At 42.5% G+C, this 61,390-nt stretch overlaps 1 protein-coding gene and 1 pseudogene across 1 annotated transcript; both read left to right on the plus strand.

Annotated features, from left to right (window-relative positions):
* Positions 1–8,434: 8,434 nt before the first annotated feature.
* STOX1 (storkhead box 1) lies at positions 8,435–58,929 on the plus strand. Its single transcript, XM_074339529.2, has 4 exons — positions 8,435–8,860; positions 50,670–50,822; positions 52,065–54,414; positions 56,927–58,929. The coding sequence occupies exons 1-4, from the start codon at positions 8,515–8,517 to the stop codon at positions 57,072–57,074; spliced, it is 2,997 nt and encodes a 998-aa protein (XP_074195630.2). The 5' UTR covers positions 8,435–8,514; the 3' UTR covers positions 57,075–58,929.
* LOC109447402 (cytochrome c oxidase assembly factor 5 pseudogene) lies at positions 21,332–21,554 on the plus strand (annotated as a pseudogene).
* Positions 58,930–61,390: the final 2,461 nt, after the last annotated feature.

The raw sequence follows: 61,390 nt of genomic DNA on the forward strand, positions 1-61,390 counted from the left end.
GGATTCTGCAAACTTTTTCTGTAAAGGGTCAGAGAGGAAATAAGTTAGGCTTTGCAGACCATACAGTCTCTGTTGCAACCACACAACTCTGCTGACAATGGCAGCCATAGAGAATACATCCATGAATGAGCGTGCGGGTGTCCCAATAAAACTTTACGGACACTGCAATTTGAAAATCATATAATTTTCACATGTCAAGAAATATTCTTCTTTTGATTTTTTTTCAACCATTTAAAAGTGTAAAGATCATTCTTAGTTTGCAGGCCTTATTAAAACAGGCAGTGGGCCAGGTTTGGCCTACTACCCATAGTTTGCCGATTACTGCTTTAGACAAACAGTTGGAGATGAACCTCACTTCCACTCCTTGCCCAACCATTAACTAGCTGTGGGACTCTGGGCTTGCTTAACTTCTCTGGGCCTCAGTTTCTTTATCAAGTATGCTTTGACAGTATGGGAGGAAGAGAAACAGATGAAACAAAGTTTTTTTAAGCTATAATATTAGATTTCTTGATTCCGTTAAAGGAGCAGAAGTCAACCCAAGCAGTGTTATAAGCATGTATGTGAAATGGAAATTAGTTTACTTAAAGGAAATAAATCTTAATATTCTCAATGTAGATCTTTGTCCTAATATGAGAAACAATGACACAACTCCGGTAGCCACCAAAATTTGTAGCCTCCTAATTCTATTTGAAGGCTCATACCACTTCTTTCTGTTTTTCCAGTGCTGCTATTTTCCTTTCCTGAGTTGTTTGTTTGTTTGTTTTTGGTGTATGAGGAGCGTATGATGCCAGAATTTATTGAAAAGCAGACATTTTTCTCCTTTAAAATGTTATTTTAAAATATTAATGTTTTTGTGTCTTATTGCTAAGTATATTTTATAAGCACTCTGCTACCCAGATGTACCTTTTTGAAAGAGGTGATGACAAGGGTTAGTAATCATTTTACTCAAGAGCAAAAAAAAAAAAAAGATCACCAAACAACTTCTCCAATGCACTAATATATATATTTTTAAAGTGGAAGTATTTTAGGAGCATATTCATTTCTTCATAAGTCATATTTCATATATTCCTTCATTTTTCCTTTTGTTCTTTATATTAAATATCCAGTCAGTGTTCAAATTTCTAATAAATTATTTTACATTTGCTTTGTTCAAATTTGGATCCAAATGACGTCCACGCTTTCTATTGCATTGGTAGACCTGCTTCTCAGTCCCTTTTAAATTATGTTCTCTCCTCCCCCGCTTTGTTTTACTTGTCATGAATTTGTTATGAAGGCTTTGATGTTTTGAAAAACACTAGCTTGTAAGCTATTTGAACTAATGGAAAAACTTCCTTTATCTTTGTGTCTTCCTCTTTATTACCCAAAGCAGTACCTGGAATTTAGCAGGCTCAATAAGTATTTATTATTGTTGTATTACAGTTACTTCTATAAAGTCTCATATTTTATTTGGATCCTCTGTAGAATGCCGAGTGAACTACATCTCTTTAGTCCTAAACCAGGGTTGACTGGCACCAACTTAAATGTCGAGTCCTCTTCTACCACACTTTTGTTCTTCACCATCTTGTTTAGGGAGCCATTTTCTTGGTTTTTAGCATTGCTGGGGGTGGGGTGGGGGCATTCTAGAGCACATATTTTGATGAAGAAGAGGTAATCCTGGATTCCTGCTCTAAAGAAGCTTAAACAACTGGTTACAGTAGATTGTGAGAAAGGGAATGCAACAGTTTATTTCCTAATCAGGGAGAATTTCAGTGTGAGGGAGATGCCTTAGCATCTTTTCTTCCCTCCATAAGAAAGCAGAGGAGAGAGACTTGTAGCTAGAAGACAGGGGCCTCCCTGGAAACAGAGTTCCTTTGAGATCTGGGTACCTGGAATAGGGCCAACTCATTTCTTATCGGATTTGCATGTAAATAATGGGATATGAGGCCCAACTTTATACGCTCTGCCATAATAAAATTGAAGAGGTTTCTCCTTAAAAATCTGGAAACTGGTTTTGGCATCTTGCCTCAGGCCTCCATACTTAATTCTTTTTTTTTTTTTGGGGGGGGGGAGGATCAGGAAAGAGTTAATTTGATTTTCCATGTTTCAAATAATAAGAATTTTGCTGACTTGCTCTGGCTCCAGGGCACTTAGTTGCACGCCTTCTTGACAAGCTAGTGCCCTGGCTTTCTATCCGGAAGTAATTTTTTTTCCAGCTTTGAGATCTGCCCTCTGACCCTGAGTTTAATGGAGAGGTAGAGTAATGGAGTCTCTTCATTTTGGTTAGAAAGCTTACGGGCTTTCTGGAAAGCCAAGACGGTCCCAGTGAAGAGAGCCAGTTGCTTTAACTTCTTTTAAACCAGAAGTTATTGGGGCCTTTTTCATTGTAGAATTTTTGGAAAGTATAGAAAATCTAAAAAAAATTAAAATTGCTTGTAACCCCATCACCTACAAATAATTTCTGTTAACATAATCCTAATTATTCCAGGTTCCTATTCCCCAGACAAAAATGGGATTATGGGGTGTTTTAAATGTTTTATTGGTATTCGTTTCTTTAGTGAAATGGGGAAGGGCAGAGGGGTGAGAAGTGTGTACCGGCTCCTGACAAAGACTCTTCTTGACCAAGCTGTGTTCAGGCTCCCTGGAGGCCTGTTCTGGACTCAGCCTGTCTTCTGCCTACCCAGCCCCATCTTAGCAAGAGTCCTGCCAAGTCAGGTTAGTGCAAACCCTCATCCTTGACATCTGATCAAGTTCTTCACCCCCCACCTTTGATGTGCCATTAGCAACATTCCTTTTCAGTCAGTTTAGCAAGAATTTCCCCACCCCTGAAGTCTCCTATTAGTAATTTTCTATCCACTGACTCCCTACTCTCCTCTCTGGCAAAAACCCCAGCTTCTTTTGGTGTCTTTGCTTTACAACTGTCTGCTATCTAGACTTCGCAATAGTCTTAAATCATTTTTTTTTTTTTTACCATTTTAATGAATGTCAGAATAATTTTTTCTTTAACACGTCTCATATCTGAATCATGGGGTTCCTAGTATTCTTAGCCTTTTCCTGTTCCAAATTAAGAACTTTTTTTCTCCAAAATTTCTTTCTTTATTGGCCTCTTGCTATCGGAAGGCAAAAGAAGTGAATTGTTTCAAGGCAAATCAGAATCCGCTTTGGGAATATCTAGCCCTCAAACTCTGATTTTGTATCTCTTAGTATTTCATTGGACTCAGTGATTATTTAAAGTACATTAGGTCTCTATATTTGGGTGTGAAAATGGAGTTGTAGAATCATGAAGCTGGAAGGGACCCTAAGAGATCCTTCAGGTTGCCTAAGTATTTTTATTCCCATTTTACAGAGAAAGCTACTGTGGTCCAGAGTCTTATCTAAATTAAGCAGCTAGAATAAAGGTAATAGTTCTGTTTAAAAAAGAACAGCATTAAATGTCCTTCTTTTGCCTCCACCTCCTTTTTTCTGCCCTTTGAGTCAAAACAGTCACTTAGCAAAACCTCACGTTTTTCTTTGAGAAATAGAAACAGTCTCCAGACGTTTTTTTCCCCCCCTGGTAAAGGGAAGAAAGGTGCTGTGGAAGTAAAATGGTCGTAATAAAGAGAATCCAGACAGGAAATATTTTCTAAATCAGCCTTAAGTTGAAGGCTTGATTTTCTGAGTTAAGGGGCAGAAACTTCATCCTGATGATTTTTTTTTTTTTTTAATTGGGGAAGGGGAACAGGACTTTATTGGGGGAACAGTGTGTACTTCCAGGACTTTTTTTTTTCCAAGTCAAGTTATCCTTTCAATCTTAGTTGTGGAGGGTGCTGTTCAGCTTCAAGTTGTTGTCCTTTCAGTCTTAGTTGTGGAGGGCGCAGCTCAGCTCCAGGTCCAGTTGCGGTTTTCTAGTTGCAGAGGGCACAGCCCACCATCCCCTGCGGGAGTCGAACAGTCAACCTTGTGGTTGAGAGGACGCGCTCCAACCAACAGCCATCCAGGAGCTCAGTGGCAGCGCAGCTCAAGGTGCTGTGTTCAATCTTAGTTGCAGGGAGCGCTGCCCACCATCCCTTGTGGGACTCGAGGAATTGAACTGGCAACCTTGTGGTTGAGAGCCCACTGGCCTCTGTGGGAATCGAACTGGCAGCCTTCGGAGTTAGGAGCACGAAGCTCCAACCGCCTGAGTCACTGGGCCGGCCCCATTCCTGCTGAATTTTGATGTGGAAAAATTTTTGAGGTGGCTAAGCCAAACATCACCCTCCATATAACATGTGTGTTGTACACAAACTCCAGATAAGTCACTGAAATGCAGATGCCTGGATGTGTGATCCCTGGGTGTGCCTGTTCCTTGAGGCTTTGCCCTAAGCATTTGACAGTTGAACAACCAGTCTTCCTGTGATTCACCCTCAAACCAGAAATGTTTTTATGTATAGTAACACCAGGCTAGTGAGAAAGCAGCAAGAGAGTGGTTATCCTGGATCAAGCACAAGTTAAATTAGATTTAATTTAGGTGGAATGAATCCCTGGCCCAGACACTGGGCTATATGCTGGGTCACAGAGATGAATCAGACAGGAGCCTGGCCCTCAAGGAATCTCAAGTTACTTGATGAGACAGGTAACTAACTATTATAGCCCTTAACACATGTGTTACAAAAGGGTTAACAAGTACTCCAAGAACAGATGAAATCTTCCTGGACGTGTCATGGGTGTGATGAGTTGGGCTTTGTAGGATGCCACCTGGTAGAAAGGGGGAAAAAGGCCTTGTAGGCAGAGGGAACAGTGTGAGCAAAGATGTGGGAACATCTGCTTGGGAAGGTATACTTTGGGGTTGCTGGAGCACAAGATCCTTGGTGTGGATGGAGGAGGGCAAGGATGGAAATGGAGATGAGGCTAGAAAGACAGGCTGGAGTCAGGGTGTGAGGAGCATTGAATGCTCTACTTAGAACAGACACCAGGTATAAGTGAGCAACAAATGATCCAGTGTACATTTTATAGCAATTATAATGTAGCGACTATAAATTAATTCCCTTTTAGGTCCAGTTTTCTAAACCAAATAAAATCAAACTCCAAGTTCCATTTGTAAGAGTTGGCCAAAGAATGAATCTTGGCCACGTTTTGGGGAGTCTACTCCTTGGAGCTGTCATAAAAACTTGGGGGTTTACACGGTATGCAGGAGATGGGGGACGGTCTTTTCCTGGGGTGCTCATTATAGTTACATTGGCACCTGCTGCCGCACAGTCCTGCTGTCAAGGGCTGCTCCTCCCCCTCCATTTACTACTGAGCTCCAAGCTCTTTGTTGGCTCAGAGTGGACCCTGTGATGGTCCTGCCTATATTGGCTCAGAGACCCTTTCACTATCCTTCTAAAGGCTGACCCCTTGGGGTCTAGTCTCCACAAGTATCCTTCCATATGGGCTACTCTTGGCAAAGGTATTTCCCAGTAGTGCTGCTCCCTCACTTCAATTAAAGGCACTTCCATTCCCTCCTCTCTAAGACAAGCCGTCTTAATCTTCCTGTGTGGTCCTGAAGCCCAAAAACCCTTTGCAGATCTGTGTCCTGTCCCATGAAAGAGCACTATATTTTTTAACTCAATAATTGGATGAGCTAAATAAATCTAATACATTTATTTAGGCAGCGTGACTTTGGAGACTTGGCCTTTCCTAAGGTGGGATTTATCAGGGCAGGAATGTCAGGCCTGGTAAGGTGGGCAAGAGAAGGATCATCTGGAAATAGGAAAGGAGACAAGTGATGTAAATTGTTAGCAATTATTTACTCCAGAGGGAATAAATTGGACAGTTGTTAAAATTTATATTTGTTGGGGTGGCCGGTTAGCTCAGTTGGTTAGAGCCTGGTGCTAATAACACCAAAGTTGCCGGTTCGATCCCCGCATGGGCCAAGTGAGCAGCGCCCTCCTTGAAAAACAAAAAAAGAAAAACTTCTATTTGTCAAAATGATCAGGGATGATCTCTCTCTCTGTGTCTCTCTCTGTCTCTCTGTCTTTCTCTCTTAGGGAGGGCGCAGCTCACAGTGGCCCATGTGGGGATTCAGTCCCGGCAACCTTGGTGCTCCCAGTGCCACGCTCTAACCAGCTGAGCTAACTGGCCACCCCCAGAAGTAATCTCTTATTGTCCTGATATACATTTCTCAAAGTATTTTTTAGCAAGTATTTTCATATGGTAATTAATACACAGTGGAAAATAAGCTTCCCTTTTACACTGTCTTCCGTTCCTCTCTCTAGAAGTAACTATTGTTATCACTAGCTTCTAAAGTACCCTTCTAGAGATTTCCCAGCTACACATGAGACTATATGTGCCCTCATTTTTCTTTTTTAACACAAGTAGTTGGTGTAGCATGCTAGGCTTATTATTCTATTTACTTTTCTTTTTAATTAAAAATATATCTAGGATATTGTCTTCTATCAGTACTTAAAGTTCTGTCAATCTTGTTAATGACTGCACAGCACGCCATTTGGATTTGTTTATAGTGTTAGAATTACTTTGTCTTTTCTCAGGCATAGAGTCCACTGAAACGTAAAATTTTTAAAAATCCCTCTATCTTGAGATATTTTAGTTTCGTTTTTAGTTTGACTACTCTGTGCCTCTTTAAGTGCAGAATAGTACCGTGGGAGATAATAATAATTTACCTTAATAATATCACCTCTTTCAGGGGGTTAATTTTGAGGATAAAAGTAGACCACACATGTAAAACCCTTAGTACAGTACTAGGCACAGAGTGAGCTGAGAGTAAACAGGAATCATTATCATCCTTACGATTGTGGAAAGGACACTGTGAGGGCTGCTAGATCTATGGGGAACGCAGCAAAGGCATTCTTTTTTTTTTTTTTTTTTAAGGAGGACACAGCTCACAGTGGCCCATGCGGGGATCGAACTGGCAACCTTGGTGTTATTAGCACCACGCTCTAACCAACTGAGAAACCGGCCACCCCACCAAAGGCATTCTTGATCCCACAAGATGAGTGCCATGACAAAACGCAGAAGTGGAGCTTTGCCTCCCTGTGGAGATTATACAGACAGAGGAGTTTAATTCATTTGGGCTTTCTGCTGTATTTATCCATTCATCCATCTGTGTCATAATTCAGATGTGAGAGGGTTGTCTCCAGCTTGCACACTTATTTGAACTGAAAATGGTGTCAGACTTGTCATAGGGAACCCTGCCTTGGCGGTTGTGTGACTCCATTTCTTCCTATCTCTGTAACTGGGAAAACACTCTTCATTCAACCTAGCTGGTGTTCTCATCTTAAAAAATATAGATGCTAACAGTAGTTAGTACAGGGTTGTGAAACTAATGCCGCAGTATACAGTGCTCAATAAATGTTAGCTATTGTTATTTCATAGCATCAGCTATCACTTAGTGTGTTCGTGTCTTACTAGGGGCAGGGTATAGATTATCTCAGATTATCATAGTTGTTATTGATGATGGATGAGGTGAGGGAGTGGGAAGTCCAGAATGACCCCCAGGTCTTGCCAAGCACCTTGGCAAGTTCCCTCTTACACTACCAATTTCTAGGAGTAGTAGTAAGGCCCATCTCCTTTCCACCATTCCTCCCTCCTTGAGAAGTCCTCAGCTGCAATATCCCAATCAGGGTTCTGTCCTCTCTGTCACTCAGTATCTGAACTGTCTGTTCCTCAGCGCTGAGGCACTGGCTACAGTGCTGTGTCACATCACAAGCACCTGTCCCTTCACTCCTGTGGCAAGTTGGTGTCTCGATCTTTTCCGATTCACAGATCCAACCGAGGGCTGAATCCTATGGATTTCATCAGGGCGCCTTCCCAATAAGGTTGGCACCTCTGGAATGAATACTTTATGTCTCTTACCACTTAAGTGTCCCAGGGGCAGGACCAGATCCTAGGACCTCAGAAAGCCATGTATGAAAGATCCTTAGAATAGCGTCCCAGCTCCTCATTTTACAGACGGTAAATTTAGGCTGAGAGAGACGGGAAGTAAATTTCGTAAACAGATTAGGAGCAGACCGAGACTCAAATCTGGGACTCCCGGCCCAAGAGACGTCCATGATACCCTTAGGCTGTCCCTAGTGGCCTCTCTCACTGGGACCTACCACAAAGCAGGAGGTCGGCGCCCACCCTGGTCCTCCCGGCTTTGGGGACCCCTGGCCGTGACGCTGGCGCCGCGGCAGGAGGCGGCTCGGCTCTCCGGGGGCTGCGGGGGCACTCCTGCGGGGGGACGTGGAAAAGCCCCAGTGCGGGCCCATCGGGGCAAGGGGAGATCCGGGCTGCCAGGGAGCTGAGAAATGAAGGGAATCGCCTGGGGCGGGGCGGGGCGGAGAGGGCACAGCCGGGGCTGGGGTATGGAGAGTAACCTGTAACTCAGCGCTAGGAAACCCCTATTGGACGCCTCGCGGCTGAGAGCAGCGGCCAGCCCCAGGCCGCGCTTCCCGCCCCACCCCCTGCCCTGCCGACCACAGCCGACCCCGCCCCCTCAAGTCCCGTTCCCCCGGCAGCCGGCGCGGCGCGCAGTAAGCCGATCCCTCCGGTCGGGCGTGCGGCGCCCCTGCCGCCAGTGCTGTGTGGCTGCGGCGCCCGCCGATGCGCTCGGCTGCGGGTCCCGGCCGCCTGCACAGCATGGCCCGGCCCGTGCAGCTGGCGCCGGGCTCGCTGGCGCTGGTGCTAAGCAGGCTGGAGGCGCCAGGAGCGGCGAGAGGCACGGAGGAGCCCGGCGGGCGCGCAGTGTTCCGCGCCTTCCGCCGCGCCAACGCGCGCTGCTTCTGGAACTCGCGGCTGGCGCGCGCCGCCTCGCGGCTGGCCTTCCAGGGATGGCTGCGGCGCGGGGTGCTGCTGGTGCACGCACCTCCCGCCAGCCTGCAGGTGCTGCGCGACGCCTGGTGTCGCCGGGCGCTCCGCCCGCCCCGCGGCTTCCGCATCAGGGCGGTGGGTGAGTGCGGGGCCCGGAGGGGAGGGGCGTCCCGCGTCAGCTGCGGGGATCGAGCCCTGATCATCGGGGCGCGTGCAATCACCGGCTCAACTCTGAGGGAGCGGGAACTGGGAGGATTGAGGGGATGAGGGGTTGGGAGGGCGGGCTGGGTGGCTCGAGGAGAGCTGTCCACCCGACATTCCCTCCTGCTGGCACACGGACGCCCCGGCCTTGCAGCTGCCCTGGGCCAACTCCAGGATACTCCCATTCCTCAACTCTTTATCCTGTGGAGCGCATAGGTTCCTGGCCGAAAGAACTTTCTAATTAGAAAAGTGGTGCTTCGGTGAGAAAGGTGCAGAGGGAGCGCAGCCAGGAGACCTCTGTCTCTGCCCCATGGGAGCGCTTAGGAGGGGGTGCACCAGGGGTTGGCCAGAGTCTACCGATCCTGAATTGGCTGTTGCTTTTTTTTTTTTTTTTCAGACTTGAAGCAGACAAAAGTCTGTGGTTTTCATGTCCCGCTGTTCTGGGTGGTGTGGTGGTCTTGGATCAGGGCCCAGCGGAAGGTTTGGGGTCGTTAACTGTTGGGGAAAAAGAAATGACAAATGGCGGGCGCTCTGGACACATCCCATCAACTAAACAGAATTCCTCCTTTCCAACGTTTTCAGAGATCCCGTTTGTTTGAAGATAGACAGCAGCTTTTTGCTTGCGTCAAATAGCTTCTCATTTGAGAAGCTAAATCACAGCACCGCTGAGTGAGAGGTCTCTGGCACCGGCCACTAAACTCAGGCGGGCTATCAGCTCCCTGTAACAGCCTGATTCTGCCTGCATTTATGTAGTGTGGTGACGATTTGATGGTGTGCTGTTGACAAGTCACCAGTTGTTTCAGCTCTGAATTTTGACTCCTACCCTCTCTGTCTCAGTCCATAAATCCCTCCCCCCACCCCTTCTCCTCTTCCTCCTCGGAGCAGCAAATAAAAAACATTTGTTTTAGTCCTCAGGGGGAAGGGAGCAGGGGAGCAAGAGGAGCTTCATGTTGTGTGTCATCTGCTCAGAGATGATGTCTCCACATCCCAGGCCAGTGAGGTTAAACCTTGGCTTCTCACCTCCGTGCATTCCCATTCTGTCTGGAACCCCCGCCACCTCTATTTTCTTCTCTTTAGAGAGAGAGAGAGAGAGAGAGAGAGAGAGAGAGAGAGAGAGAGAAAGAGAAAAACTCATTTGCAAAGCCACATAAACACTTTTCATCTCCTTTTACTTGCTGGAGTGAGTGAAGAAAATAGGTTTTTGGCTCTGGAAGCCAAAATTCTCACAGGGGAAGGGGTCTTTCAGACAGGCTGGATGAAAAACTCTTTTCAGTTCTGTGTCCTGGGTTTTTCTGGTTTGAATTAGCAGTTGCATTCTCTGGTTCCCCCACCCCCTTTCAAAGGTTGAGCATACAGTATATTGCAGACAGGGTGGATGGAGTTGGGGTCTAGATCTGAGGGTGAAATAGAGAGGGCTTGTGCTAAGTCAGAGGAAGCCATGATGCCACTACCTGGGGTCCAGCCAGCAGTGGTGAATGCTGGTTCCTGGGTTGGCCCTGTTTGCTGCCATCCGAAAGATGGTGAACACGTCACCAGATGTTCCAATTCTCCACCCACTAGGTAAAGCAGTCCGCCTCACTGTGCAACTCAAGATGCAGAGGACACTGTAGTCTACGGCGTGTGCAGATCTTTATGCTAGGTCATCACCCCTGACTTGGGTCTCTTGGCAGAAATGATTTTGAGCTTTTTAACAGAGCCCTGATAAGAATTTTTACATTTAGGTGGAATTTGTACAAAACCATTTATTAGGATATTTTGAGGAGCAAAATGGGGAGAGATCTTATTTGATGCCAGTCAGTGGATGCACATGAGGAGGGGGGCTAATTACTAGTCTAACTTGGAGTCCTTGGGTCAGGTCAAGTGAGAGGAGGCACCAAGGCAGCTCTTTGGCCGTCTCAGAGCCCCAGAAGGTGGTAAAGGCGGGAGGAGCTGCTTTCCCCCAAAGGAATTGGAAGTTTCAGTGTGCTTGCTTTCCGGAATCTGGCAGCATCGGTTTCCAGAAGCTGAAATGGGCATCCAGGGAGGCAAGGGAAGAACAGCTGTGCACTATTGCAGGTACTCGCTCCGTTCTGCATTCTTGCAGTTACTTTGTGGGAATGAGCAAAATGCTAGAAAAAGACACAGAGGATTGATACGATCAGACCTATGTGGTTTCTTCGCTGTTTTTTGTTGTTGTTGTTGTTTGTTTGTTTTTAAAGCTCACTTACCAAAAGTATTTGGGCATAGGGAATATTGCCAGCCAGCTTGGACAGAATGCTGGGAGGGAAAGAGGGATGACCTTGAGCTTTATAAACCCACTGTGTTCCCATGGGTCCTTCTCCAGGGCTTCTGGACCTGGGGCTCATGGGGCCTCATGAGACGTGGGGATGAAGTGCCCTGGCCAGGCAGACCTGAGCCCCAGGTGCTGACCTGAACTTAAGGCCAGCAAGCAGGAGTTTGTTTTCTCCATGCTTTGTGCCCTTTTCTTTCTCTCTTCACTTTCTCTACCTCAGCTTCCCCCTGGTGAAGAAAGCAATTTCCATGCTGAGAGCATTTCCCTATAAAGAGGGACATATGATGTTTAGCATGATAACCAGGAGTTAACTCTTGTTTTGTGCTCCAGTCCTGAGTATTTTCTTTTTAAATTAGTAAATGACATTAACAGATGAAAGGGGTGAGCTCTGGAAGCTAGAGGGAGACCTCTGTTTACCTAGCTGAGCCACTGCAGGTGGTAGGGGTGGAGAACACCAGTATTTGTTTGGGAGAATCAGCTGTTACTGTGGAATCACACCTACTGGGAAGGTGGAAGATTAATGATGGCTTCCTGGGGTAAGGGAGGGAAGGCCACTTGGCCAAACAAATTGTTCCCTTCTCCTGAAATTTATAGCTGAAGTGTCCTTACTCTTTCACTGCCAGCATGGCCTTCCATCTTTTCTCATTGCATAAGATGTCTGTAGTTCTTTTTAAATATTTGCTTCGTTCACTCAGTCATATGCCAGGTACTATTCTAGGTGTGTTTGTGTTTTAATGCATCATTCAGAGTTGCATGTGCTCAAGGAGAAAATGGAGTCAACTTGTTTCCTCCATATTCAGTTCGAGAGGGATAACCAGGTGGGAGGCTATGTTCTGGAAACTGCTGGTTCACAGTCTTCTCCCATGGTGACATGAGGGGGTGGTGCACTGTAGTTTCTGCCTCTGATTTAGTTGGGCAAGTGTTCCCTGGTGTGTGCTTTGAGGAGTGGGTACTGCGGATCAGGCTGGTGAAGGGGAGGTAGTGCAAAAATCTTCCCACCTCTCCTCATGTCCCTCTTACCTGCTCCCTGAAACATCTCAGCAAAGAGATATCAAGGCAAAATTGCGGTGCCATAGAAGTGCCACAGAAGAGAAGAGGCCAGTCACTCATTTATGCTAGGTATAAATGAATTCAGAATCTAGGGTACCACTGCCTACTGAGTTGGGCAAACATCTGAAATGTTGTTCTGACTTACGCTGTGATTTAGGGAATGGCGTAGGGGAGTGTGTAGAGATGGTGAGGGGAGGGAGTGTTCCAAGTCCTATTCTGCCTTGTGTCTGAGGTCCTGCCCTGAAAGGGCAGTAGGGCATCTTGTAGGTTTTAGTAGCCAATGGAGTTTTGAAGGTGAAATTTACATTTAGTGAAACACACAAATCATAAGTGTAGCATTTAGTGTATTTTTCAAATATATACATGTGTGTAACCCAAATTCCCAACAGGATTTACCGTTACCCCAGAAAGTCCCCTCTTGCCCCTTCCCCGTGAGCTCTGCCCCCACCTTCAGAAGTAACCATTCTTCTCATTTTTTTAACCATAAATTAATTTTGCCTGTTCAAGAACTTAATGTAAATGGAATCATTAGTATGTACTCTTGTGTGTGAGGATTCTTTCACTCAGCACGATGTTCCTGAGTTTCATCTCTCTTGTCTTACAAGTTTGTTCCTTTTTATTGCTGAGTGGAATTTCATTTTATGAATATACTACAGTTTACCCATTTTCCCTTAGACACCAGGGATGTTTCCAGTTTATGGCTATTATGAATAAAGCTTTTAAGAATATTTATGTACAGGGTTTTTAATGCTTCTTTCTCTCTTGGGTCATTACCCAGGAGAGGAATTGTTGACTCATTGAGTTGCTTACGTTTAGTTTTATGGAAACTTTTCTCAAAGTGGTTGTGCCATTTTACATTCCTACCAACAAAGTGAGACAGTTCTGGTTGCTACACATCTTTGCCAACATTGGATGTTGTCAGTCTTTCTTATTTTAGTTATTCTGGTGGTATCTATTAATAGTAGTATCTTGTAGTTTTAATTTGCATTCCACTAATGACTAATGATATTGAACACTTCTTTAAAGGTTTTTTTGGGGAAGGGGAACAGGACTTTATTGGGGAACAGTGTGTACTTCCAGGACTTTTTTCCAAGTCAAGTTGTTGTCCTTTCAATCTTAGTTGTGGAGGGCGCAGTTCAGCTCCAGGTCCAGTTGCCGTTGTTAGTTGCAGGGGGCACAGCCCACTATCCTTTGGTGGGAGTTGAACTGGCAACTTTGTGGTGGAGAGGACGTGCTCCAACCAACTGAGCCCTCCGGGAGCTCAGTGGCAGCTCAGCTCAAGGTGCTGTGTTCTTAGTTGCAGAGGGCGCAGCCCACCATCCCTTGAAGGAGTTGAGGAGTCCAACGGACAACCTTGTGGTTGAGAGCCCACTGACCCATGTGGGAATCAAACCGACAGCCTTCGGAGTTAGGAGCACAGAATTCCAACCGCCTGAGCCACCGGGCCAGTCCCTTGAACACTTTTTCATGTGCTTATCAGTTTGCATTGTGAAGTGTCTGTCCAAACTTTCGCTTTTTTTTTTAATTGGATGGTCTCTTTATTATCACTTATTTGTTTCATTGTTGAATTGTAGGAGTTCTTTACATATCCTATATATCAGTTATTTATTAGAGATATGCTTTGTGACTACAGTCTAGCCTGTGGCTTTGCCTATTCAGTTTTTTAGTGGCATCTTTTTGAGAGAAGTTTTAAATTATGGTTAAGTCTAATTTATCAATTTTTCTCCTTTATTGATTATATTTTTTGCTCACTCTATAAAAAAAATTGTGCCTAACCCTGTGATTTTCTCCTGTGTTTTCTAGAAGTTTCATAGTTTTACATTTAGGTCTATGATCCATTTTGAGTTAATTTTTGTGAATGGTATGAGGCATAGGTTGAGGTTCTTTTTTATTCACGTGGGTGTCCAGTTGTTCAAGCACAATGTGTTGAAAAGACTAGTCTTTCTCATTTTCACGTTTGTTGAAAATCATTTGACTATATGTGAGGGTCTATTTCCATTGATCTTGAATCTGTCCTTTCACCAATACCATGATGTCTTATTGTACTTTCTACCAAGACTTGAAATTAGATGTTGTGAGTCTTCCAACTTTGGTTCTTCCTCAGAGTTTGTAACCACTCCAAACTGTGTCCATAGATTCTTTAAGTCAGTAAGACTGGGTTTCTACCAAAGTTTTAGCCTCTTGGCCTGGCTTCTATAGGTCCTGTCTTTAGGTGAAGAGCTGTAAAAAATGGGAAATTTATCTAATGCCATTTCCTTCTATGAGGACCTCCCCTCCCATTTCTACCTGTTTTTTTCCTTTTCTTTTTGGTTGCTTTTCAGTACCTCCAGGTAAAGGTTTTATATTTTGTCCAAAGTTATAGTTATTAATTTGCAAGAGGTTTGGTCTAATAGGATCTGGTTCACCATTACTGGAAGCAAAACCCCATGAATGAATATTTTGAATTCCTATCTTTTCTCCTCTTCTAAAATGCCATTCTATTGATGAGAAATGTCCAGCCAAAGGGAAACTAATGGTCATGACGAGATCATTTAGACAGTCACCCTAAACAAATGCCTCTTCCATCTCTTCCTTCTCCCAGACAGATCGTGGTATCTCCTCTGCCTTTTCTAGCTTGATTATCCCTTTTGTTCTGTTAGGGCGTAAGCTGGAATAATTCTGCCCATTTTGTAGACAGGAAACAGAATGAAGGCTGTGTTGTGTCTGGTGTTGCTTGGATTTCTTGCCTTCGTCTCTGTTCACCACCAGTCCTCCCAAGGTTCCTGTAAAGGCCCTGGTATTTTTCACCAGCCAGTGCCCCGGCACTCACACTCCCCTAGAGGCTATCAGATTCCCACCAGGCCTTTGGTCTACTTCAAGGCCCAGAAAATGGCAGAAACAGCTGCTCGACCATGCCCCTGCTCTAACCTCTCTCCTTCCCACCCAGGATCTTTCCAGCTATGTTTTTCTGGCTTTGTTCTGCCAGCTGTTGCCTTTTACCTTATTCTGTGCAGGGGCAGATGAAGGGTTCAGTCTGAAAGAGCCAAAGGGCTCACAACAGGGTGTCTTACAGACATATTGTTGTTATCAAGCTGGATGATCTGTATGTAGCATCTGGGTAGTTGATGAGTGTCCCTGGCTCCATACTTTGACATGACAACTGTGGGTAAGAGACGACACCTGGTTGCTGCCATGTAGTATTGAGGTCCAGTGGGATGGAAAGAGCCATTAACCTGAAAATCAGCTTGGATTCCATTGCCCTCTCCCTCATGCCCCAAGCCAGTAGGTCACCAAGTTCCACAAGGCTTAACTTCTCAGGGTTTCTCCAACCCGTCCCTTTCTCTCCATTTCCACTGCAAGACCTTTGTCCACCCAAGATCTCACTATTTCCTGAGGGAATTGTGGCTCCAGCTTCCTCCCCTTTTGTGGTGCTGCCTCCTGTGTGGCCCTGTACACTCGGTTCATTCTCCTCCATCCTGCAGGCAGACGGACTCAACATATATAATTCTGCTCTTTGTCTGCTCCCCTTAGCTTTTCAGGAAAAGTCCAGGGCCTTTAACATGCACTTCAGGGCTCTCGAATCCAACCCCAGCTTAAGCCTCCGCTTTTTCCTCACCTCCCGAAAGGTGCCTTCCTTTCTGTATCAGTTGGGGTTCAATCAGAGAAATACTCAGGACATTACAAGGAATTGGCTCTGTGTGCGTGATGGAGGGGGCTGGCAAGGCAAGTGTGAAATCTGCTATCATGAAGGGCAGGCTGGAAATCTCAGGCACAAGCCAAAGCTGCTATGCATATGTGGGATTTCTTCAGTTCTGTTCGGAAGGCCTTTCAATTGCTTGAAACCTAGATTATGTAGGAGAATCTCCCTTACTTAAAGTCTAGTGATTATAGACTTCAATCATGTCTATAAAATAGCTTCACAGCAATGCCTGGGTTAGTGTTTGATTGAAAAACACTGTAGCTTATCCAGGCTAACATGTAAGACTGACCATCACTCTCTCCTTCGGCCAGACTTGGGTGCTGGGTGCTGTCCTTTGAACAAGCTGGGCTCTCACATAGGCTGTGTTTGCATGCTGTCCCCTCTTGGGTGCCTCAGATGGGTGTTCTTTGGTTTCCCCCATGCTCGCCATTAGTAGAGTCTCCCATCACTGGTATACTTACATGCCTGTTGCTCTTCAAGGTAAAGCAAATTACTGAGTCATCCTTGAGTTTTAGACACTTTCATTCTTACCTCTGCTCCTGACTGAGAGGTCAGTGTCCCAGCAAGTTTGTTGGTCAGCTCCAGGCTGTTTATTTTTAAACACGGTCGTTTTCCTTCTCTAATTGTACCATGCACTGAGCCTTTTAAATATCCTTGTGAAGCTCACGTGCATTACTACTGAAGAACACCAACGCAAAATTGTTTTTAGTTGCAGACAGTAAAACTGAGACTTGAAGAGTCACTAAAAGCTGTAGTTTAAAGTTTCCAGACATCCAGAACCACTCTGGTTAGTGGAGAAAACTCAGGTTTAAATTCCTGCCCTACCACTTATGAGCTATGTGACCTTGAGCTGGTTACTTCACCCCTCTCAGCTCTGTTGTCTTCATGGTGCAAAGGAGCATAGCTGCTCTACAGGTTGTTGTGAAGATAAGGGATCTGAGAACACTCAGCCTATGCCTTGTCCAGGGTCCAAGTCAGGATAGTAAAAAACGCCTGGCATCTCAAGTATGGAGGGAATAGAAAGTGTGTCTCTGGATCTTGTGCTTTAGATAGTCCATCTCCACTGGGACTTGTGCTAACTGTTGTTAGCCTGGCACATGTTTACTGTGTTTCCCTGAAAATAAGACCTAGCCAGACAATCAGCTCTAATGCATCTTTTGGAGCAAACATTAATATAATACCCCGTTTTATTTTGCTATAATATAAGACCCTGTCTTATATAAGATGGGGTATAATATAATACAATACAATACAATACAATACAATACAATACAATACAATACAATACAATACAATACAGTATAAGACTGGGTCTTATATTAAGTTTTGCTCCAAAAGACGCATTAGAGCTGACGGTCCGGCTAGGTCTTATTTTCAGGGAAACGGTATATTCAATATCTCTCTCTATCCTTTTGTCCTGTCCTTCTGTTATATCCCAGACTCCTTAGTGCTGGCAGGTCCACGGCCCTTTGTTATCCAGTGCCTTAGCCCAGACCCCAAAGCACGCCTGGTGCTGGTAGAGCCCTGCAGTGGGATTCCAGTGCCTGAGTGTGGTACTCACCCTGCTGCTAAGCTGCTGGGAACCTTTGGGTTAGTCAGCGCACTTCTCTGAACCTCTGGGTCTTCAGCAGTGAATAGTTTACTGCTCACTTTGGCTCTGTTGACTGGCTGAGGCTTCCCAACTTCTGGCTTGGCACTATACTGTGGCTGGGTCAGCTCCCTAGTCACCTGTCATGAGGCCCAGGGAAAAACAGACAAAAGCTCACACCACACTGGAGTTGCTTAAGATATTTTCCACAAACAGGAGAGTTGGACCTTCCCTTTAGTCTTGCCCAGACCTCCTGATGCTCTAATGCTGTTCTCTCTTTGAGAAGCATCTGAAGTATCACAGCTGTTGGTGCAACCACACCGTGTTGGGCCTCCCTTGCTCACACAGTCATTTGCTAGGTGTGCACTGAGCACTTACTGTATGCCTGCCCCTGCACTGGTCAGTACAGAGGGGCAAAAAGCTCGTGCGCTGACATCAGGGAGCTAGGGGGTCAGATGGACGAATAAGTGATACAGCGTCATAGGGAGCAGCAGAAGGATACCTGACCAAGAGTCCTGTGGGACTCGCACACGTGTGTTTTCAGGAAAGACTTCCTGGAGGAAGTGATGCCTAAACTAAGAAGAAAAATGAGTCTATGTCAGCTTGATGAAAAGCATGTTTTCAGTGGGGTGGGGGGGAACATGGCCCACATGGGGAACCACAGGCAGCTGAGCATAGATGGAGAATGGAGCGGGAGGCTGGCAGTGGCGTGAACGGCCTGGACTGCTACGGAGAGATGTGGCTATTTGAGCCTGAGGCCACTGAAGAGTATTAAGCAGTAGCAGTAGAGTGCACATGTGTGTATGTGATTACATGTATAATCCTGTTGACTGTGATACATGGTAAATATTTCCCAGCCTTTTGGGTGCATTATCTTCCATTGAATTGTTGCCTGGGGTGGCCTTTGAGGGTTATATACCTTGTGGACCTACTGCAGTTTATGGCGTCGGTACTTATTCAGTGGTGGTCTGTCATCTGAGTAAGGCCACAGAAAGAGCCCCCGGACTGTGCAGGACACCCAGGACCTAGTCCTCTGTCACTCATCAGGCGAGTGACCGGCTCCTCATCTCGTCTGTTGGTGGCATTCTGCCTGCCCTTTCTACTTCACAGAATTGGCATCAGGCTCAAGGGAGATTCTGTCTGTGGAAATACTTTGAAAAGTACACAATACAAGCACCAAAATGTCTTTTCATTTATTTATTATGTCTTTATCTTTCATCAGTGTTTTATAGTTTTCAGTATACAAGTCTTTTGCTTCCTTAGTTAAATTTATTCCTAAGCATTTTATTCTTTTTGATGCTATATTGTAAATGGGATTTTTTTTCTTAATTTCCTTTTCAGACAGTTTCTTGTTAGTGTACAGAACTGCAGCTGATTTTTGTCTGTTGATTTTGCAGCCTGCAACGTTACTGAATTTGCTGATTAGTTGTAACAATCTCTCTGTGGAGTCTTTAGGGTTTTCTACATATATGATCATATCATCCGTAAATAGATAATTTCACTTCTTCTTTTCCAATTTGTATGTGTTTATTTCTTTTTCTTGCCTAATTGCTCTGCTAGAACTTCCAGAACTATGTTGAATACAAGTGGTGAGAGTGGGTATCCTTGTCTTGTCCCTGATCTTGGAGGAAAAGCTTTCAGTTTTTCCCCATTAATTTTGATTTTAGCCGTGGGCTTTTCATATATGGCCTTTTTTGTGTTAATTTAATTAAGGTTAATTTAAGGTAATTTTATCTTGTGTTTATGGATTAGAACTCTTAATATTTATTTTTTTTTTAAAGATTTTATTGGGGAAGGGGAACAGGACTTTATTGGGGAACAATGGTCAAATTGTTGTCCTTTCAATCTTAGTTGTGGGGGGTTCTGTTCAGCTTCAAGTTGTTGTTCTTTCAGTCCTAGTTGTGGAGGGTGCAGCTCAGCTCCAGGTCCAGTTGCCGTTGCTGGTTGCAGGGGGCACAGCCCACCATCCCTTGCGGGAGTCGAACCGGCAACCTTGTGGTTGAAAGGACAGGCTCCAACCAACTGAGCCATCCGGGAGCTCAGCGGCAGCTCAGCTCAAGGTGCCATGTTCAATTTTAGTTGCAGGGGGCACTGCCCACCATCCCTTGCGGGACTCGAGGAATTGAACTGGCAACCTTGTGGTTGAGAGCCCGCGCTCCAACCAACAACTGAGCCATCCGGGAGGCAGCTCAGCTCAAGGTGCCATGTTCAATCTTAGTTGCAGGGGGCAGAGCCCACCATCCCTTGCGGGACTCGAGGAATTGAACTGGCAACCTTGTGGTTGAGAGCCCACTGGCCCATGTGGGAATCGAACCGGCAGCCTTTGGAGTTAGGAGCACGGAGCTCTAACCGCCTGAGCCACCGGGCCGGCCAGAACTCTTAATATTTTTAAAATGTCCATGCTACCCAAAGTGAGCTATAGATTCAGTGCAATCCCTATGAAAATCGCAATGACATTTTTTACAGAAACAGAAAAAACAATTTTAAAATTCATATGGCATCACAAAGGACCCCGAATAGCTAAAACAATCTTGAGCAAGAAAAACAAAGTTGGAGGCATCTCACTTCCTGATTTTAATGTTACAAAGCTACTGTAATTAAAACAGTATGGTACTGGCATAACAGACGTGCACACAAATGCAACATAATAGAAAAGCCCAGAAATAAACCCATGTATTTACAATCAACTGATTTTTGATTAGGGTCCCAAGAATACACAATGGGGAAAGGATAATTTCAACAAGTGGTGCTGGGAAAACGATATTTACATGCAAAAAAATGAAATTGGGGGTGGCCGGTCAGCTCAGTTGGTTAGAGTGTGGTTGCTCTTAACAAGCTTGCCTGTTCCATCCCTGCGTGGGCCACTGTGAGCTGCACCATCCACAACTAGATTGAAACAACTAGAACTGATGGGTCCTGGAAAAACACACTTTAAAAAAAAAAAAAAAAGAAATTGGACCCATTCCTTACGTCATACACAGAAATCAACCTAAAATGGATTAAAGACTTAATGTAAGACCTGAAACTGTAGAACTCCTAAAAACAAAAAAATGGAGGAAAAGCTTCATGACACTTAGCAATGGTTTTTTGAATATGATACCAAAAGCAAAAAGAGACAAATGGTACTAACGTACAAACACCGAATATTAATATGTTATCTCTGGTGTTGGTTATGTCTGGGTTGTTTGTGTACGTGTGTGTGTATGTGCACTTGTGAATGTTTTTATATATATATTTTGGTTTTTTTGTTTGTTTGTTTTTATTGGGGAAGGGGAACAGGACTTTATTGGGGGAACAGTGTGTACTTCCAGGCCTTTTTTTTTTTCCAAGTCAAGTTGTTGTCCTTTCAATCTTAGTTGTGGAGGGCGCAGCTCAGCTCCAGGTCCAGTTGCCGTTGCCGTTGCTAGTTGCAGGGGACGCTGCCCACCATCCCTTGGGGGACTCAGAGGAATCGAACTGGCAACCTTGTGGTTGAGAGCGCTCCAACCAACTGAACCATTCCGGAGGCAGCTCAGGTCAGGTGCTGTGTTCAATCTTAGTTGCAGGGGGCGCTGCCCACCATCCCTTGTGGGACTCGAGGAATTGAACTGGCAACCTTGTGGTTGAGAGTCCACTGGCCCATGTGGGAATGGAACCGGCAGCCTTCGTAGTTAGGAGCATGGAGCTCTAACCGCCTGAGCCACCGGGCTGGCTCCTGTATTTATATTTTTAAAGTACTACTTTTTCTTTCTGATGAGTGTTGCTCGGGCACAGCCAGGTGGCGGCCGTTGCGGGTGGAAGCAGCTGGGACGGCGGCGGGCAGCAGGTGGCAGGTGCAGCCATGCCCCAGTATTACGAGGACTAGCAGGAGGGTGGCGCATGTGCGGTCGTGAGGGAGGACCTGGGCGGCTTGTCTGCTGCAGTCAGACCATGTGCTCCGGGAAGGAAAATCCCCTCGGCAGTTTCTGATGGAAGGAAACTGCAAAGCTTTGAAAAACTCGTTTTTTGAATCTAAAAGATCAATGTTGGATGCCGGATGAAGATTGAGAGGAAGAAAAGGATAGTGACACTATTACATTGAAATCAAGATGAAAACAAGGGTTTTTCTCTGGTCATTAAAACAAAGAAGCCAAAATAGGAAACATACTTTTTCTTACATCTGTGTGGTCAGACCAGTTTTTTCCCCTCCATGGGACACTGGAGAAATGGATGAGTTCTGGTTTTGAATATGTGTAAAGTAAATGATCCTCTTGCTCTAAGTTGTTTTCAGAAGAAAAATTTAATTGACCAGTTATGAGCTGGCAGTATGAGAATTGTTCTAAAGCACAAAGAATGGAAAGGTTGTTATTTCCAAACTTGAATCCACAACCAAATGACACAATTAGTCCATCCTTTGTGAATGTCATGAAGGCCACTGATGGGACTGTTAAAATTGATAACGTGGAGCCTGGGGAGAAGATGTCTGTTGGGAAAGTTTAGGATACAACTTTTTTGTTCATTCTGCCCAGTTTAGTTCTAAAATTGTGTTTGATTCCTGGTGGGGATAAAGTACTACTTTTTTTTAGTACCTATTATTTTAATTTAATGGGTTGCTTAGGTAACATGTTCACAGCAAAATGTCTCTTTCCCCTACCCCCAGCCACTCATTTCCCTTCTCCCCTGAAACAGCTGCAGGGACCAGTTGCCTAGTCCTTCCAGAGATAGTTTACACATCCACAAGCAATATGTGTAGATATCCTCTCCCCCATTTTTACATAAATGTTTGCATATTTCATGTACCTTTTTCATTTTTTTGGAAACAAAGATTTCTAAAAAGGTCATTAAAAACAGGAAAAGTACAAATGCAAGGAAGTTAATAGCATTGATCTAAGTGTGTGCAGAAACAGCTCCGTGGCATAGAAATAGGTATTACATGAAAGAGAGTTTCTTAACTGAGATTAAACAGGTTTCAATACTGCAAAGAGTTCTGGGAGATCTTGGTATTCTGATTGTCTACATCCAGGAGGCAGGAGAAGAATCTAGTGTTCTAAGCTTATTCTACCCTGGAAACCCCTTTTGCCTAAGTCCTTCTGGAGGGAGATGCTTGAGGCATTCTCGGAAACTATGGGTTCCTATGAGGCATCTTGTGGACGGAGCTGATCAGCTCTTAGAGCAGGTCCAGAGGCCTGCCTTACAGCAGGTCACTGTCTCAGAGCAGCTCTGATGGTGGATTGGGCAGACACAAAGTCAAAACTGCTCAAGTGCTCCTTCCTCAGGGAGGTAAGAGTGTTGCAGGCTGGAGAACAGCAGAGTCTGGTCTGTTTGAAGAGTATTAATCAAGTGGTCTGGGGCAGAGTTTTCCCACGACTGTGATCCTGCTGTCCTCCCCTTCTAAATGACAGTTACCATGTTTGCCCTGCTCTAACACACGCAGGGGAACATGCACACTCAATGGAGGTGTCAGGAAGGGGTAGAGTTCGACTTTCTTTGAGTTCTTAGGTTTCATAGATCTGAGGGCTTTCAGAGGCCCCCTGGGGGTTCAGCTACACTGTGTTAAGCTTTCACAATGCAGAGAACTCTTTAGACCAACTAACTACAGATGAAGAAACAGAAATTGCTTACCTGAGATCATTTGCAATATTAAGGTTATTACATGATAATTGACTTCAAAAAATTTTATCTGTTGGGGAAAAAATGTGCAAACGGATCCCCTTCTTGTTGATGCAAGGCTCTGTACCATTTCTTTAGCAGTTAATTAAGGATCAGGAAGTCCCTTGTAAAATTCTTTTTAAATCAAAACAGCTTTTGTCCCCCCAAATCTGAAACCATCAGTTGTAACTGTATTCATTTCATGGAAAGTTCTGGCCACACAGAGTTTTCCATGCTGACTATTCTAACATAAATACAATTACTTAAAAATTATATTTTTAAGGTGAAATATTTGGCTTTTTCATTTTCATGCAGAAAATTTTATCCTTTTTAGATATACAGGTTTGAATTTTGACAAATGTAAACAGTTGTCTCACCACCACCAACACAATTAAGGTATAGAATATTTCCATCACCCCCAAAATTCCCTAGTCACCCTTGGTAATCAATCCCATCCTTCCACCCCCGACCTCTGGCTACCATTGATCTGATTTCTGTCCCTATAGTTTTGCCTTTTCTGGAATGTCGTAAATGAATCATATAGTATGTCACCTTCTGTGTCTCATGTCTTTCACTTTAGATAATGCTTTTGAGATTCATCAATGTGTGTATCACTAATTCATTCCTTTTTCTTGCTGAGTGGTAGCTCATGGTGAAGACGTTCAACAATATGTTCATTCATTCACCCAGTTGATGGACAGTTAGGTTGCTTACTGATTTTAGGGATTATGAATAAAGCTGCAATAAACATTTATTAACAGGTCTTGGTGTGGATATGTTTTTATTTCTCTTGGGTAAATACCTAAGTATGGGATGAGAGGTCTGTTTTCCAAAGTAACCCTTTCACATTCCCACCAGCAGTGTATGAGTATTCCAGTTAAGCATTTGATAGTGTATTGTATTTTATTTGATTATTTTTGGCTGTTCTGATAGGTAGATAGTGGTATTTCATTGTGGTTTTAATTTGTATTTCCCCAATTCCTAGTCAGTTGAGCATCTTTTCATATGTTTATTTACTACTTGCAACTTCTTTGGTGAAGTATGTGTTAAAATCTTTTGCCCATTTTTAAAATATGTTTTTTCTCTTACTGAATTGTAGGAGTTCTTAATATATTTTAGGTACAAGTCCTTTATCAGACATGTGTTTCACAAATGTTTTCTCCCAGTCTATAGCTTGTCATTATTATTATTATTACCAGTGCCTTGCAAAGAATAAAAGGTTTTAAAATTTTTGGTAAATTCAAATTTATCAGTTTTTTTCTTTATTGTTTGTGTGTTTGTTGTGTTGTAAGAATTCTTTGCCTTACCAAGATCACAAAGATTTTTATCCTATGTTTTCTTCAAAAATTTTTATCCTTTTAGGTTTATATTTATATCTATGATGGATTTCATGTAAATTTTTGTATATGGTGTGAGTTATGGGTTGAGATTTTTTTTTTTTTTTTTTTGCTTATTTATGCATATGTCCAATGTTTCAAGAACCATTTGTTGAAAAGACTGTCCTTTCTTCATTGAATAATCTTGGCCCTTTGTCGAATATCAATTGACTACATATGTGTTGGTCTATTTCTGGATTCTATTCTAGTCCTTTGATCTATGTACCTATCCTTTCACCAATTCTATACTGTCTTAATTACTGTAGCTATATAGTAAATCTTGAAGTCAGGTATTGTAAGACCTCTAACTTTGTTTCTTTTTGTTTTGGCCATGATGTGACCTTTGCTTTTCCATATAAGCTTTAGAATCAGTTTGTCACTTTCTACAAAGAAAAAATCCTGCTAGAATTTTTCAGGAGACTTCACATCTTAACAATATTGAGTCTTCTGATGTAGGCACACAATAGATCTATTAAATCTTCTTTGTTTCTGACAGTGTGTTACAAATGTAAATTTTGACCTTTGACTTCTGGAGTCTTTGAAACCCTTCTGTGAAACCAAATGCCTTCCAGATACCAAGGAGTAAGCAATGCAGGTGTGTGAAGAAGCAGAGAAAAGGGAACCCCCAGAAATCCATTTAAATTCTCAAGAGGCATAGGGACACAGAGGATCAAAAAGGAACAAATCCCTTGGGAAGAATTAGAAAATACATATCAACTGAGGGGAAAAATATTTTGAAAGGCAACAAAAGATGACGCTGGTTTAAGTTTTAAGAGCATCAGCAGATACATGTTTATTGTGGTAGCTTGGGTTGTTGGGGAGTTTGTTTTATCAGGTTGGGGGTAGACCTGGGGATTAGAGTATTTTCAAGGCTTATGTTCTGCCTGCCTGCACTCTGCCGGCAATTGATCATGGCCTTTTCTTTAGTTGTTGATCAAGAGCTATGCTAGGCCAGGCAGTGAGGGGTGCTGGGTGAGATAGGCTGAGGGGTATTTCCTGCGCTGGAAAACATGTCATGCATGTCATGTTTCTTCTCTTAGCTCTGTCAGGACAGAGGCAAGAGACCTCCCTCTAGTCTCTGATAATTGACTATAACTGAAAGGTGCTAATTCTGGCCAGACCTCTGCCAGGTCAGGCCAAACCCAGCTTCACTGGCTGCCTTCCTTCCACATAAGCCCAGGTGGTCTGCAAGGCCTTTCTTTTCTTTTTTTTTAAACATTTGATTTATTTAAGTGTGTTTTTCCAGGACCCATCAGATCCAAGTCAAGTAGTTGTTTCAATCTAGTTGTGGAGGGCGCAGCTCACAGTGGCCCATGTGGGGATCGAACTGGCAACCTTATTAAGAGCTCGCGCTCTAACCAACGGAGCTGACCGGCCACCCCTGGAAGGCCTTCTTTCACCTGGCCTTCACCTGGGCTGTTCAGGGGCCTCCGGTGCTGTTGGTTAGGGCTGCTATTTCAGAAGGGGGAAGAGGGATCTCAGGGCATAATGCCCAATAAACATTAGTGGTCAAGAGCATGGGCTCTAGAGCTAGACTCCCGGCTTCAAATCCTGTTAAGGCTACTAACTGAAACGGGGCAATTTACTTAATGCTTCATGTCTCTGTTTCCCCTCTGTCAAACTTAGATAATAAAATGACATTGGGTAGTTGGAGAATTGAATGAAATGATACAGTTAAAGCACTTAGAAGAGTGCCCAGCAACAGTGAACTCACAATAAATGTTAGCAATTCATTATGGTGGACCTTGCGGGGTGCCAGGACAGGCGCAGTGCCCCAGTTTGACATCTCAGAATGCCCTGGAGGCCTCCTTCTATCACTCGAGTGTGTATACTTTGGCTATCTTGATTCCATGTGCTGAAGAAGCACTGTGGTGTTAAAACAAAGAAACAACTTTCATCTGTATTAGGACTGTACTAGTGTGGCCCAGGCTTTGCTTTTTCATATTCATCCAGGCATTATTGGCCTATGAGTCTATGAGACCTAGATTCCAGACCTAACTCCTCCCCTGACTGGCCAGTCCCTGTCTCTGGACTTCACCCTAAGTCTGTGGATGTGTTCCACACAGTAATGTACTATTCTCATCCAATTGAATCACGGAATGATTCTCATAGGCCTGTGATTCCTGCTTCTTCCTGTTGTTTAATTTATAAATCACTATTTTCTAAAAATATGGAATGGTCCATAGTATTTACAGTTTAGAGTGCACAAAAGTTATACTTGGAAAAATTGAAAATTGTGTGATTTCCTCCTACGGCCCGCCTAAGAGTCACTTTCAGCCTCGGGGAGCTGTGGAAGGAGTCCTCAATCAGAGGAGTTCTGAACAGACTAAAGAGAACCAGGCTACTCAAGGCCTTGTCTTCTGTGTGAGGCCTCTGCCATCTGATTGGACTGAGGGCCTTGTACACAGAAACAGAGAGCTAGTGATGGTGGGAGCTTAGCAGGACAAGGTTTGTGTGTTTGTCCCTCGAATTCCTTTCGTGATTGTTCTTTCATCCCTATTCTGGATTTTGGTTCTTATTGGAATATAGGTGGGAAAATTACCTGCGAGGAGCAGTTTTGAGGTTTACTTTGTCTTTTGCTTTGTTTTGTTTTTGTCTCAGCCTTTCCCAGAATCTGTTTCTCTTAAACTTTCCATCATCTGACACTCCACAACACTAAGAAAAGGAATAAAGGAATGGCATGCCCTGTAAAATGGTAATTGTGGGTCACATGAAATGGCCCATAGCCTTTGGTGATGGTGCTTTTCAGAAAGCTCAGGCCTGTGTGTGTTGTTTTAAACTGAACTTAGTTGTCTAGCCTTGCAGTTGCCCATTGTTATATTTGCTGGTTGAAAGCCTTGGTAATAAAAATAACCATTATTTAGTATCTAGTTTTTTTTAATGTTCTAACTGAATCAAAGTGCTGTAGAGGTTAGTGGTTACTTGAGGTTAGTGCTTTTAGAAAGAAAGTCAAAGGCAGTCTTCTCAGAAGGTAACCTGGTTCTCAAACACAGGGCACTTCACAAAGACAGTGCCTTTTATTTCCATTCTTACCCATTCATCCCACACAATGGAGTAGTGCATTATTTCCCAAAGTGTTCCATGTATAGCATTGGTGCTGGTACACAAGTTGATTTAGATATGCATTTAAACATTAAAATTATTTTATTTTTCTTTAAAGAGGGCACAGCTCACAATGGCCCATGTGGGGATCGAACCGCACATGCTACTAGCACCACGCTCTAACCAACAGAGCTAATAGGCCACCCCTAAACGTTAAAATTTTTTTTAATGAACTAAGGTATACCTTTTATTATAGTAAACGGTACTGATTTTCCACTGAAAGTAGGTACATAAATATAATTATTTTAATATAATTGAAGATAAATGTATATATATGGATAGGTCCCAAATCCCAAAGGTGACCCAAATGATTGATGTTTAGGAAACAATGGAGTAGGGTTTCTTAGACACTAACTTTTGAACTTGCCTAAACTATAAGGAAATCCCTTGTGAGTTTTGTGTTGCAAAAGTTTTCTTGGAGTTGAATACACATTCATTTTAAAATTGACACTTTGTCAACAGCTGAGATTCCATGACATCTTGTTTATTTATACTTAGACTTCTGTGTGGGTTTGCCATGCCTCTTGGAGTGTGGGGCTGTGGGGAGGGCTGTGGCCATAGGAACGTTACTGACTCAGACCACCATCTTTGATTATACTGGATAGAGGCATAGAGAATGAGGGGGAAGCAGGAAGGGTAAAAGTGGTTTATTCCTACCAATTCTCTAATTCACCTACTAATTCTCTCATTCTCCGCAGATGCCAACTACGTGTCTGACAATTCAGTCCGAACACTAACTACCTGGAATTAGCATCAGACTCACAGGTTTAAGGTTCAGTCCCACAAGACTGTCCCTACTTTAGATGACAGTTGAGGGTATCAGGTCCCCAGGTTACTGACACTTCTGTCCAACTTGGCTACAAAGTTAGGAGTTCCCACAGCCACCCTACTCAGTCTCAATAATTTGCTGGAACAACTCACAGAACTCAGAAAAGTGATTTACTTACTGTTAACTGTTTATTATAAAGGATACAACACAGGAACAGACAAATGGAACAGATGCATAGGGCAAGATAAAGGAGAGAGGAGTTCAGAGCTTTCATGCCCTCTCCAGCACCTTGATGTATTCACCAACCCAGAAGCTCTCCCAACTTTGTTTAGTTTTTATGGAGGTTTCATTAAATAGACGTGATTTATTAACTTATTGGCCATCGATGATCATTGCAATCTCCAGGCCTTCACCCATTCCCAGAAGTTGGGAAGTGGGGCTCAAAGTTCCAAGTCTGTAATCAAGGCTTGGTCTTTCTGGCAACCATTGCCCATCCTGAGGCTATCTAGGGGCCCACCAATCACCCTTATCACTCAGGAAATTCCAAGGGTTTTAGGGGCTCTGTGCCAGGACCTGAGGACAAAGACCAGATACCTTTCCATGTGTTGATAAGAGGAAACAGGCCTCCACACAAAATCAAACACAACTCCATCCTTGCAAAAAGAATGGAAGAGGGCGGCTGAACATTGTAGGAAGTTTGAATGCTCCATGAGTAAACTTAATCATGAGTCTTAACTCAATTTCTAATTGTCCTCCAATGTGGCAGTGAAAAGTTATTAAATTTTAAAATCATTTAGTGTATTGTTGGGTTTTTAATATCCGTCTTTATCTGGAATGCACACATGAAGTGTTTTGGATAGAGACAGATAAGTTATTCTTTCATCACTTAGAATATGTTATCACACTACTTTGTGGCCTGTTTCTGGTGAGATGTCAGCTGTTAATCTATTTGAGTCTCTTTTGTAAGTGCTGAGTTGTTGTTCTCTCGCTGCTTTCAAGATTTTCTTTTTGTCTTTCAGTGTTTTCATTGTGGTGTGTGTGTGTGTGTGTGTGTGTGTGTGTGTGTGTGTAGCATTATCCTACTTGGAAGTTCTTTGAGCTTCTTGGATGTCTAGATTAATGTTTTTCAGCAAATTTGGGAGGTAATTTTACTATTAGTTCAGATATTTTTTCTGTTCCTTTATCTTTCTCCTTTCCTGGTAATTCTTTCTTACACATAGATTGGTGCACTTGGAGTTTTGCATTTCTCTGAGGCTTGGTTCATTTTCCTTCATTCTTTTTTCTCTTTGTTCTTTGGATTTGCTTATGTAATCTCTGTTGCTCTATCATCAGTTACACTGATTTTTCTGTCAGTTCAAATCTGTTGAGCGCCTCCAATGAATTTTTAATTTTGGTTATTGTGTTTTTAACTCCAGAATTTTCGTTTAGTATTTATAGTTTCTCTTTATTGATATTCTCTATTTGGTGAAACATTGTCTTCATACTTTCCTTTACTTCTTTTTGAACATGCTTTTCTTTAGATACTAGAACATACAATGGCTACCTTGAAGTCTTTAAATCTGACATCTGGTCCCTCTCACAGGCCATGTCTGTTGCCTACTTTTCCCTTTGCATATGGGTCACAGGTTCCTTGCTCTATGCATATCTTGTGATCTTGTTGAAAACTGGACCTTTTAGGTAATATGTTATAGCAACTCTGGATACAGATTCCTCTTTCCTCTCTCTGGGACTAGGATGTGTTTGCTTTTGTAACTTGACTAGGCTACGTTAGTGAAGTCTGTTTCCCCAGGAGCATGAAGCCTTGGTCATGCACACAGTGACCCTGGATGACAGTAGTTTTAGCATGGCTCTCTTTGACTCTTTAAGATGTCTGCTTCCTTTGGTATTATACCACTCCTATTAGGCTCTAATTACCAGCTGATTGCACCATTGTTTTTAACAGTGTTCTGGGGCAAACTAGCTTGGCAGTCTGATCTAATTAAATTCTGGCACAGATTGTTTTTTATTTTTATTTTTTAATTTTTTCCCCCTTCTTCCATCCCCCCACCCCCCAACCACTCCGGTTCAAGCCATTGTGTCTCAGTCTAGTTTTATAGGACACAGCTCCCTGGCCCATGCTGGTGGTATTATGAGTCTTGTGCTCCCCTTGGTCATCGTTCGGCCTCTCACAGCAGCTCACGGCAGCTCTTGATGCCTGCTGGCCACTCACGATGGCTGCCGGCCACTCATGCTGGCTGCCGGCCACCCATGCTGGCCACCGGCCACTCCTGGCAGCATGCAGCAGCTCACACCAAGCTCCCGCTGCTCATGGCAGCCCAGCTCCAGGGAGAGCTGTTGTTCACAATCTTAGCTGTAGAGGGCGCAGCTCATTGGCCCATGTGGAAATTGAACCTGTGACCTCGGCATTAGGAGCATGGCGCTCCAACCACCTGAGCCGCCAGGCCAGCCCAGGGATTGTTTTTGAGGTCAGAGTCTTTGAGGGTTTTTCTGACCCTGGGAAGGTGTTTAGCTGTCTCTTTCTCTGGTTCTCACTCGTACATTCACTGGCCTATAGTTTAGCTTATTGTTCTCAAGTTTAGCTCATTGTTTTCAGGAATGCCCTTAGGCTTGAACTTTCCTGTACACTTTTTCAAGTAAAGTCAGTTCCTTTGGGGACTGTTTTGGAATTCTTCTTATGGATGCCTCTCCCCTGGGCAAACGGAGCCCCTGCTCTGGTGCTGCCTGCAGTGGTAACCTCTGGTTTTCTCAGCTTGCTCCCACAGGGTGGAACCTATGCCCTGTGAGTGAGCTGGGGTGAGGGTGGTTGGGGTCCCAGTATCCTTGGCCTGCTGCTCCTGAGGTAGAGCCAAGACCAGGTGAGTAGGGACAGGGTAGAGGAAGGGACCCCCCAATCTCTCGGCCACACTCACCAGGAATTTAAATTTAGCCTCTTTTTTTTTTTTTTTTTTTTAAGATTTTATTGGGGAAGGGTAACAGGACTTTATTGGGGAACAGTGTGTACTTCCAGGACTTTTTTCCAAGTCAAGTTGTTGTCCTTTCAATCTTAGTTGTGGAGGGTGCCATTCAGCTTCAAGTTGTCCTTTCAGTCTTAGTTGCAGGGGGCACAGCCCACCATCCCTTGCCGGAGTCGTCCCTTGCAGGAGTTGAACCGGCAACCTTGTGGTTGAGAGCCCACTGGACCATGTGGGAATCAAACTGGCAGCCTTCGGAGTTAGGAGCATGGAGTTCTAACCACCTGAGCCACCGGGCCGGCCCCTAAATTTAGTCTCTTTAGCTTGGAGTTGGAAGGGATGGAAAATGGGGTAGCCTACTCTCCTAGTGGGATATGGTAAACCTTGACTGGGAGCTGAGGGAGAGGGAGCCCTAACTTCTTGGTCATATTCACCTGGAGTGAAGCTCTCATCTGATAAAAATGAACTGGCATTTTAATATTCTTAACCATAGAGCTGGGAGGACTATGGGTGGAGCTGGGCCCTTTGTTGGCTCTCTGGTCTTGACTTCCTATTGAACTCTGTGGTAACTTCCGGAGGAGGGATGCAAATAAAGGGAGAAGCCATGTTGGGTGCTTGGTTCCTTTATTCTATGTGGGCAGCCGGCAGGCCTTCGGGCTGCAAGTGTGCTTGCACTCCTTGGTTGTTCTGTTTCTTTTTCTTTTCCCGAATAAACCGTTTTTTGTTTGTTTGTTTGTTTGTTTGTTTGTTTTGGTGGGTTATCTGGAGAGTTATTTGGCTGGTGGACACATCAAATTGAGCTGGAGTGGGGGAAAGGGTAGGGAAAGGAGAAGGGGGTTGCTCATTGCCACAGACTCTCATTGTTCTTACCACGTTTTATTAGATTTGCTTGAATAAATGTTTCCTCATTTGGTGTATGCCCGTAGAACAATCTCCAAGGACTTTGAATGGTTGCTTTAAAAAAAAAATAGCATCCACCAGCTTTGTTTTGCTAGGAAATGATCCACAGAGTTCCTCATACTGACGTTCTGAAGTGGAACCAGATTAGTTATTATGTAACAACTACCTCAGTCCTGGGGTGACGCCATGAGAAGCCGTTGTAAACCTCTCATACGAGTGGCTGGATATTCCACAGGCATCCTCTGCTTATCCACAGGAGAAAGGCAGTTGCCTCTCCTTCCAGAAAGGAGAAAAAAAACCTGTGTTAGTTGGAGACAGGATGGAAAGCATTCTGGGTTCTCTAACTTTTGCAATGTAAACACCTCTCCTGGGGTCAGATAAGCTTCAGCTTTTGACCTAGAGATGTATCCAAGGTCCTGAGACTCATTTTCCCTTGAAATATAAACATGCCTCCAAAGCTGGGTGAATCTGTCAGGAGGGCTCTATCGGTACAATTATAAATTAATTTTCCAAGACTTGCTCTTAACCCAGGATCCCTAGTGTTCAACAAATTTATTTAGAAAACACCAACTGTGCAGAAACTCAAAATGACTTCATTCTACCCCATGATTCCACCACTTACGTTTCTGTGTAGTTGGTTACAGGTAAATGTTTCTGTAGTATGCCACTCCATCGGTCATTTTGTTTTCCTCTGACCTGTGACTAGCAGGAGCTAGAACAAAATCCACAGAGCTTGTCTTAAGCAGCACATAACCAGCTATTGCCAGCAGGACTCCAAGGGCAGGATGAGGTCAATCCCACTGCCCTGGTCTTACTCTCAGCCTCCAAGGCTCTTCTTGGTTTCACTTGAACAAATTTAACATAAAGATCTACTTTAAAATGCCTGGTGGCTTCTTCAGGGTTTTTTTGTATTAACCTTGCTAACCTGACCCAAGGCACATACCCAGGTCCAGTTGGATATATTAATACTTTGCACAGACTTTGCCATGGCAAAGAAATCGGTGGCAAATTCTGTCGACCTTGTACCTGGCGCCAGTGAGTTGAAGCTCCCCTGAATGTCTTTGAGGCTGAGACAGGGGCAAGAATCACTTCAGGGAGGAATAAATTTCATCCCACCTTTCTAATTGAATAACTCACATTGTAGGGAAGCTGCATAAAGTTCATGTCTGAGGGCTACTAGGTCTACCTGGGTTGTTTCCTTAAACACTTGAAAGTTTCTGATACTACCTCTAGGTGTAAGTCAGTGTTTTCGCCAGAGATAAGTTAATGCCTGCCTGTCTTACACACAGCCCCAAAAGCCACACATGGCACCCTCCCACCGGCAACAAAGTTTGTAATTGTTAGAGGGCCCCCCAAGTGGGACTGTACATCAGTTAGGCAGCACAAGTGGGCAGAATCCCTAATATGACCACCCATCTCCCACCAGTTTATAAGTTTTGGGGGTCCCCCTTCAGCCCAAATAATTCAGGTCAGTTCAGTTCTTGTTTTCAGAGGGCCTGCCTGCAGACAGGCAGTTTTTTTGTTTGTTTGTTTTGTTTTGTTTTTTATTAAATTTATTGGGGTGACAATTGTTAGTAAAATTACATAGATTTCAGGTGTACAATTCTGTATTACATCATCTATAAATCCCATTGTGTGTTCATCACCCATAGTCAGTTCTCTTTCCATCACCATATATTTGATTCCCCTTACCCTCATCTCCCACCCCTCACCCCCCTTACCCTCTGGTAACCACTAAACTATTGTCTGTGTCTATGAGTTTCTATAGACAGGCAGTTTTAAGCAGCCAGCCCTGCTTGCTCCTGATGCTAGTTCCTCTGTTCCTGAAGTGTAGACCACACCTGGAGGTGTTCTGCCTGGAGAATACAGGAGCTGGGCCGTCCCCTCCTGTCTGCAGTCAGCTGTCAGGCAGCACAGCACGCTCATAAAAATTACGTAAATAATTATAACTGCATCAGTACCCCAGTCAGTTTCAATTCCAAGTGCTCACTGCAGCCAGGAAGGCAGGTCCAGGAGCAACATAGGAGCCTTCGTTCTCCCTTTGGGAGAAAGTCTCCAGGAGCAGATTCCGGGGGGTGTGGGGGTGTGGGGGGGTGGGGAGTCGTTAATACTACCCCCCCCCAAGTCTTCCCAGGTCTAAAGTTTTCCCTTCTCTGGGGCCTTGCTTTTTGCTTTCCTTCCACTGTAACAAAATCAGTGTGTTTTATTGCTATAATGTCACAGTTTTGTTTTGTTTTTAACATCATCCTCTCTCCTCTTACCCAGATCTTTCTTCCAGAAGGGCTGGGTATAAGAAAGACAAAAAGCCTCTTTACAGAACATTTTCACACAATTCAAACAGACTTAAATTGAAACCTCCTAAACCCCTTTTCAGGCAAGCCAGTCTGGGATTATTGTTAGGGGAGAGAGAAAGATACATTATGTTCAGGAGAATGGTCAGGGCAGAATTCTGAACTGAATAATTTTTTGAGCTAGAGCTATACTGCCCCTGCCCTTACGGTTCTGATCATGACCCAGAGAAAAGCTGAGGAAGAGGATCAGCCCTCCCTGGTGACAGCTGCAGTGAAAATCAAGGTGTGTGTACCACAGCAGGCTGATTGTTGAGTAACCTCTGCTAGAACCAGAAAAGGCACAGATTGCCCAATTGTGAGTCAGAAAGGCCGAACACAAAAAACCAACAGCAATGAGAGCTCCCCAAGAGAGGGCCCAAAGCCCTATCTGATTCAGTCAACTTGAGTGAGTGGAGGTGACACGTTTCTTGTGATACGACCTTCTGGTTTGCAGCTTTCCTAGGAGTCCTGCCAGGAAGTCAGTCTCGGCAGTGGCCTCATGGAGCAAACCCCTTTCCGTGGGCATCTGTTTATGATCCACACAGATGAGCAGCGTTCTTGGTTTGTTTCCACAGCTCACGACCCTAACGGAGGGGTGTCTTTCAACAGTCTCAGAGTCTGAATTCTGACCACAGAGCTGGGCAACCACACCAGTTTTCAGCTGAGCAGAGCTGAAAACCACAACAGGCATGGGTGAGCCAGGCAGTTGAGGGAAACCTTGTGAATCTAGGACTCCCTCTGATGTCCCCCAAAAGCCAGCAGCTTTTCACTGCTTGGGGCTGCAGATGGGGATAGCTGCCCCTTTCTCATGCAAACGTAAACTGTTGCCTGGCTAGCGGGGGCCTTCCTTTTTTGCAAGGAATTTCTTTTTTTTTTTAAAGCTCCTTTCCAAATTAATTTGTACCTGTCATAGAATTGAATTGACCCATTCCACACATGGGCACATCTGATTCCCACAAGAGCTCATTAAAAAACATGCTTTTCCAAAAGGTATGTATCTAGTAACCATGTCAAAAACTCCTAAATTGTACCTTAATCTGGAAACTGCCTCCCTGAAAATGCTGTCTCGGCATACTGCCTTTCCTAAGGCAGACATCATAGCAGGAATCCCACACAGGGACTTGTGCTGTCTCGCACACCTAGAGTCTAGTGAGGTTTCAGGCCTCCAGTTTGGTGGTAAGAAGCCAACAGTTTTCTCGTCATTGCCAGAACCTCAGGGTTAAGAGGCATTCACTTCACCCACAGGTGGCAAAAAGCAAGGGCGTCCCACGAACACTTTTCTTTGCGCCTTTTCCTTCTCAGGACAACCCTCTCCAGCACTTGTGACAAGCATATAAATATATAACATCCAAATCAGTTTCTGCCATACATTCTGATGCAATAGCGCTGAAAACAATACAGAGCCATTTTTAAGCTCCTTTTTCCCCACTGCAAAGTTTTGCACCAACTCAGCAGTTAAAATCAGCATTTACCAGGATAAAAATCACAGCTGCAGGGAGAAGCTGTTTCCTCCCCTTGGGGAGTGAAGAGGCAAAAAATGCAGGCAGCTGGGTGGCATTTTGGACCATCCCTCTCCTTCTTGCCCACCGTTTGGCCTCTGTGAGAAAGCTTCAGGGCTGTCTGCTCGCTCACAGGTCTTACTCTACCTTCCTTAGGATCTCTGTCCACCCCAGGTCCTCTAGTATCCAGCAGAGCAATCAACATTCAAAATCTCCCACCCACTCCCCTTTCCACCTGTGTGAAGGGACTAGTGTAGTGTCTCCAGAAACAGGAAGAGCAGCTGGAGTGGAAAAGGGAACTAAGGATCAGAGGGGAGCTGAGAAGTGTCTTCAAAATAGTCATCCAGACACTGCCCTGCGGCACAAAGCTTAGCTTTGTGATCCTCCTAGACTTGCTCTGGCTGTGGGAACTCATTTACTCTCTTCTTGCCTGTAGGAGAGAGCAACATAAGCTTCTCTTGTCCCACCTAAAGCCCACCGTAAGAATGTATGGGTCCAACTGAAGGAGAGAGCAAAATCCAGAAGTGTCATTCGGGCTGCATTTTCCAAGTCTGTCTCCTGATACCTGGTTATCAAACTTCCCCATCCTTTCAACAGATCTGCTGCTGGTTCCTGTGGATATTCTTCAAATCCTGCTAACCAGCCTCAGGGCTCTCATCTGTCTCCTCCAGCAAAGGATGTGACAAACAGGATCCCATCATCCTGGCTGCCATAACTGTTGGGCTTTTAATATTTACCTTTATTAATTTTATTCAGAATGCACATGGGGTATTGTAGGTCAGAGACAGATTAGTTATTTACCAAATAATAAAAATTATGTAAATAATTATAACTGCATCAGTATCCCTTCCTTGCTCCGTGCTTACCCCTGGGGCGATGTGATGAAAGCCAGATGGAAAAATCTCCATCATGGGTGGTCAGATACTCCATAGGTGAGGGATGGAGAAAAATGAATTTTCTTTGCTTATAGACAGGAGAAAGAGTCTAATCCTTCCTTCTCTTTCAGAAGGAAGGAGTAAAACCTTTGTTGCTTGGAGACAGGATGGAAAGGACCATGGGTCCTCCCTCTAACGTTTTAGAATATAAATACATCTCTGCAGGAGCCAAAGTAACCCCGATGGCTCCAAGTTTGATGACCTAGAGCTGTTTCCAAGGTCTTGGAGCCTCATTTTCCCTTGAAATATACACACACCTTCAGTTAGGTCCATCTCTTTCGAGGTTTCTCACTGTTGTTAAAAATAAAAGGCCAAAGTGGTAGGCAACAGCATTTATTTGAGATTAAAAACAGAATATCCATTTGGGAAGCACTGATTCAGGCAGAAGCCCAAATTGTTTTCCAATTTAGAGACAAGGACAAAGGGTATTTATGAGAAAGGGAAGGGGAACAATTAATACATTAATCGAAGGAAGGCATTTCTGTGGGTGCAGAATAAGCTAACATAGTGATGTTAATTCTAAACACTTTTAAATTTTCAGTCCTTTGTCATTATCAGGTATTCATAATATCTGCTTTCCAGTTCTCTTTGCAAACAGTTCTTTGGGACACAAGGTCCTTGCTTTAAGGCCGGTGCAAATATTATTTTGCCCTGTTTGGACATTCCAAAGGTTTGAGGTATAAGACGTGCAAGGCAGTTCCTCTGGGATGGCAGCTTTGACTCCATTTTAAAGTAGCTCCATTTATATTATTTTTTGCACTGTATAGTTATAAATTAACTTAGCTAAGGATCCCAAGATTTCAGCAACATTTATCAGAAAACCCCAACTCTTCAAAGATTCTGCTTCTCTTGCTAACAGTTCTCTCCATTGGGCCATGTCAGAAGCAGGATGGATGCATGATTCCCATGACCCAGCAGTCTGTGTTGCTTGAGGCGGTTACACAAGAATTGGCTTTGCTCTCCTCCATCTGAATGGAGACACCGTGTATTGGGCTGCCAGGCTAACATCTGAGGTGGCAGTGGGAAGGGAAAGAGGTGACTTGGGCAAGAAGGTAGGTGAAGTGAGCAGGAGTTGAAAACCTTCCACGTATTGGTAGCAGGGAGTACTGTCTGTGCAGCACTTGGGAGAGGGGACATTCCATGAGAAAATGGAGAACGGCAGTCTTAAGACTCCAAAAGGAAGAAGAGGGGGCTAGAGAAGCAGCAAGCCAGGAAGCAAGTGTATTTAAAAGATATGTTGGAACCCCTTCTCTGGGCTGAAACCCAAGAGAGTGAGGAAGAGAGTATGTGTGTTTGTTTTGAGTGGGGTTGGGGAGCCAAATCTGTGTGGAAGGCAAAAGGAGGTCAGATGACCTCTGCAGATGGACCCTACTGGTTTCTGCTTGGAGACAACACTATGGCACAAATCCATACCCTTTCTACCAGAATGTAATCTGAGAAAACATCTGGCTGCCTCGGGTCAGAGGTATAGTAATATATGGCTTAGTGTGAACTAGGTAGTTGGTTCCTAAAAGCAGTGATCAGATGACCCTCACAGGTCGAGATTGGAGCCACTGATACTAAACAAGATCTGTGCTAGCCTCTCTTAAGATTCCTCAGGGTGGTGAACTTTACATTTCATTTCTAAGGCATTGACCTTGTGAAAATATGCTCAAGTCCTACAGAGGTAGTCACATCTGCCCAGATGTAATACGAAGCCTTCTGTGCTAAGAAAAGAGAATTCACAATCTTAAAATTGAAAAGTTTATGTCTTTAAAGTTTCTAACAGCCTAGAAGTGCTTCTAAGTAAAACTATATTTATGTGAATTGTATTCCCGGAGTGGCTTTTATCTTTTAAAAGTTAATATTTCGGGAGTCCAGCGAGTCTGTAATCAACTTGAAAGCAGCTGGAGCATAGCAGACAGTCTGGGACAAGTGAAAGGGACCATTGATGCAGAAACTCAGTGATGCTTTCCAGATTGGGGCAAGAGCAGTTCAGGGGTGGGAGAGAGGCTGGCTGACTGGGAGCAGCCCTGCTGACGGGGCACCTGTGGGCATAGAGTCTGGGGAAGATCCTGTTCATTATTCTGCGTCACCCATCCCCACCTCCATCAGTAGGAGAGGAACAGGCGAGGCTGCAATTTTTGTGATGCTTTTGGTCAAGTATGTTTGTGTGTATGTGTGCATTCCGGGGTAAAAGGCAGCGTTTATTGCGTTGATCTCAGGATGTGATAAAGGAGAGCCCTTTCCCAGCTCCCGTCATCTCAGAACCCACTCCTCGTTGGAGCAGGAGGCCCCTGCTGGGCTCAATCCTCCACCACACAGCCCCAACCACAGAGATGTGGGGCCTGGGTGGATCCAGGCTCTTTCAGGACCAAAGGCCACTTCAACAAATGGCAGGGATCCCCACCCCTGAAATACAAGTGGGATTCTTCATTATTTGCCTCTTTAAATCCTGAGTTAATCTTACATTGATGTTACCGGTGATGGTGACTTTTGGCTCTGTTTCACAAGACTTCTTTTCAGGGGAGATTGAAAGGCATCCCGTTCTCAGGGCTGTAACTGTAGATACCCATTTTGAGAGCGGGCTGTACAGCTGTGATTGTTCTTATCTTCCCCTCTGTGATTTCTACATTCAATAAGGAAATCCTTCCTCGTCAAGAGGAGAGTGCTTATTGTAAACCTTTTAGTACAGATTTCCCCAGACTTAAACATTAGCAATACTTTCTTCTCATGGCATGTCCCAGACTTGATGTGATATGGGTAAAGCAGCAGTGGCCCTGACACCTTTTCTGTAAATACCCATCAGTGTGGCATTCTAGCTTCTCAGCAGTTAAGGTGCTGAAATAAAAGCATTGGCTGGCATAAAATTCAGAAGCTTTTGAATCAAGCCCTCACCAAGACAAGCATTTTGCCCATAGCAGAAACTCTGAGGAGGAAATAAATGTCAAATGTCTTTGACTAAGTACTTTGGTTGGAGGTGGGTTTTGTTGTAGCATGAGCAAACGAGGGGTAGATTTGTCTCATAACGAGAAGTTTGGAGGTCGTCAGCCCGGGGCCAGATACCTCGGCTCTCTCTGCTTTGTCTTCTTTATTGGGTGGTTTTGTTTTTTTTTTGACATCATACTGGTCACCTCATGGTCACAAGGTGGCTGCATCCTCTTCAAGATCCAGATGGAAGAAGGAGTCAAGAATGAAACGGTAGAAGCTGAAGGAAGGGCCCTTTCCTTGAGAGGTCTCTTCCCCTGGCAGTGGCAGCCAGCTGCCTTTATCTCATTGGCCATGAGAATGGCACATGTCCACTAGCTTGAAGTGAGGCTGGGAAATTGAGTCACATGCTTTCCTGCCTCCACACTAGAGGAAGGCAAGGAAAAAAGTGACTGGGAATGTGTGTTGAGTGCGCCTACCTGTAATACCTGCCACAAAAGGTCACAGTAAAATATTACAATGTAGAACAAGCAGGGCTAGCAGGCGGCATTACCATCATAAATTGATTTTCCCCAGTTTTTCTCCAGGTCATGGCCAGGACTGGTGTCTGGTCAGTTAGGCTATGGGGGTCGGGAAAAATCAGGATTGGCTAAGAAATCCATCCATGCGCAGAACCAGTGCTCTACGAGAAACACTCGAAGTTATAATAATGACATGGAACGAGGGATGACCACGTTTAACATCCCTATAAATGTTTAATCACTACTCTGTACACCTAAAACTAATATAATATTGAATGTTAACTGTAATTGAGAAATTAAAAGTAAAAAAATAGTTCAATATTCCTAATCTGGGAAGAAAAGTTAAAGAGTGCTAATATTGATAGAAATGATATGCATCAAATCTTATTTCAGGTGCTTTTGGATGTTTTCCCACAATAATCTTTGAGTCAGATACTGTGAATCATATTGAACAGTTATGGCCACTAATGACTCCTCAAAGAGGACACACCATAAGTGGAAGTGGAGGATTCGAGTCCAGGTCTGCCTGACCAATTCCAGGATTCCCCGTACTATCCCACGCTGCCATAGGTACCCCGAGGCCCCACAGGGACAAGTCTGGGTCTTATTCCTTATGACGGTCCTGCCCAGGCATCCACAGACTTATGAGAATGGCACTCAGGAGGGGGACCCAGGAAGACGGTCCCAATCCTACCAATTACAGCCCTCATGTTGGGTTACGATTGCCTCCAGCCACTGCTCTTCCACTAGAATTGGAGTCCCTCGAGGGCAAGGACTGTGTCCTGTTCAGTATTGTATCCCCAGTAACTGGCGTATAGTAGGTACTCAGTAAATATTTGCTGGATAAGAAATGAATAAAGGACTGTGCTATTATACTATCAGTGTTTTATGAGTGCCTAATGCTATGCCATGGTAGCCACTCGCTAAGTGTTTCTGAAGTGGTCCATGTAGGAAGGAGAATATCTCTCCATCTGATGTGACCAGACAACAACAGTTCATGGGAGAGCCAGTCAGCATGTGAGCCAGTCTTTAGGACAGGATTTTGAAACACTGAGGTTTGGGGAAGAGTGCTTTAGGTGGAGGAAATAGGGACAAAGTTGCCAAGATGAGACAGTACACAGTATTCAGGGAGAGGCCAGTTTGAGTGGAGAAAAGCAACAGCCGAAGGATAATAATAGGTATTGGAGAAAAGGGGTGATTGCCGGATATGACTGGGAAGACCTGGGCTAAATACACTGGTTGTCCATTCTGGTTTTCAGAGAGCCTTTAACAATGGTGGTGTGACTCCAAACGGCATTTCTCAAACATTCGGCCTTGGGACCCTTTTGCTGCAGAGCATTTCATGGAATCAGTTTTCCATAGAACACATTTTGGGAAACGCTGATCTAGCCCAGCCCCACATTTATAGACAAGGAAACCCAGAGAGGTGACTTACTCAGAACCACATAGCAGATCCTGGAATGGAAGCCCTATCAAATCACGTGACCTCCAGTATAATTAGCTCATTTGTGATGTGAAGATAATGTGTGTATAAAGGACAGCTTCTTCATTACAGGGAACTTTAGCTATTATTTAAACAACAACCTTGGTGCTAAAATTCCCCCCGCCTCCCCCGTTTCGTACAGTGGTATTTTATATTCATCACCATGACTGTGAGCAGAGATGAGAGCTGCCGGTCTCTGTTGTTGCCTGTGCAGCCTCCAGAATCTTGGGAAGAAGGTTCATCTTAAATCAGTCCCAGGTTTGACTGGAGGCAGAGAAAGGACGTTCTCCTGAACAGCCATTTTTAGGTAGATACCGGGACTGCCGCAATTCACAATTTGTGCCTCTCTCCTCAGCTGTCGTTGTCCCCGACCCTTACACCTGCTGTGGTAGGCAGAGTGGCCCTCCAAAGATGTCCACATCTGAATCCCTGGAACCTGTGAACATGTTACCTTACATGGCAAGAGGACTTTGCAGATGTGATTAGGTTATAAACTCCAGAAATTAGCCCAGATTATCTGGATAGGCCCAGTCTAATTACATGAGCCATTAAAAGCAGAGAACTTTCTCTGGCTAAAAGCAGAAGTGAAGCCATGGATGGATGAGTTAATCTGAGTGTGAAGACAATATGATGCCATCTTTGAAGACGAAGGGGGCAACATGAGGAGAAATGCAGGTTGGCTTTAAGTTGCTGAGAAGAGGCTCCCCTCTGGCAATCATCAGGGAACAGGGACGTCAGTCCTTAGTCCTTATGACCACAAAGAATTGAATTCTGCCCCAAATCTGAATGAGCATGGAAGGAGAGTCTGAGGAACCAGTGGAGCCCACTGGACTTCTGACCTATAGACTGTGAGATAATAAATTTGTGTTGATTTAAGCCACTGAGTTTATGGTAATTTATTTGACAGCCTTAGAAAACCAACACACTTGGGTAAAGTCATTAACACCTCCAAAGTGGAAGCCTTGAAGGACAGAGAGGTTAGGATAGAGCACCACAAGGCCTGACTGCGCTTTGGGGCTGAGCGGGAATGAGGCTTAGTGTTTTTGAAAATCAGCTGGTTTGAGTCATTCACCTCCTTCTCCAGAGTCAGGCATCCCTGTATCTCTCCCCAAAGTGACGGTGGTGGTCCTGGGTAAAGGCGCTAGCGGTTCAAAGAGCTCCCTGAAGTAGGGCCACTTCTGTGTCTTTTTACCATATTCATGTGCTGTCCTGATTATGATCGTGGGGTCTCCATCATAATGGTCCAAGGCCTCTGCAACTCAACTGATAGTTGCTATTAATGGATGTGTCACTTGAAAGTGGCTACCGATTTACTAATCCTGACAGGTTGAAATGTGGTTATTAAAAAAGATAGCTCTAAAGACTGCTGCTGTTGAACAGCCCAGCTTTCTGAGGGAAGCCTTTAGCTTTTCAACAGAGGGCATTTCCCAGAAGGGAAACCATTTGTCTAGGAGTCCAAAATCAACATCACCGCGCTTGAGAAAGAATTTCAGCTTCTATGGTAGATAAACCGACTACCCATTTTCTGAGTTTTGGTACTCTTTTTGTTTCTAAATGTGGAGGAAAGTGTTTGCATTCTTTTATTTTACGAAAATAAAAGGGAGACTTGGAGAGGGGCTTGGTTCTGCTGGCCTGAAACCTTTCTTCTTTTTGTTCCCATTTTGTTTGATTTTCTGAACCTATTTAAAGTTACAACACAATTGGTTTAATTATTTAAAGCCATGGAAATTTTTGTACAGCATCTTATCTATGATGGGATGCACGTTGTTACAAAATACTTTAATTTTTAAAAGGTCAGGATTAATTTTAATGTTAAATTTGGAAATTCTGTATTGGATAAAAGTACAGTTTAAAATCAGGGAAGCTTCTTAGATTACTTAGAACAAAACATCCTTTTTTATTACACTTGAGTGTATCTGCAGGCTGTTTTATTCATGCTCTATTGTCATCTCTAATGCACGTAGAAGATATCTTTCCCACAGTGTGATTCAATACAGGCGCCCAAAAAGATGGTCTCGGATTTCATGTGTCTGGGTAATTAGTGGAGTTTGAGCGGCTCAGTTTAACCGTTTGAAGGTCAATAATGCATGAATTTCTGGCAGACTGCCAAGCACACAGTTCATAAACACACTTGTACAGGGACTAAACATTTTTATACTTAAAGAAAATTTGTGTTGAATATGAAATAAGTAATGTTAGGATTAGTTTTGCCTGGAATTTCGTTTTATGGCAAGTTCACGTTTTAGTATGATACAAAAAAGTTCTGATGTGAATGCTTTCTAAATTTCCAAAGAACTCTTTCTTTTATTTTGCATATTTGGTAGCACAGTCTCTTATGGACCTTAAATCAAATGCAAGCACCCCAAATTAAAATGTCTATATTTAGGGCAGCCGGATGGCTCGGTTGGTTAGAGCATGAGCTCTTAACAACAAGCTTGCCGGTTCAATTCCCACATGGGATGGTGGGCTGAGCCCTCTGCAAATAAGACTGAAAACGGCTGCTGGACTTGGAGCTGAGCTGCGCCCTCCACTAGATTGAAGGACAATGACTTGCAGCTGATGGTCCCTGGAGAAAAACACTGTTCCCCAATATTCCCCAATAAAAAAATTAAAATGTCTATATTTAGATTCCATGAGGAGGCTCTCTTAGAATTGTTTAGATGCCTTAAAATATATGTTAAATATTACATGGTAATAGTAGTTAATTTTTTTCCCCTAAAGGGAAAGTTCTTACATAAAACTTTAATTTTGTCCCTGAAATTTAACTAGAGCATTCAGATATCAAAATGAACACACTCAATTTTGATAAAGATGCTTTTACTTCAAGGGTTTTTTCAGTGGACAATGCAAAACCAGGGTTGGGCCAAGGCAGACTGTAACTTGATTTTGGCTTGTGCTTTTCTCACTTGGAGGCCCAAGGTCCCATGTCTTTCTTTGTATCTGGCAGTTTCCTCTAAAATGGTCATGATTCCAAACTTTGCCTTAAATTAATTGATAATCACCTTCATGACCTGGAGTGAAGATATTGTTTGAAGCTCAGTATTGTTTCCCCTGCATGAGACCTCACACAGGGCGCTGGGTCTGATCACTGTCACATTTCTGTTGGCTTGTGCCCCCTGGGCCCACCAACCCTGGGGAAAGGAGCCTTGCTGGACAAGCCACTCTGCTGGCACCAGTGCTCCCATTTATGAGAAGGAAAAGTTTAAGTTTGCTTTACTAAAGCTTCCAGTTGTTGATTTGTAACTGGCAGATGGGAGTCCAGTGTCCCTGGTTGAAATTTCTCCAGTACCACAGCTTGGGGAGGGTTTGCCACTCCAGCTGCCCTCTCTGGGTCTGGTGAAAGACAGTCTTGCTGTGTCCATATTTATCGTGAATGTACCTCTTGCTGTTTTATATTTAAGCATGTGTATTCACACCTCATGAACTGGCCCGGAAATGGCTCTTTCAGCCACCTTTCTTTGCTGTTAGGAAACAGCCAAAATAGGGTATTCTTCTCCAGGCCTTCCACTTGAGGCCTGTGGAGGAGGCCTTTGTGTCCTGACATAAAGAAACCACCCCCCTTTCCTCAGATCTCTGATCACGTCTTTGATTGCACTGGATTATTGTCGAGTGATTGTCACCAACTCCAGGAGCAAGCCACGCTTTTCCAGGGTTCTGCTCCTATTGGCAGGGGGCTCCCTAGGCCACTGTCATTAGGCACCAGGGGGCAGGGATGGGTTGCCTAGGGTTATATGAATTTATGGCCATCACACAGGAGGGGGATTCTAGTCACAGTTTGAGGATCCCAAGCTATGAGAGGCCTGGGCCTGCCCTGGGTTTCTCTGGATGTCATCAGTTTTGATAGTTAAGAGTTCTATATTTTCATTTGCTGATTGGGCATCTACATGCTACATACATTTAATCTGCTGTGCACTCTTCGCCCCCCCACCCCGCCCATAGACTTCTAAAAAAAATAATTGTTTTAAAACTCATAACTTGCCTTATCCTAACTTGGACATTTAAAAAATTTTTATATACCAACTAAATCCTTTGGAAGTACAGAAGAGAATCAATAAATTAACAAAAATGTCCTTTGCAGAAAAGGTGGCATTAAATGTAGCAGGCACAAATCTATATGATTCTGCTTTGTTGCTGTGTTTTGTGAAACCAGTCTTTCAGCATAAACACTTTTCCCATTTCTGCAGCACCCAAGAGTACAAGACTATGTAAACAAAGAAAGCATTGTTGTGAATTGTTTACTCTGCCCCACAGCCTCTCCTAGTCTTCTGATCCTTGCTCCTTCTCAGGGGTCAGAGGTCCACTGCAGGCCTGGACTTAACGGTGCGCTTTAATTACCCACAGTAGTTGAGGATAAAGCCAAAGGGCAGGCCTTGTCTTATTGTGAAAGCTGTAAGTGGGAACTTCTACACAAAGTTTTTTGTATTGTAGTTATTATATTCCAAAACCCCAAGAAATGCAAAAGTAACCAACTGTGGTTATAGCTTGAAAATGATTCCTGCATCCATCACAGATGTTTCCATGTCAGGCAGGGTTCACTCTGCTTCCTTGAATAAAAAACTCTTGATTTATGCACCTGGAGATGTAGCTTAGCAACGGCTGTGAAGGAAATGTACTGAGAAACTTCTAGGCTTTGTCTAGAAGGGAGTTCCAAAGCAGAGGTTAAATGCGATATAACATGTTCTCTAAAAGGCAGCTGACATATAGTTGTATTAATTTTAAGGAGGAAAAAAAGGTAATTTGTCTTCCTAATTGGTAGTAGATTTGTTTACTCTTTTAAAATACACATCCCCTTGAGGTGATCACTTCATAAGGTATATAGATGTTGAATCCCTATGTTGTAAACCTGAAACTAATATACTGTATGTCAACTATAATTTAAAATAAATAAAATTTAAATAATAAAATACACATTTCCCACACCATGGTAGGAATTATGAATACAGTTTCTAAGAGTGTCTTTGGATTTGGCTAGCAGTGTTAGGATTCTTTTTAAAAAGTTGTTTCCAATTTTAAATATGTAAGAAAAAAAACTTCTTACATTTCTGCTTGTCAAAAGTTTTTCATACGTTTCTCCTTGTCAACTAAAAGTAGTGCTTTTTGAGAAACATATTTTTTAACTTTTAGTTTGCAATAATTATTCAGGAGGTTGCAGAGAAATAAATGTACAGGAACATCCCATGAACCCCATGAAAAATCTGTTTGTTTCCCTATGAAAATAAGGAACGAGCTTAAGGATTGAACTAGAAAATGGGCTTCTTCAGGTCTAGCCCAAAGGCACAGTGGAGACCCCAATACTGGACCCCAGGAACAGCTTCCTTGTTTCATTTGCACAGAAATGGGCGGCTACCGGCAGGGGGCACAGCCGGGCCACCAGGCGCGCGCTGACAGCCTATTCACTCGACTCTACTTTTCAAGTATTCCTTTTCTCCCCATCTCAAAGTTCAGAGATTTGCTTTAGGTAGGGATGAGGTGAGGCTCAATATACAACATATATTAGAAATGGTTCTTTAGGCCTTTTTGAGAGCCTTGACTTTGCTGGGGTGGAGGTGGGGCGGCGCTCCAAACCCTTTGGAGTGTATTTTCTGTTCTAATAATGGCTTTGAGCCCCTGCTTTCTGCTCGGGCCCACTTTTAGCTCTTTGAAGTGTACTTTTTCTTCTAATAAACTGCTTTCTCACTAAAAAAAAAATTGTTCTTTAATTCTGTTTTGTCTAGTTGAGGAGGGAGATGAAAGAGAAGAAATATTAAATCTCAGATGCAGAGGGAAAAAAGAAAGCCAAAGAGGGAATGAAAATAAGGAGAGAGGCTTTTTACCTAACTTAGCTCAAGGAGTTTTGCATGAGGATTTTGAGTTTTAGGTCAATTAATGTCCCACTTGGACAGTTTCAAGGCACCATCTCTCATCACTGTCTTTTGAAATGTTAATTAATTCGTCAGCCATTCATCCTAGCTTCTGAGACTGCTATAGGCATCCTAGAGTCTCCCAATGGCATAGCCACAAGCACACCAAGAGGGGATCCTTCCCTAGGCTGCCAAAGCAGCAATTCAGTCCTGTGTAATGAACTTCCATGGCAGAGGTGCTCCAGGCTGACAGAGAAGCTTAAGTAAACAGGGAAACAGACCAGGTGAGGTACAGCAGCAAACTGCAGATCAGTTTGCTTCCAAGAGTCCTTTATCTTCAGGCACATACGATAAGTATTATGGGACACTTACCAGCTTTGGCTACAGCCCTTCTCACATTGCCAATCCTCACCACCTTCCTTCCCCCTCAACAGCCCGTACAATGTACTGGCCTCTCCACTCTCACTGGGAGAGTCAACTGCAGGATAAGTATAGCCAAGTGTTCTCAGTTCGTTGGCTTCGTCTGGCTACACGTCACTCCCCCTGCAGTCCCAGGGCCATGTTTATTTGTTGACTGGTTAGCTACTTTAACATTGCTGTGGTTAGCGTCCTAAGCCCTCCACTCCAAAGAATAGTACTCAGACCGGCAGCCTGGACATCACCTGGGAGGTTGTTAGAAATGCAGAATCACAGGCTCTGCTTGAACCCAACCCTCTGAATCAGAATCTGCACATTAGCACAATCCCTTAATGATTCTCATATGCACATTCAAGTTTTAGAAACCCTGCTGGTGGCTTCTTTGGGTCTCATCCTTTTTTGCCACTTCGTCTGCCAGAACCCACACTTATATCACCTTGAGACTCAGGTCTTAAATCAATCTTCATATTGATTTTTTAAAATTTCCCAATATACTCTAAGAATAGCTCCTTACACGCCCTTTCCTTTCCACCCTTCATGTCTTCATTCCCATTTTTTTCTCCCATGCCTCTCCACCCTCTCCCTGTCTAACTTTAGAGATCAGATGACCTTGCTATGCTAATATATTTTCCCTTCTATGCTTCAATGTTCCATTCTTATGCCACCCTCAGTGTTTTATTTTGTTTTTTCTCAAGTCTCAGATAAGGTAATATCTTCCTCATTTCTAAGATAGTTCTTCTACCTGTGCCTTTATATATTTTCCCATTCCCTTCCTTTGGGATCTTGCTGTATTGCTGGTCTCTCTCCCAGAGTCATTTCAGTCCTTGGCATGCAGCCCTTCCTCTTGGCATCCAAATGTGCAGAGATTTTTCAAGAAAACCACAACATACCCACACACAGTCACATTCCTTTTGTGTTCTATTTCTCCTCTTTTACAGTCAGATTTTTCCAATAAATGGTCTAGAACAGTGATTTACAATTGGGGCTTCCCCCCACCCTGGACATTTAGCAATGGAGACATTTTTGGTTGGCTGCAACCCTGGGGGATGCTACTGGCATCTAGTGGGTAGAGGCCAAGGGCGCTACTGAATATTCTACAATGTAGAAGACAGTCCTGCACAACAAATAATTATCTGCCTAGGGTAGCCAACCATCACTGTTTGCCTTCGACTTTCTTGGGTATAGCACTGAAAAATCCTATGTTCCAGGAAATCCCTCAGTCCTGGGCATAGTGGGATGGTTGGTCACCTTATATCTAGCCCAAAATGTCAAAAGTGCCTAAGTTGAGAAACCCTGACCTAGAAGGAAGATATATTAACTTTTTTCTCACAAACTCCCTTCATCCTGAATTTGTGTTCTTTTTTTGGAAATGGTCCTCCTCAAAGTCGCCATTGGTCATCTTCCAATCAAGAAATCTAATGGCCCTTTCTCTTCTTCCTCAATCATTTTGATCTCTTTCAAGCATTTGACACTGTTCATTTGCTATTCAGTTCGAAGCATTTTTCTTCTCATATTCTTGGTTCTCTCCTTCCTACCCTAATTATGACTGTGCTTTCTCTCTTTTGTGGGTGCCTATTTCTAGTATCTCTTAAATGTAGATAGTCCCTTATTTAAGGGTTCTTTGGCTCTCTTCTTTATTCCTATTAAAGAATTGATTCCACTTTTTAGCTTCAAATTGCATCTCTGTTGGTTGATTCCTAAATCTCTTTCCTGAGTCCCAGTCTTTCATTTCCAATTAATTGAGGGATTCCCTTGGATGTCCAGCAGAACCTAAAACTCGACCCAAGTAATGGCAGGTTAAGATCATTCAGTAAGTTGGCAAGGTAGGAAGACCATATAGTTTGGCTTACATCTCCAGCCTTATCTTCGACCTTGTTCTAATATAACCCTTAAACTCTACCCAACCAGGATAACTCTCTACCCATGCTCACATACACCTTGTGCTTTCCTCCTTCCATGGTTTTGCTCCATGTCTTCTTGGTAATTGGAAAACACTTCTGCCCTTTCCTTTTTCAAATCTTCCTAATCATTCCAATCAGGAAAGTATGGAATGATAAAAATATTGGATTAGGCATCAGAAGACATATCTCTGTCACTTTACTTGCTTTTAGACCTTACTTGAGCTTTCTATGGCTTTATATATTTTAAATAAAGAAATAATCCCATCCCTGCCTGTATCATATAGCTAATATGAAAAAATGCTTTGAAATATATGAATTGTCATATAAGCATTGGATTCTGATAGCACTTTGTACCTTTTGTATGGAAACTTACTATTTCTTGTGAAGTAGTGACAAATACTACAAACTTCTTAAAAGTTGGTACTGCAGTGTAACCCTTTTCCTTCTATAGTTTCTATTATTGTGCATGTCATTTTAATAGATTCTGAGTAAAGACTGATGAAAGAATAGCAATTCTACCTGCTATTCAGTCTTCATAACTATTCTTGATTCACTAATTACAAATGTTTTATGCACTATACCAAATGTATCACCTTTTTTTTTTTAAATCTCCAATTTAGGTGATGTCTTTCCAGTGCAAATGAATCCAATAACCCAATCTCAGTTTATACCTTTGGGTGAAGTTCTTTGCTGTGCTATATCTGATATGAATGCCTCTCAGATTGTAGTAACACAGGAATCACTGTTGGAGCATTTGATGAAACATTATCCAGGTAGAGTAACAAATTTTTCTCTATTAGTTCATTGCATGTATTTGGTTTCTATTTATAAATCATCTTAAATGCAAACTGGGCAATATCTGATTTTTAAAATCTATTATAGAGCCTTATATTAGAGCCCTGCCAGGAAATGGCCTGCATCAACAAATTTGATAAGGGAATTTCTTTTTCTTTCCAATGAATTTTTTCAAAAACACGCTGATGGCAATAAATAAACCAGACTCTGTAGAAAGGAGTGCAAAGGAAAGGTTCATCTTCTCCCCCCACCTCCTATTCTTTCATTGCCACTTCCCAGAGGTGATAACTTCTATTGAAACTGTAAACTACTGTTTATAAAGAATTATAAACAGTAGTTTATAGTTTCTTATGTATATTTTCATAAATTGTACTTGAGTATATGTATCCTTTTTAGTATAACAGATTGGATCATTCTACACATTCCCTCTGCACATTTTTTAACTTAAAAACATATTTTGGAGATTTTTCTATATTAGTATATATTGATCTATGTCACTCTTTCCATAGCTGTGTGATATCCCAATGTCTGAATGTTGGAGACTATTTTTTTTATTTTTCTCATTGTAAAATGAGTATGCTTATTGTAGAAAAATCCAGGAAGTATGGAAAAGTAACCAGTTAAGGTATCACCACCCAAAGGAAACCAATGTCAACATATTGATGTATTTTCTTCCAGTGTTATACAAACATTTTGAATATTATTTTCACAATATAAGTATAATTTTGTACCCTGATATTTGGAAAAGGGAATTTCTTTTAAAATTATAGCTACCTTCCTAGTTTGGAAAAGCACCATAATCCTGATGTTAGGTGGTTTGGTTTGCCCTCACCCAAGCAGAGACTGGTTTTCATTTTCTCTTTCAGTTCCTATTAAGATTTATAAACTATGATATTGGTTTTCAAAAACTCCCATGTTTGCTCTCAAGAATGCTTTCCTTCGGCAAAATTTATATTTATGATGGGGTTGTATAACTTAGTGTTTGTATTTGAGTGAAATCAGATTATTTTCCTCTACTTAACTATTGGCCTAGCCATATGTTTGTGTAGACCAAGTTATATTCCTATTATTCAAATAACTTACGATTATTGTTAATGTTTTGGGATCTTAATGACATATATTGTGTTATCCAACTAGCACTGGGTTCATCAGGTGTGGTCATTTCTGAATTACTGATTTCACTCAGTAAAATATTGCTGTAAAATGCTTGTTTGTTTTAGGCATCGCAGTTCCATCTCAAGATATTCTCTATACCACTCTGGGAACTCTGATTAAAGAAAGGAAGATTTATCACACTGGAGAAGGGTACTTCATAGTTACCCCTCAGACATACTTCATCACAAATACAACCCCCCAAGAAAATAAGAGAGGTTCATCACATGAAAAGCATGCGATGCCAACTTGCATCACATATCTGGTGAGCATGGAGAGCTGTGCAGAGTTAGCCAAAGAAAATGCCGCCCCCATTTCCCATTGTCAGTCTTGCCGTTGTTTCCCTGATATGTGCACTCAGGATCTAAAGGAACCACCAGCTGCTGCTGAAATGACTAGAAAAGGCCAAAAAGGTCTTGGGGAATCCAAATCTTTGGTACAGAATCAAGCAGTTTCAGTGTCTGAGGAGAATCACATCTGTGAGAGCACCAAACCTTTACCATACACAAAAGACAGAGACAAAGGCAAGAAGTTTGGCTTTAGCCTGTTCTGGCGTAGTATAGCCAGAAAGGAGAAGTCCAGAACAGAGCACAGCAGTTTCTCTGCCCAGTTCCCACCAGAAGAATGGCCTGTCCGAGATGAAGATAACTTGGACAATATCCCTCGAGACATTGAACATGAGATAATCAAACGAATTAATCCCATTCTGACGGTTGACAACTTAATCAAACATACTGTTCTCATGCAAAAATATGAAGAACAGAAAAAATATAATAGCCAGGGCACTTCCACTGATATGCTGACAGTCAGGCATAAATATCCTTCAAAAGAGGGAGTTAAGAAAAGGCAGGGCCGGTCTGGAAAGCCTCGAAGGCGGGGCCATTCTCATAGGGATAGACACAGAGCGAGGAGTGAGGGAAGTGAGCCTCCACCAGGAAGCATTAGACTGGAGAAACACCCCAAGCTCCCTGCTACACAGCCCCTTCCCAGAATTAAAAGCCCAAATAAAGCCGTAGTACAGAAACCACTTGGTGAGAACCCATCAGAGCTGGGTTCCCATTTGATTTACAAAAAACGAATCAATAATCCCTTCCAGGGTTTGTCTCACCGTGGGAGCCCAATAACCAAAGGGCACAGCATCCAGAAGACTAGTGATCTGAAACCCAGTCAGATTGGATCAAAAGGAAAGCCTTTCCAAAGGTCAAGGTCTTTGGATTCCTCACGAGTCTTTGAGAGGGAAGCCAAGCAGCCATGTGCTGAACAATGTAATGATCAGCTGAGGGCAGAATCCATTTATATGACTAACTCTACCATTAAACCTATCGGTGATGACTTTAGAGATCACCTCTTAAATTACTCTCAATGTAGTGTTTTGCAGAATGATAGTAAAAGCTGTTCCTTTAGGGAAAGCATGTTGACATATGAGGTGTACGGCGGAGAAAATGAGGCAATCCCTAAAATCTTGAAGAAAAGTTATTCTCACTTTGACACATCAGGGGAGGCAAAAGAAACACAGCACGTCCTTCCATCAACGGTTTCCTCCTCTTTTGACCAAGCATCCTCTGCTTATAGATTGGTTGATAAAACAATACACCAGTTCCAAAATCTTGGTCTTTTGGATTATCCAGTGGGTGCGAACCATTTGAGACAACCTGAGAGACAAGACAGAGACTCAGAGGAAAAACTAACGGCATTTGTCCAGGAAGCAGAGACTGTAAATCTAGAAAATGAAGTGCTTTCTGATGATGACCCAGCATTGTATCAAAATAAAATGGAAGATGATGATGGCGCCTGCAGTTCGTTATATCTGGATGAGGACGACTTTTCTGAGAACGATGGTTTATGTCAAATGCTACCTAGTCACATTCAGTATTCCTTGACAGGGGGAAGCCAGTGGAATCATTTAGGAAAACAAACGGTGACTGAGAGATCTCTGACTGAATACAATAGTAAAGCACATAGGTTTGAGCCTCAGGTGCTTAAGGGAAATGAATGTTACAAACCCTCTGGGTTGCTCACTAACCCAGGTGAAAACCAAAACCCTAATCTCTCTGTTGAAAGCTATGGCCTCATTTCAGGGACCCGGTCTGGTTTTATCTATGAAGAGGAACCCACTATTGCTAAATGTGTACAGGCCTCAGCACCTCCTGAAGGAAATATATTTGATTACTACAACACAAGGGAAGCCATTTCTGAGATTGAAACTCCGTATGACTCTGTTGGTGACACAGGAAAGGAACCAGCGAGCTGGAATCAGAGTGCTCAGAATGAGGACATGAGAAGACAGTTCACACAAAAGTTAGAACTTTTCAACACTTCACATATGCCAGTGTTGGCCCAGGATATCCAACATGAGCACAGTCACTTGGAAGGAGCAGAAAATAGCATGGCAGGAGACAGTGGGATAGATTCTCCACGGTAAGTGCACACAAAGGTATTTCATTAGCTACTATCCCACTGGAATTATGAAGGGCATATCGAGTTACCCAGTGGGAGACTCCTGAATAAACTTTTTATAATGATACAATTCTGCCAGCCTTTACTGAATAAATCGTATAAAGTTACAATGAAATCTCTTATAGGAGAGAGTTCGTTTTTAGTGTGAGCCAAAATTGGACTGTTCTACTACTACTAAATCTTGAATTATTTCTAAAAATAAACTAAGCACTTCCTGAATGTTAGGGGAGGGTTGGAAGTTTTCACTTATATTCCTGGTTCTACACAGGTCACACACAGGTTGAGAAAGAGATGTGGCTACTTTCCACTAATATTTTCCAGTCCAATTTGTTTAAATAACATGATTCAGATTGTAAAAGTAGTATGGACATAATAGAACATTTGAGAAGTACCGAAAAGTATTTCTAAAAAATACCTAGAATCACCCTATCATGTAGATATTTTATAAAATCCTTTTATATTTGGTATATTAATACTTCAGTTTGAACATATTGATCTGAACATATTTTGTCTATTGGACTTATATTGCACATACTGTTTTGCATGTTATTTTTTTCAATTAATAATATGTGCTCCCATGTTATTAGTTTTCTAAAAAGTTACCTAAAATTTGGCATATTCGATTTTTTATTATATGAAATTATGTACCTCTTTTTGAAAAAGTAAAGTAATACAGACATGTAAGAAGTAAAACTGGAAGTCTGCATTCCCCAACCTTTCCATTCCCATTCCATAGAGGTGACCTAAACATTGTTAACAGTTTGGTTTATATTCAGATTTTCTCCTGTGCATTTATAAATATAATTATTTTTTAACAACAAATCATATAGAGCTGGGCTTTTTTTTTCCACCTAACTTATCATGGATATCCAGCAATCAATACATATAGATCCAACTCATTCTTTTTAATGGCTGCTTAGTATTTCGTTATGTGGACCCCATTATTTATATAATCATTATTTTCCTTCCTTTGACATTTAGATTATTCCCATTTTTTTGCTATAATCAATCTGCAGTGAATGTTTTTACATATAAATATTTGCAGACATTTCTGATAGTTCATAACTTAGTAGAGACTGTGAATCTAGAAAATAAAGTCCTTTTGATGATGACTGCATTTTTAAAACATCTTCTTTATTGAGAAACAGATCTTTTCTGCTTGAAACAGTAGTGTGATTCATATTAAGTCTTTAAAGTATCAAAACATGTTGTCTCCAAAGTAAACAATGGTGATGTAAACCAACAAACCATGGGTTCCCTTTCTTTCTCTCTGGCAAAAGCAAAAAACAAAAACAAAAACAAACCCCAAACAGATAAGGGAAATTACTCCTTGACATGCAATGGAGAATTTAAATATTTGAAATAATGCCTTAAAAGTTGCTTATGATTTTCTTGACTTGTAACTATAATCATTAAAGACATACAGAGGAAAAAGGAAGGAAGATAGCATTTGAACATCAACTATGTGCCATATTGTTATAAGGATTCGTGGAATACAGATGAACAAGATGTTGTTGCTACCTTAAGCTTACAATTTAATTTACCCTGTTTCCCCGAAAGTAAGACCTAGCCGGACCATCAGCTCTAATGTATCTTTTGGAGCAAAAATTAATATAAGACCCGGTCTTATTATACTATAATGTAAGTCCAGGTCTTATCTAACATAATATAAGACCGGGTCTTACCTAACATAATGTACGACTGAGTCTTATATTAATTTTTGCTCCAAAAGATGCATTAGAGCTGATGGTCCGGCTAGGTCTTATTTTCGGGGAAACAGGATAGTTGAGGAGACCAGCAAACAATAAACAGATTGAACGCAGGAACAAAGCATAAAGTCTTCATAACTGCCAAAGAGATGTGGAATTAGAGTCATGGGCTGTGTGGGGGAAAACTTATTTGAGGACACATTTTTGAGACATATTCTAATGAAACAGATATGTGATGGAGAGGAGGTAAGGTGGAAAAAGGGTAATGTCAAAAGCAAAATGCCCAAATAGTAATGTGACTTGGCTAAAGCAAGGCAGATGTGTTAGATAAGGGACTAACAGCTTACAGCTCTTAAGAAAGGAACATTGTCAATATGAAAAATATTGTAGTTGGCTTTTCCCTTCCATATGACTTCTCAAAAAAGAAATAAATTACACTAGATATTGGTCACTTCAGTTATACCGAAGAGTTTTTCAGGGACTTAGTATTTCTGAATAGAACATATTTTATATTGGATCTGAGGACAGGTGTTCAGAAAATATGAACTCTTTGGAAAGCAGCTGTCAAAATAATTGATGCTATTGTGAAGCATTTAAAATGTAAAGCGCACTTTAGATTTTTAAAGGTTAATTTATTTGATCAGTGTACCTTAGTGTTAGTAAATGTTATACTGCTTCAAAGAAACAAAGAAAGGTGTAATACCTTGGTTAGAAATCCAGGCCCCTTTTGAAGGTAATAATTCTGTTATTTTTAATATATTTAGGACACAGAGCCTGGCATCCAATAATTCAGTCGTTCTGGATGGACTTAAAAGAAGACAGAATTTTCTGCAGAACTTTGAAGGCACAAAGAACAGTCAAACACTCACATCCAATTCCTTACTACAACTAACTCCAGTCATAAACGTTTAATTCTTATTTTTGTTTTGGAAACTTTAATATATAGCATCATATAGGATGTTTTAAACAACTTATAAGAATTCTCTAAAGCCAAACATATAGGCTATTAATCTCATTACAAATTTTGTTCTAGTTACTGGCTTTTTTCCTTTTTTGACATTTTAAAGCTTTTTTCAAGCTTATTTTACTATGAATTTATTGGGAATATATAGATTGTTTGCAGTAAAAAAATGGAGTCCTTGGTCCTCTTCCAATTGAATGTAATTAACTCAAATTTTCAGATATTCATTAGCCTTCTCAAATACATAGGATGCTCATTGACTACCCAACAGTGAATTTCTCTGCTCACACTGAGTTCTTATGATAAGTGGATCTCACCAGATTTCAACACAAAAATCCAGAAAATAGTGTTTAGGGTTGCATAGATACTTTGTTTACAGCTAAAGTCTTTTATCGTTATCAGAGAGAATTGATATAGATATGTTGGGTGCTTTACAACAAGAATTCCTTCCATCCAATCATTGCTGCCAAGGATCTCTGCGACCAGCTTGAACATGAACTAATGGCTCTACATTGTGACTGACTGGCAATGTCCAGATACCTGTGGTAGTAGGCATCTGGCTCTGCTGTTTCTCTGGTTCCTCCCCACATTTGAGGCTCTCTCTAGAGCATGGCATTGAGAAGTCGGGATATTCTCAGATAGCCCGGAAATAGACGGGAAGCAGAATGGTTGGAAATGGTTTATGCATAAAGGGGAGATTCTGAATTAGAGATTTAGAGAAGAGAAACCATTTGATCCATTTCCACTCATGATAAGACCTATGTATAGTTTTGCCAGAAATTTTCTGGCTGGCCTTTCCAGACCAAGCAGTGGAATGGTCAGTTCTCTTGGGTTTGGGGAACATGGAACAGTCAAGACAGGTTTCAGGTAGGTGCTAATGCTGACTTATGGTTGAGGGGATGTTTCTTGTAAGGTATCTAAGGATTGTCAAGGCCTTAGATCTCAAGGATGATCGAATAATTGGAGAGTGCCTCTCATCATCCTGATGACAGTGAAGGCCAGATGAAGCTCAGCACAGTGGAGAGCTGCCACCAGCCCCCGTGGGAGTGCAGAGGACAGGAGATCCGACAGGTTGCTCTGTTTTGCAGTGGTGGGACCACTCAGTTTTCAGTGGCCCTGACCAACATATCATTCTGAGAAGATTAGTTTATGGTCACAAGGACGTTTGAAACTCTGGGCAAAATACCAAGAAAGGTAATCTGGGTAGAAAAACCTTGTGGGGGAGGCATTGTTTTAGGGGGTCTTATAGCTTCGAATTAGCACCAGTGAATGGAAGTTAAAGAGATTTCAGCTTAGTATGAAGAACATCCTATTCGTCAAAATGGTAGATGAAATAGGCAGCTTTGCAAATGAATGAATTTCCTAATTATTTAGAGCATTCAAGCAAAGGCTTGGTGATCCGTTGACTGGTATGTTGCAGAGGTATTTCTGGTACTTAGCTTAATAGGATGGCTGAACTAAGTGATTTTGAAAATTCCTTCTGACGGTAAGGTTTTGTGCTTGTGAGATTTGGTGAGGATCCTGTGAAATATTGGACTTGTGCAAGATTCCTGAATATTGCTTCCAGTTCTCCATTTCTGCACCTACCCCTGCCAATCCTTGGAAAAAGGAGCACCAACAACTCTTGTTCTATCTTCGGACCTGGACAAGTTTCTGAGTAGAATGAGAAATCCAAAGTCTTGTGCTAACCACATGTAGGGACCAATGAAAGCCATCTAACTGCCACTGGATGCATTATGATAATCTCTAAATGTATTAAATGGAGCCTATTATGAAACCAATAAACTTCCCTTCTACTAAACACAACATACGGCAACAGATGTTAAAGATGGGTATATGTGCTATTTAATTGTTCTTTGGGAGATTATTTTTTAAAATAAGTGACTTGCATTTCCCCCCAAATTAATTTTTGTGTGTGAAAACTTCAGTTCTTGGTTTCTCTTCAACATTGCAGTCTATCCTCTAATGAGAAAACGTCTCTCGAGGCAGCATGATGACCTGAGTTTAGGAGAAAGACAAGTTTGAATCCCAATTCCAATCCTTGGTAGCTGTGTGGTAGAGAAAGTTACCAAACTCTGATTTAGTTTTCTTATCTGTAACAGGAAGATAATAATGATATCTACCTTGCAGATTGTTGTAAGATTTGAGGATAATCTCTATCAAAAGTGTCCAATGCAGCAGGTACCTAGTATTGTTATAAATATATGTGCATTTTTACATATTCACAAAACTTGACTGATAGGTAAACACTATACAAGTCCCCTGTTTTTGCCAGGTTGTCTGGAGTTCCTCCATTTAGAGATTCAATCCTTAAGGTAAAAATTAAAGTATCTTAAATCAAAATCGAGATATGCCTGGGGAAGTATTATGCCTTTGGCTAACAAGTTTTCAGTTAACATTTTTATGCTATCAATGGAAATAAAATATGCAAAGCATGGGCTTATTGTAGACATTCATACAATGTGAGATCCTGTTCACCCTCTGTTATCTGGGATCACAGCTCCTAGGAATCCTCAGAGAGGAGGTAGCTTCTGCAAGCTATTTTCCATATTTCAAATATCCTAATAGAAGTTATATATTTCCTTTCTCTAACTCATTGCTAACTAAAACATTGTTTCTTTGCCAGTGGCTGAAATTACCCCAGCTCATACTATTGCAAGCTGGTATGACATTATAAAACTGCATTCGTATCTTATTTATAGATCAAAAGAATGATTATCAATCAACTATTACTAAATGCAATTTAGCAAAACGTTTCAAAATGTCATTTCCATGAGATGACAATGTAAAGAGCTGTGGTAGTGAAAAGACTGGGAACCACTACTTTCTGAGATCCCATCCTACAGCTACCTGAGAAGGCTTTTAGGGAATGGGGAAGACAGACTAGTAGTACCTAAAGAAAGTGAGGAAGAGAGACATGACAGTCATGAAACAAGAATGGGAGTATCAAAAAGAAACTAATACATTACTTTGCTGGTCTCTACCAATCCTCCCATTTGAAAGAAAGCTTAGAAGTCAGTTTCCTTTATCAGTAGCAGCTTCCATTTCTTGGGTAATGGTGCCCTCTTTTGGGATGACGGCTACCACTCAATTCAAAACATCTATAAAGTAATGACTAAAGAAACAGTGAGACCTCTCTCCAAAGGTTAAACAATTTAAAAAGCTTTTCAACTAGTTTGAATTAGGAGCTAGATACATACATAAGTATGCATGTGCTAAATAAATATGTTCAAGGCTTTCTCCTCCCCAATGCTTTCAAACCCTGTCAAAACCTCGAGCTAAAGGTTGAAATGTAAGCATCATCTCTGTAGTACTGTTACATTATTTGATCCTCCCAAATTCCTTACACTATCAGAAGGGGAAGTATTTTTGTCTCCACGTTATTAACAGGTTGTAGAGTTGGCTAAGGTCATATGGCTAGCAATGGCAGAAACATGCCTTCTGTTCCTCTTTCATTTTCTTTTCCTTCTTGGTACTCAACATTTCTGACTCCAATGTCTCTTGTTCAATTTAAAACTGCCCCTTAAACTATTTCAATGTCATACCTTTTTAAAATGATGGCTCAATTCCTCGTCACGTAAGAGTGACACGCAGGTGCAAAATGATGACTCTCTTTACCTTCTACTTTCTAACTATGGAGTAAATATTAAAATGTAAACCTGTAGGTTTGAGAATGACCGGAGAGGCAAATTTATAAATAGTCATTTTTTAAAATATCTTAAGGTCATAAAATTTAATGGCAAGGGAAATATTTATAGAACTTTGGAACAGAGCAACAGATGAGATTCCCCAACTCATAAATTTTAAGGAAGAAATTTTATCAGTGACTGTTAAGATACTTGGAAAATAAACATGTTCTAATAAGATTATATTTTGAGTTACTTGTACATTTTAGTTATGCTACCTTTTCATGCTCCCCCTCAAAATTTCATCATCAGATACAAATTTCTTGAGATTTATACAGGGAACAAATATGGAAAAAAAAATTCCCCATTCCCATGTTTTCTAGTTAATACCCATTGAGAACACATACATAGCAGTGAAATTTTTTTTTTTTTTCAGCTAAGCCATAGCTTGGTCAAATTACTTATGAGTGGGTTTAATTTGCAAAGTAATATTTGCCCTTTCCTCCTGATACAGACAGCAGCCAGAGATTTGATTTAATGAATTTGGGGTTTAGAAAGGAAGGTTTGTAATGTCCTAAATCACAGGTCATTCTGAAAAACACTAATATAAGTTAGTTTCTTGTATAGGGGGTATTTTACAA

Source organism: Rhinolophus sinicus, chromosome 15 (assembly GCF_057876585.1).
Source record: "Rhinolophus sinicus isolate RSI-liver-muscle chromosome 15, RSI-T2T, whole genome shotgun sequence".
NCBI lineage: Eukaryota > Metazoa > Chordata > Mammalia > Chiroptera > Rhinolophidae > Rhinolophus > Rhinolophus sinicus.

Bases quoted from the DNA above. Each gene is read 5' to 3' on its own strand.
- STOX1 (XM_074339529.2), top strand. From the start codon at position 8,515: ATGCGCTCGGCTGCGGGTCCCGGCCGCCTGCACAGCATGGCCCGGCCC. The intron at 8,861-50,669 runs GTGAGTGCGGGG...TCTCCAATTTAG, and splicing joins CTTCCGCATCAGGGCGGTGG to GTGATGTCTTTCCAGTGCAA. The intron at 54,415-56,926 runs GTAAGTGCACAC...TAATATATTTAG, and splicing joins AGTGGGATAGATTCTCCACG to GACACAGAGCCTGGCATCCA.